This window comes from Xenopus laevis, chromosome 6S (assembly GCF_017654675.1).
Source record: "Xenopus laevis strain J_2021 chromosome 6S, Xenopus_laevis_v10.1, whole genome shotgun sequence".
NCBI classification, from domain to species: Eukaryota; Metazoa; Chordata; class Amphibia; order Anura; family Pipidae; genus Xenopus; species Xenopus laevis.
In genome coordinates this window covers 7,112,813-7,173,760 of record NC_054382.1, presented here as the reverse complement: position 1 = coordinate 7,173,760, position 60,948 = coordinate 7,112,813, and the positions used below count along the sequence as shown (strand labels likewise).

At 39.9% G+C, this 60,948-nt stretch overlaps 1 protein-coding gene across 1 annotated transcript; it reads right to left on the bottom strand.

Annotated features, from left to right (window-relative positions):
- Positions 1–2,974: 2,974 nt before the first annotated feature.
- On the bottom strand, positions 2,975–52,351 carry ctdspl.S (CTD small phosphatase like S homeolog). The gene is given in 8 exon segments (NM_001090817.1): positions 2,975–3,572; positions 5,189–5,374; positions 8,354–8,446; positions 10,414–10,470; positions 10,731–10,832; positions 12,301–12,333; positions 13,533–13,690; positions 51,019–52,351. Coding segments are annotated over 8 exon segments (831 nt in total). The 5' UTR covers positions 51,095–52,351; the 3' UTR covers positions 2,975–3,446.
- Positions 52,352–60,948: the final 8,597 nt, after the last annotated feature.

The window sequence follows — 60,948 nt, the reverse complement described above, 5'->3', positions numbered from 1 at the left end:
GTATAAGTCAATGGGAGAGGTCCAGGGATCGATTAACAGTTTTTCTAATCCAAATCGAATTAGATTCGAGTTTTCGGGTCGATTAAATTTGTCCGAGCTGAGAAAATTAAATTTTATTAATACATTTTAATTGTTTGAATTTCAAATTTATGGGAGTTTTAAATAACTCACATGAATTTGAAATTGGACCATTAATAAATCTGCCTCTAAGATTTAAAGCAAAAAAAACCAAAAAACATAAAAACAGGATTTTCTTTAAAACGATGTATATGCACCATCGAGATTTATTACAAACATCAGGTTACTGTTTACAAGACTTTCACCGATAAACGCTGCAAACAGAGACCAGTACACTGGCAAAGAAAAAAAAGGAACAAAGATTTAATATTAAAGAAAAAAAAAAAAACCTTTAGTTTCACCAGAGGGATAGAAAAGTAAGAATACAAATTTAATGGTGGCTTCTCACTAGCAACATAACATGTTTTGAATGTTAAAGGATAAGTAAACCTTATAAACAAATGAATGGAAAATTGTTGAGGGGACTTTTCTAAGCACTTTTGCAATGTACAGTTATTTATTTAGTAGGGATATATGTACTATTAATATGAATGAATTTAGTTACAACAGCGCCACCTGCTGGTCATTTTCCCACCAGTCTGACCAGCAAGTAGTCAAGGAAGAAGTTGTCAGGAGAAAGAAAGAGGTTGCTCTGATGTTTTTCTGTTTAGGAAAGATTTGAGTTTCTAATTTTTTTTCCTAAGCAGAAGAACATCAGAGCAGCCTCTTTCTCTCCTGACAACTTCTTCCTTGACTACTTGCTGGTCAGACTGGTGGGAAAATGACCAGCAGGTGGCGCTGTTGTAACACAATTCATTCATATTAACAGTACATGTATCCTTTAATATCTCTGAATTAAAAAAAAAATAATGAATGTACATTGCAAAAGTGTTTAGCAAAGCACCCTCATCAATTTACTCATTTTAAAGGTTTACTTATTCTTTAAAGGCCAAAAACACCCCATCTTCTAATGTTTGTTAAATGAGTATGGCGGGCAGCTTCGTGTGTACACACAAAACAGTTATCTGCCTATATACATAGATATGAGCGGAAGCTGCTGTATATTGCTTACCTTACAGAGGCATTCATTGCAGACATTAATACAATGCAATCAGGGGGCATACCCCTACGAGAATGTCATGTCTAAGGAAAGCAGAACTAAAGCTTGCTCATATGCAAGAATGCAATAAAAGCAGAGAAAGTATATATTACACACACAAGCTCTGCCCTTATATATTACAGAAAAATAAACGATAAGATAAAATACAAATAGGGTATATTTTGCCTGTAAAAGAATTATCTGTCCAGTGCTCGGCATGTACAAACATAAGGAGAATATATGCCCCAACAAGGCCCCAGCTGGAATTCTTCACTGCTGTTAAATAAAGAAAAATTTAATTGGAAAAGGAATTTGTTCCTGAGGAAAATACACATACCTGCAGTAAAGATAAAAGAGCGCAATAGGAGGGTATAAAATATACTGAAAATTTGGTGGGCATCTGTCTGCTTCATGTACTGCCTGAGTTTGCAGCAATCTGTGAATGTATTCAAAGCATAGGCACCGTGGCAAAGAACAGTTTGACAGCCGGTAGTCAACATCATTTGGCGACTTAAACAAGTAGCAGCAGTTAAAAAAATAAAACCTTTTACAAATAATTCAAAGCATCCAGCTTATTTTCTCAATCGTAAAAGGAGAACTCCTTGTTATCAATAAATAGATTTTCTTTTCTTTTTTTTTTCACCAAGACCATTTTCTTTACATCATAGCACTGAAGGTTTCTCCGGTCCATCCTATTTTAAAAGCAAAAAAAAAAAAATATTTGGGGGTTGAAGACGAAAATATAACCTAGGAATGGAGATGTGCAGAAGCAGAGGCGGGGAAAATGAGGCCAAGGGGTTAAATCAGCCACCATAAACATTTGTTAAAGGGGAACTATGGCAAAAATGAAAATGTAATATAAATTTCAGCATGCTGAAATACAAACTTTCTAAATATAATTAAAAATTCTGTACCATTTCTGAAATAAGTTTATTTTCACTATCCCTCTCTCAGTATCGGTTTCATGGACAGTTAAATCCAATATATCTTATAGGGGGTCTTTTTTGCTTAGGAGATTATCAGAGCTCACTTTATTAAATCAACAGACATCATGTCTCTCTACATGCAGGATTTGTGCAAAAGGCAGTTATTTTGTTACATTTTGTTTGTACTGGAATCTGTTATCGTAATGAGCTCTAATACATCTGCTAGGCAAAAGGAGCCCCCCTATAAGATATACTGGATCATTCATCTGACACCCAACTGCTGCATGAAGACAGAATGAAGAGAAACAGATGCCGAGAGAGGAATAGTGAACATAAACTTGATTATTTCTGAAAAAAGCAGAATATTTAAATTGATTGTATTTAGAAAGTTTCTTATTTTAATCTGAGGAAGCGTATATTAAATTTTAATTGTCGCGATAGTTCCACTTTAAATGGGCTGACCAAAACACTAAAGATGGCAGGATGGCAGTCCAATTCAATTAAGTGATGTCGAAACAGCATTTAAAAAAGAAATGCTGTAAAAATCTCGATATGTGAATCATTAAAAAGTTTTATTGTTTTGGTGTCATGCAAACTGCACTGCACCTGTTCGTTATCCTTGTGTATTTTGTTGGCATGAACGAGACTACTTTTATAAAGATTCACCGTTCGAAGCGTGTCGATGTTATAAAGATTACAGGTCTGTAGAAATTTTATTTTTTTTTTGTTTTTAAAATTGACACTCAAAAGGCACTTCATCCTGTAAGAAAAAAAAAAAAAAAAAAGTAAGAAGAAAGCGCTAGAGGCAGGTCAACTGCTCCAAGCAAAGGGGAACGCACAAGTCTGCATAGTGTAGGGAGCAACCATAGCGGACGAGGGATAATGTTTTTTCTTTTTTTTTTTTAGCATCATTAGCATCAACCATTTACTATGTTCTTCTTTGTAGATTCAGTTTCATTTGGTGTGTTGTTTTCTTCTGGTTATAAAAGCCTGAAAGTCCATATTAATTTTAAGAAAAATTAGAGACAAAAAGTTTATCTTTAAAAAATATTGTCTTTCCACCGTCCATTGCTCAGTGACCCCCAGAGATGCCGAAGAATCGGCAAGCGGCTTTTCCATTCGGCAACAAAATGTTTTACTCGGTTAGAGAATTGAGTTCAATGGAGTTGTGAAAGGCTGCACAGCATCATTCAAACCCTTCGGGAGAACAAGAGCTGATCTTCTTGTGATGGATTTCTGTTTGGCAGAGCTTATTGGTTCAGAGCAAAACATGTCAGGGTGGAGAAGCGAAGAGTCAAGAGACGGGGCTCAGTCTGAAGCTGCTGCAATTCGCAGCTTTTTCACAGCGGAGAGCTTGGCCAGGGCTACCTGTTACATAACTTATTTAGCATGTTGTAAACGTTTTCTTCTTTGCTCAGTCCCTCGAAGAAAGGAAGGAGATCGAGCAGCTCTGTATCCGCCATGTCGTCGAACCAAGACATTACAGGAACCTATCGGCAAGGATGACATGTTAGTGGGAACAAGTTTAATATATAAAATCTCTCTCCTTACTTCATAATGTACAAATGCATGATTTACAACACATACTTTTCGACTTACAGCTGCAATAAATAAGCACAGGAGATATGCAGTAAACATCAAGCCAATTCTAAAGAGTAGCTTGGAATTATTCATGTTGGTGTAAGGCAGTGATCCCCAACCAGTAGGTCGAGTAACATGTTGCTCCCAGTGGCCTCAAAGTAGGAGCTTATTTTTGAATTCCAGACTTGGAGGCAAGTCTTGGTTGAATAAAAACCAGGTGCACTGCCAAACAGAGCCTCAATGTAGGATGACAATCCACATAGAGGCTACTAAATGGCCAATCACAGCCCAAATTTGGCACCCCACTTTTCATCCTAGTGTTGCTCCCCAACTCCTTTTACTTTTGAATGTTGCTCACAGCTTCAAAAGGTTGGGGATCCCTGGTGTAAGGTTAACTTGGCCATATAAATGTTATAAATTCAATCATAAAGGCTTTTCAGACACCGTTTCTTTTAGTATTTGATGTTAATAAACATGGCCAGCTATTGGCTTATTGATAATAATTGCTAAGCCCTATCTTTTCTTTCAAAATTGCACTGCGACTCTTGTGCGGTCATCTTCTTTAGTGCCCACATGCTGTAAAAATCTCTAAACTAAACTTTTTAATGATGCACATTAATTTTGGTTCAAAGTGGTCACATATGCAGTACAGAAATGTCCACCCAAAAAGTGTGTACGGCGCATGCACATACTCAAGAGTTACCTGGGAGAAGAGTCTTGCACTGAAACCCGTATTTGCAACCCGAACCAACAACTCGCTACCTGACCCGAAATAGGCTGACTAACCTTCCAACCTGGATGACACTCTAAGCCAGAAGTGGCGTCACTCCGGTGCTGAATCTTCCCAAAAAATTAAAAAACTGGAAGAACCACAAGGGTGGGAATTAAGCACGCACCTTTGTTGGGTACCCAGGACTAGAGTCCTGCAGCGGGTCAGGTACCCGCAAAAATCTGTTTCGGGAGCGGGTATAGACGCGGGTCGGCAGTTTTCCGGGGGAGCGGGTATTCTTAATAGCGAGTTTTACTCCTTTTTTTCTGATCACGCCTACTTCCAATGATGGCACTTCCGGTTTACAACAACAGCACTTCCTGTTTAACGTCTTTATTTCTGATCACGGCAACTTCTAATGATGTCACTTCCGGTTTATGACAGCACTACCTGTTTTACTCCTATTTTTCTGATCACGGCAACGTCTAATGATGTCACTTCCGGTTTACTATGACAGCACTTCCGGTTTCTTGATGGTCAGTTGGTCGTGGAAAAAGTACTTGCGGATTGGGTCGGGTAGCAGGTAAGTATGCGGGGTGCAGGTCCGGGTCGTGTTCGGGTTTAACAAATTGGTTTCGCGCAGGACTCTACCCAGGACTGCTCACACGCCCAAGGAATTGGGGACTTTTGGCACAAAACGTGACCACTTTGCGGGTATTCTGCAGGTACCCGACCTGATGCAGGACTCTAACTGGGAGCACTGAAGAAAATACTTTATAATGATATACCTTTTCCAAACAGTTCTAGCATACTTACGGCATTCTCTGGATGGAAGATGTATGACGCAGGAGAGTTATCGATTATAATCACTTTGCTCAGTTCTCTACCTAAGCGGCTTAAATCTTTGACGTAGTTTCCCCTGTGAAAAACACAGGATTCTCGGAAGAGTCGTGCGTTGAACACTCCCCACCGGTCTAGCAGATCAGCCACTGGATCGGCATACTTTTGAAGTGAGAAGAGAGATATAGTTAGACTGGAATGTTGCAGTTATTTTGTGTATGTCAATGATACAAGACTACACTTGCAGCTTTGTGCCAAAAGTAAACAGTATGGATGTACCCGTGTCTCATCCGATCAGGAGGCAATGGGGTGTTCTTGCTTAACATTAGCTGGAGGGACACGGACACTACAGTAGAAACAACTCCCTACACCCCACCCCAAGTACTGTGCAACTTTTGCCAGGCAGTTGTATACAGATAAGAACCCATACACAAATACAAATTTGGCTATTTCCAGGTTTTGCGATAAAATCAAATAGTGAGGGAATAGCAGAAAAATAACCATCCCAATCAAATTGAGATGGATGGAGAACAAACAAAAAGACATTTATATTTCTATAAAAACAGAAACGTACAACACACACATTGGCTGGATTTTGGCAGATCCAGAATAATTCCTTTTAAAGACGACCAAAAGCCCAGCAGAATAGCAGTGACCCATCGTCTAGTTCAGGGATCTGCAACCTTGGCTCTCCAGCTGTTAAGGAACTACAAGTCCCACAATGCATTTGCCTTTAGACTCCTTCATTAGTTAAACAGCACACTAACAACAACAGTCGTGTAAAGAATTCTGAAAACAAACAATACATAGCCAATACTTGTGTCCCCTACGCCTACTTTTTAAGGCTAAGTAAACCTTACAAAATAAGTGAATGTAAAATTGATGAGGGGGCTATTCTAAGCACTTTTGCAATGTACGTTCATTATTTATTTTAATTCCAAGATATTAAAGGATACATGTACTGTTAATATGAATGAATTTTGTTACAACAGCGCAACCTGCTGGTCATTTTCTGACCACCAAGTAGTCAAGGAAGACGTTGTCAGGAGAAAGAAAGAGGCTGATCTGATGTTCTTCTGCTTAGGAAAAAACTTAAAACCCTTTCTCAAATCTTTCCTAAGCAGAAGAACATCAGAGCAGGCAGACAACTTCTTCCTTGACTACTTCATGGTCAAAATGGTCAGAAAACGTAATAAGTGAATGTAAAATTGATGAGGGTGCTATTCTAAGCACTTTTGCAATGTACATTATTCATTTTTTTTTTAATTCCAAGAAATTAAAGGATAAAGAACATCAGCTCATCCTCTTTGTTTCTCCTGACAACTTCTTCCTTGACTACTTGGTGGTCAGACTGGTGGGAAAATGACCAGCAGGTGGCGCTGTTGTAACACAATTCATTCATATTAACAGTACATGTATCCTTTAATAGCTTGGAAATAAAAGTAAACAAATAATGAATGTACATTGCAAAAGTGATTTGAATAGCCCCCTCATCCATTTTACATTAATTTATTTTAAAGAATGGGTCCCCTAACAATAAATTTTGCACTGGGGATCATGTTGAAGTTTTGTTTAAAGGGTAAGGCATTTTTCAGTAGCAGTATGCACAATAAATATATTGATAATGGGTTGAGTGCAGAGGACTCTTGTATTTGTCATGTTGAAGCGGAACAGTCAACTGTAAAAATCTACCCAATGTTTTGTATTTCATTGGAAAAAAAGTCTGTTTCGCAAAGAGTTTTGAAGTGTTTTTTTAGTATGGTTTAAAAGATTTAACAGCGAGTACATATATAAACATACAGAAAAATTAGAAGTGCTTATGGGACTTTTTATTAAAAGGTCATTTTATTTTAATGTTAACATTCTACCAAGGGGGCAAGGTCTCCCCGACTACAAGTAAAATGTTGCTGGAAGAGAATAATATTATGTCCCACTAGTCTTCCTAATTTTTCTATATGGAGGTCTCCACTGGGGAAAGCACCTGGGCTATTGTTTTTTTTATTTCATACATATATGCACCAGCACCAATGAGAATAGCATTTATGGTTGCAATTTTGCACTTTTTACTGCACCTTGCATTAGTAAGTGGCCTGTCATGCAAAGTGTTAAAAATTATAAACATAATACCATGTGACAAATATAATAATGATACAGTGAGATTATTTTTATCACCACCATGTCAGTTCCCCTTTAATGGGCACTGTTTTGGAAATGACAAAGCTACTTACTAATCCCAAACTACTGCTAGATTTTCTTTTAAAGGATAAGTAAACCTTAAAAACAAGTGAATGTAAACTTGATGAGAATACTATTCTAAGCATTTCTGCCATGTACATTTATTTTTCAAATTCCTAGATAATAAAAGATACATGTACTGTTAATATGAATACTGTTACAACAGAGCCACCTACTGGTCATTTTCTGACCACCAAGTAGTCAAGGAAGAAGTTGTAAGGAGAAAGAAAGAGGCTGCTCCGATATTCTTCTGCATAAGAATAAAATTAGAAACCTTTCTCAAATCTTTCCTAAGCAGAAGAACATCAGAGCAGCCTCTTTCTTTCTCCTGACAACTTCCTTAACTACTTGCTGGTCAGAATGGTCAGAAAATGACCAGCAGGTGGCGCTGTTATAACAAAATTCATTTACATTAACAGTACATGTATCCTTAAATATCTTGGAATTATAAATAAATAATGAATGTACATTGCAAAAGTGCTTAGAATAGCACATTTTACACTTGTTTTTAAGGTTTACTTATCGTTTAACGGATTATGTTGGAAATAACCACAGAATTGAGGGACCAGTATGACAAAGTGACCCCTCATTCAAAGAAAATCTATGAGGAAACTTAAGTTCCAATCCGCAATCTTTGTCTAGCCATACAAAAAAAAAAAAATAAACCCACTATTAACACCATGGTAACGTGCCATATTAACATACAGGTTTCCTGAACAAAGCCCGTATGTTGTTATTACCATGGGAACACTTACCCACAAACTAGCAGAAAGCACAAAGACACACTGGTAGACAAAGAAGCAAGAAAAAAAAGGGGAAAAGGTAAGAAATTAGGGCACATAATAAAGAAAATGTGAACAATGGAGCCTTGATTTGCGGTGCAAGGTAGGAATGTGGGCCACTTACCTTCGCAAGGCTGGCTGTGAAGAGAACGCATTCAAACATCTCGCCCATTTTTTGAAGAAATTCATCTACGTGGGGTCGTTTTAACACATAGACCTACAGAGCAATAAAGAAATGGCACAGTCAGCCAAAAGGAAAACAAAGAACAGCAAATGTGTGCATTTTACTTTAAAATATTATGAACGGAAGATACGGTGTCACCGTTTATACAATTAATTTAAAGAAGAAATTTACCATGTGACTATAAGGGGGTTATTTATTAACATCTGAATGTCAAAAACCCGAAAAATATGTTGTTTTTTTACTATAATAACGGATTCCAGTACAAATAAAATCTAACAAAATAACAGCCTTTTGCACAAATCCTGCATGTATAGAGACATGATGTCTGGTGATTTTAATAGAGTGAGCTCTAATACATCTTCTAGGTAAAAAGAGCCTCCCTATAAGATATATTGGATCTAACTGTCAGTGAATATCTGACACCCAACTGCTGCATGAAGACAGAATGAAGAGAAACAGATGCTGAGAGAGGAATAGTGAAGATAAACTTGATTATTTCAGAAACAGTACAGAATATTTAATTGATTGTATTTATAAAGTTTCTTATTTCAGTAAGCTGAAGCTTTCATTACATTGAAATTTTCGTGATAGTTCCCCTTTAAAACAAAAACTTAAAAGCATAAAATTTGACACACAACACTTTTATCAGGTGTAAGAGATCTCTACACATTGCCGAGTTGCTGTGACATGAATAGCAGCCTCCCAATGCAAGTAAACAAGAATAGGCCACGCAGATTGTGAACAGCCTATCCTGGATTACTTGAACCGGGCCACCGCCAGTTCTGGATTTCCACGGATCAGCTTCTTGCTTCATTTCATACTTTGACCTCGGTTAATGAAAACCAAACAATGAATGCAGATAAAATTAATGTAACAGTAACATCAAAAAATTAAAGTGTTTTCAAGTAGGGATGCACCGAATCCACTATTTTGGATTTGGCTCAACCCCAAATCCTTTGTAAAAGATTCAGCGGAATACAGAACCGAATTTGCAGATGCAAATTAGGGGTGGGAAGGGGAGAACTTTTTGACTTACTTGTTTTGTGACAAAAAGTCAAGTGATTTCCCTCCGCGGCCCTAATTTGCTTATGCAAATTAGGATTCGGTTCGGCCGGGCAGAAGGATTTGGCCGAATCCAAATCCATCTGAAAAAGGCTGAATCCTGGCCAAATCCCGAACTGAATTCTGGATTTGGTGCAAATATAATGCAGAGTTGCCCTGTACTGCTAAAACTGACATGTTTGCTTCAGAAACACTACTATAGTTCATATAAAGCTGCTGTGTAGCCATGGGGACAGCCATTCAAGCACAGGATACACAGTAGATAACAGATAAGTACTACTATAGTTCATATAAAGCTGCTGTGTAGCCATGGGGACAGCCATTCAAGCACAGGATACACAGTAGTTAAGAGATAAGTACTACTATAGTTTATATAAACAAGCTGCTGTGCAGCCATGGGGGCAGCCATTCAAGCACAGGATATACAGTCGATAACAGATAAGTACTACTGTAGTTTATATAAACAAGCAGCTGTGTAGCCATGGGGGCAGCCATTCAAGCACAGGATACACAGTAGATAACAGATAAGTACTACTATAGTTTATATAAACAAGCTGCTGTGTAGCCATGGGGGCAGCCATTCAAGCACAGGATATACAGTCGATAACAGATAAGTACTACTATAGTTTATATAAACAAGCTGCTGTGTAATCATCGGGGCAGTCAGTCAGGAAAAAAGGCTCAGGTTACACAGCAGATAGCAGGTAAGCTATGTAGAACATAATGGTGTTATCTATTATCCACTATTTACCCTGTGCCATATAGCCTTTTTTCAATTTTCGCCATTGCTACACAGCAGCTTATTAATATAAACTATAGTAGTGTTTCTGAAGCAAACACATTGGTTTTGCCAGTGCAGAGCAACAGTACAAGATATTTTCATTACTTTAATGGTGTTACTGTTCCTTTAAATGCATAAAGAGGCTTTTAAGACATACCTGATGTATTGTTCCATCTATTTCAACTGGAACAATGAAGTCTGCGTTGTTTATAGGCTAGAGAAGAGGAAGAATATGTTAGTGTACTTCATATAATAATATGTTTACAGAACAATTTTATTGATATGAAACAGTAGCGTGAGATAAAGTAGTGGTAGTAAAGACAAATACAGACGTAATAAGTATGGTGGCCCTGCTGAGAATCAGAACCGTATGGTATCAACCCATTCCATGCAGGATTGCTTGCCAACTTCAGCAGTAATTTCGAGGGAAATAAATATCGGTGAAGAAGACAAGGAAAGCGATGTAAAAGATACCTTAAATGAACTGTGCACTAAGGTTTCATCCAGGTCAATGACCACGCACTTCTTCCCATATTCGGATACTTTCAGTTCAGGAAGGAGGTATTTAGTAGGTGGCTATTGAAGAACATAAAAAAGGAAGTTAGTTTTCTCTATACGCAAATGAATGTAAGAAGAAAAAAAAAAAACCTATTTGCCAGGATACTATGCGTTAATGGATACGTAAACCTTAAAAATAAGTGAATGTAAAATTGACGAGGGGGCTATTCTAAGCACTTTTGCAATGTACATTCATTATTTATTTATTTAATTCCAAGATATTAAAGGATACATGTACTGTTAATATGAATGAATTTTGTTACAACAGCGCCACCTGCTGGTTATTTTCTGACCATTCTGACCACTAAGTAGTCAAGGAAGAAGTTGTCAGGAGAAAGAAAGAGGCTGCTCTGATGTTCTTCTGCTTAGGAAAATAATAGAAACCTTTCTCAAATCTTTCCTAAGCAGAAGAACATCAGAGCAGCCTCTTTCTTTCTCCTGACAACTTCTTCCTTGACTACTTGGTGAACAGAAGTGACCAGCATGTGGCGCTGTTGTAGCAAAATTCAAATTAAAGGGATCCTGTCATTGGAAAACATGTTTTTTTCAAAATGAATCAGTTAATAGTGCTACTCCAGCAGAATTCTGCACTGAAATCCATTTCTCAAAAAAAAAAAAAAGATTTTTTTATATTCAATTTTGAAATCTGACATGGGGCTAGACATTTTGTCAATTTCCCAGCTGCCCCTGGTCATGTGACCTATGCACTTTAGGAGAGAAATGCTTTCTGGCAGGCTGCTGTTTTTCCTTCTCAATGTAACTGAATGTGTCTCAGTGGGACATGGGTTTTTACTATTGAGTGTTGTTCTTAGATCTACCAGGCAGCTGTTATCTTGTGTTAGGGAGCTGTTATCTGGTTACCTTCCCATTATTCTTTTGTTTGGCTGCTGGGGGGGGGGGAGGGAGGGGGTGATATCACTCCAACTTGCAGTACAGCAGTAAAGAGTGATTGAAGTTTATCAGAGCACAAGTCACATGACTGGGGGCAGCTGGGAAATTGACACTATGTCTAGCCCCATGTCAGATTTCAAAATTGAATATAAAAAAATCTGTTTGCTCTTTTGAGAAATGGATTTCAGTGCAGAATTCTGCTGGAGCAGCACTATTAACTGATTCGTTTTGACAGTATCCCTTTAACAGTCCATGTATCCTTTAATATCTTGGAATTAAAAATAAATAAATAATGAATGGACATTGCAAAAGTTCTTAAAATCATCGATTTTTCATTCACTTATTTTTAAGGTTTACTTTATCCCTTAAAGTGTAAGGGAAGCAGCGCACAGACACTTTTTAACATGAGAGAACACATCCCACCCAATCCCAGGAGCAACATTCTACATAACACTTACAGCTGGTGGTGACTTATAACCCACATATGGGACCATTTTCTGTACATTCAGATTGAAAAAAAAAAAATGAAAATAAAACTCTAATAAAGAAGAAATAAAACTCAGTGAAGGATGTAAGGGGAATAAAAAATACATACACTGGGAATGGTAAGGGCTTGAGTCTGATCACCCTAGGGGGAAAAAAGGGGAGATGGTTTAACAAACAAATGGGAAAACAGAAAATGAAAATGTGAGGTGTAACAAGAGTAAGTAACTGCAATAAATCAAGCTTACAGACATACAAGGCTACTACACAGAGCAGAACATTAACATTGAACTATAATGAAACCCATTTGGTCTCTCTCACTAGCTCGGTTTTCTAATATTTGTTTAGAATGGACCTGTCACCCAGACACAAAAATCTGTATAATAAAAGTCCTTTTCAATTAAACATGAAATCCAATTTCTATTTTTTATTAAAGTATTCATAGCTGTTGTTGTGAACGCATTTAAAAATCTCAGCTGTCAATCAACTATTGTCTGCCCCTACTTCCACTTTCCATTCAGCACTTCCTACATGTCACTGCTCTCCCCACATTCCCCCAGTTCTCGTAACCATTTAATTGTGTAGCCAGGACATGGGGATGGACATCAGGTCCCACATTCTGGTGCACAAACAAGATTCTGAGATGATACAAGACTTGTCTTAATAACAGTGTCCACAAAATGGCTCCTGCCTGCTTGTTATGAATTCCCAGCCCAAAGGAAACAAGATTCAAATACTTTATACATACAGTGTAATTAAAGTTCATTTTCTTGACTAATGTGATAAAATAGGATTTTGAATATTTTTTTGGGTGACAGGTCCCCTTTAAGCCAATTCTGACCATCGGGCACCTCAGGAACAATGTTTTGAAAGACCATCCTGCGATTCAAGAAGAATGCGGTCGTCATCTACAAAATGCTATTGTCTCTTAGGCTGGCCTTAAGTGTCTTCACAACCACTCACATGCTTTCTCTTGTTCTAGAACCCTTTCAAGGAACAGTAACACCCCAAAAAAAGAAAATATTTTAAAGTAATGAAAATATAATGTAGCATCTTGTTTATATAAACTATAGTAGTACTTATCTGTTATCTACTGTGTATCCTGTGCTTGAATGGCTGCCCCCATGGCTACACAGCAGCTTGTTTATATAAACTATAGTAGTACTTATCTGTTATCTACTGTGTATCCTGTGCTTGCATGGCTGCCCCCATGGCTACACAGCAGCTTGTTTATATAAACTATAATAGTACTTATCTGCTATCTAAAAATTCAAATCTGCAGTAATACCAAGCAGATGTATCTCTATAAAACAGAACAGGGGGGGAGGGGAATGGATCACTTACCTTCTGAATGCCCCCATTTTCTTCCACCAGCGGAGGAAGAGGGCTACTGTTATTATTCGAGTTTGGTGGCTCTACGCTGTAACTACGGAAACAGCAGAATAAGGAGCCGAAGATGCTTCTGTTCCTTTGCTTTTTTAGGCTAATATTGCATTGGGAGACTGAAAGAAAAACAGAAAAGAATTTCATGTTAATAGGAGCAATAGTGAATGGAACAGTAAAACGGATAACTAAACATACATGACTGAGTATATACATGTATGCATGTATAAAAATACATGCTCTAGTTTATGGGGCAATCTTACAGCTCATCCCAAAAGAGTAATGTGTAACAAACCAGGTCTATTTCTCACTGGCAAATGCAAACTGTTGATGTTGGATTACGTTCAGCTGAATGGGATATATAGGCCTTAATGCGGTGATTCCAAACCAGAAGCTCGTGAGTAACATGTTGCTCCCCAACTCCTTGGATGATGCTCTCAGTGTCCTCAACACAGGAGTTTATTTTTGAATTCCAAACTCGGAGGCAAGTTTTTATATTACATTTTGAAATCTGACACGGGGCTAGACATATTGTCAGTTTCCCAGCTGCCTCCAGCCATGTGACTTGTGCTCTGATAAAGTTCAGTCACTCTTTACTGCAAGTTGGAGTGATATCACCCCCTCCCTTTCCCCCAGCAGCCTAACAACAGAACAATGGGAAGGTAACCAGATAGCAAATCCCTAACACAAGAAGCCTGGTAGATCTAAGAACAGCACTCAATAGTAAAATCCAGGTCCCACTGAGACACATTCAGTTACATTGAGTAGGAGAAACAACAGCCTGCCAGAAAGCAGTTCCATCCTAAAGTGCAGTCACAACTGGGGCAGCTGGGAAACTTAAATATAAAAAAATCTGTTTGCTCTTTTGAGAATTGGATTTCAGTGCAGAATTCTGCTGGAGCCGCACTATTAACTGATGTGTTTTGAAAAAATCACGTTTTCCCATGACAGTATCCCTTTAAGAATGACTGATGGAATTATCCACCTTTCCCCACAATGCATCCACCCAATTCATTCCTAGTTGTAAATACAAGTGTCTCATTATACACAGCAGTGAAGAGATGGGAGGAAATTATCTTTTTCTGCACTGGAAAGGAGATTTCTCAATTTTCTCCTAACATGATTTTGCTTTTTGCACCAAATACCGCCTTCGCTGAAACTAAGCGAGTGCTGTAATTTAATATGCTGAACTGTGCAATATGGAAATGATCAAAAACCTTGTAAACATGCTAATATGGTGGTGATGGTGGGAGCATGTAGGAATTGAACCCAAGCATCATCTTGCAAAGCTCCATTTTATAACGTTTCACATATAGTCTATACAGACTATATTACCTATTAATGTGATTCAACCAGTGTGTGAGTGCATAAATATAGAATTAGAGAGTGTATGTTCTGCTAGGACAGATGTGAATGAGTAAGAATACTCTGCAAGCGCCACTTAATATGTCTGCACAGTATAGAGTATAATGAGGGGCAGTTAAATCAGCATTACATTTCCTTATGCATTTATTGCCCATATACATCTTATTAAATGTTTACTTGCTCCTTTTCCCCCTTAAGCATCGGGAAACCCCAATACTACTCTGACAAGAACAAGCCTATATATATTAGAAGATTATAAAGAAGTTCTCTCACTGCAGTGCCACTGATATGCCACTAAGTGCCACTGTTGACCTAAATAAGAAATGATCCTTAAGGTTTCACTTTGAAGCTAAAGTGGTAAAGCCCAAAGAACATAAATATAAAACCATAATTACTCATAATTAGCATGCTCCAAAAGAGGTCTTTGGCATTGAGGTTTTATTTATTTCTTATTTCCAGCTGGATGCAAACAAAGCAATAAAGCAGCAACGGAAAGGAAATCACACGATTAAGGCTGAAGTAGAACATAGCTGGGGAGCCTTTGGGGCGACAATTTTGCCAGCTCAAAAGTCTGGGCTATGTTAGCAAATGTACTGGCTTCTTAAAAGGATATTGCCATAAAAACTGCTGGGCTACCCTTGACTAATTCTCTCCACTCATGTGGGTTGTCTGTAGATGTGATGTGCGGGTCGGGCTTTTCCCAACCCCCATCTGACTTTCGGGTTCCTTTTACAGACCCGGCCCTGCTGATGACATCAAAGAACGGGCGGGGCGAGAGGTGCACGTCTATAAAAGTTCAACCCAAAAGTCGGTAGCCGGCATTTGGAAGGTCGCGACCCGGAAAAGGGAGTGTGAGGTTAGCCCAAACCTGAAGGTATCAGGCCAACCCGCACATCACTAATCTGCAGGTGAATATGCAGCTCTCTGTTGCCCCCAACAGCTGCAATATGTAACTTATTTTTCCATCTCTAACTACAACAAGGAGGCTGCCTTAAAGGAGAACTAAAGCTTAACTAAAGAAGTAGCTAGAAATGTTGTACATGATATTTTGTGCTTCTGTACCAGCCCAAGGCAACTACAGCCCTTTAGCAGTAAAGATCTGTGTCTCCAAAGATGCCCCAGTAGCTCCCCATCTTCTTTTCTGCTGATTCACTGCACATGCTCTGTGCTGCGGTCACTTACTGAGCTTAGGGACCCACTCACAATATACAGTACACATAGAATAGAAATGTCACAATATAAGGCTGATTAGTAATTAATACACAAAATTACTACCTGGCAGCACAGAAACCCGTGCAATTAGCATCAGAATTGAATAATCAGCAAACCTGTAGCATCAGCTTATATTACAGCCAGGGAAGCTCATTTTCTGCTGGATAATTAGTGACGAGCCCTAAGCTTAGCTTCTCAACAGCCAATCAGAGCCCACTGAGCATGTGAGTGTCACAGACACTTTCCAAGATGGTGACCCCCTGTGACAAGTTTGAAGTCCTGGATCATTGCTGCTATTGACAAGCTCAAACTTTAGCCTCGTGCAATAAGTTCACTATATAAAATATGCCATTTTTAGCCACATTCACTTTTACGGTTTAGTTCTCCTTTAAATCTCTTACTTGCTGCCTTCTCTCTTTAAAAGGCCTCTCTGTTGACTTCTGGGAAGCCGTCTCAACACAGAGAACTGAGCCATGGGATTCTCTCCTATTAAGGCTAAACTATATAGCCTTCCACTCTCTGGGGGCATCCTCCCCCTATAATAATCACCCTCCATAATATATCATAAGGCATTCGGGGGATGATTTCAATAAAGCAGAAGAGACAATGATAAAATTTACAGTGTAGGACAAATAAAACATGATTATTATATTCAGCTCGCTGCATTCTCTGTCTCTAATGCAACATCAACATCTACGGCTCCTGCCTTAAAGGGGTTTGTTCACCTTCCAAACACTTTCTTCAGTTCCGTTGTCTTCAGATTGTTCCCCAGAAATAAAGACTTCTTTTTCAATTACTTTCCGTTATTTATTTTTTACTGTTTTTCCAAAATCGAAGTTTAAAGTTGACTATCCCTGTCTCTGGTGTTTGAGTCTGGCAGCTCAGTAATTCAGGCGCAGACTTGTTACAATTTTGCAACAATTAGTTGATCCATTTCTCAGCAGCATCTCTGGAGTATTAGCAACAATTGTATCAAATATAAGGGCTAGTCCACACGAGGAAATTCGGGGAGATTGTCGCCTGGCGACTAATCCTCTCGTCTTTTGAGTGACTAATCTCCCCGAACTGCCTCAGCGTTTTTCCCCATAGGTTACAATGCAAAGTCACCTACGCTAATGCACACGCGGCGATGCGTTTTCAATAGTCGCCTCACTGAGGCAACTTCGGGCGACTATAGAAAATGCATCGCCGAGGCAACTTCGGGCGACTATAGAAAACGCATCGCCGCGTGTGCATTAGCGCAGGCGACTTTGCATTGTAGCCAATGGGGAAAAAAACGCAGAGGCAGTTCGGGGAGATAGTCGCTCAAAAGACGAGGCGATTAGTCGCGACAAAATCTCCCGGAATCTCCTCGTGCGGCCTTACCCTAACAGCTGCCTGTAATGAAACCCAGAGATTCTGCTCAGCAGGTACAAAGATAAGAAATGTATCAATTTAGAACAGTTTACAGGGTCGGTGACCCCCCCTCCCAGAGCTGCTTTAGAAGGTGAACAATGACACTTTACACTTCAATATTAGAAAACCAGCGACACATAGAAAGTAATTGTAAAAAGTCGTTATTTCTGGTGATCGATCTGAAAACAACTAGTTGTTTGAAGGTGAATCACCCCTTTAACCCCTCCCTGGTTCCAGAATTAGAAGGGCTTGTGGGAATTTTGGACAGTGGATTTATTTGCCCCATTTGGGCGCTTGCCATGAACCTTGCTTTGGAATTGCAGCAAATTCTGGGCACTGAGTACATTCACTGCATTCCTTTTCCAGCCTGAAATTCAGTCTAACAAACAAACCCTCTCTTGTGACCAGAAGAAAAAGCTACAAATGTAAGAATCAGGCTTTGTAATGTAAACATCATCCCTGGCTTTAGCTGTGCTGAAGTCACTGCAAGGCCATTGAAATACAGGTATGGGACCTCTTATCCAGAATGCTTGGGACTTGGGGGGTTTCCAGATAACAGATCTTTCCGTAATTTGGATCTTCATACCTTAAGTCTACTAGAAAATCACAAACATGAAATAAACCCAACAGGCTGTTTTGCTTCCAATAAGGATTAAACGGGTGGTTGACCTTTAAGGCAACTTTAGTATGTTATAGTTATAAGCAACTTTTCAATTGGGTTTCATTATTTTTTTTTTTATAGTTTTATAGTTATTTGCCTTTTTCTCTTCTGATTGTTTGCAGCTTTTGAATGGGCGTCTTTGATCTAAAAAGCAAATACTCCGTAAGGCTACAAATGTATTATTACTACTTTTTATTACTAATTTTTCTATTCAGGCCTCTCATTCATATTCCAGTCTATTATTCATATCAATGCATGGTTGCTAGGGTAACCTGCACCGTAGCTACCAAATTGCTTATAATGCAAATTTAAAGGAACTGTTCAGTGTAAAAATAAAAACTGGATAAATAGATAAGACTGTGCAAAATAAAAAAATTTATCTAATATAGTTAGTTAGGCACAAATGTAATGTATAAAGGCTGGAGTGACTGGATGTGTAACATAATAGCCAGAACACTACTTCCTGATTTTCAGCTCTCTAACTCTGAGTTAGTCAGTGACTATAAGGGGGGCCACATGGGACATAACTATTCAATGAGTTTGCAATTGATCCTCAGCATTCAGCTCAGATTCAAAAGCAACAGTTATGACCCATGTGACACCCTCAAGTCTTTGATTGGTTACTGCCTGGTAACCAATCAGTGGAAAGCAAGAGAGCTGAAAAGCAGGAAGTAGTGTTCTGGCTATTATGTTACACATCCAGTCACTCCAGCCTTTATACATTACATTTTTGGCTAACTAACTATATTGAAAAATATTTTTTTTTTTTTTGCACAGCCTATTTACCCAGTTTTTATTTTTATACTCAACAATTTCTTTAAGAATTTGGGATCAAGTACAAGCTACCTACTGTTTTATTATTACAGAGAAAAGGGAAATCATTTTTAAAAATTTGGATTATTTGATTATAATGGAGTCTATCGGAGACGGCCTTTGCGTAATTCGGAGCTTTCTGGATTACAGGTTTCCAGATAACGGATCCCATGCCTGTACTAATTGTACAATAAGGAAATGCGAGGAGATCCTGTAGAACCGATGCGTTTGCTGATAGATGCACTTGTTCAGTATATATTTATATTGCCATAAGAATTTGGGCTTGTGGGTTGTGTACTACTGGTAAATTCTTACTTTAGCATTTCAGCAACACAATCTCTCACTGCTGGAAGCTTAGACTTGCACATTAACCCTGTGTCGCCCACTGATCCACGAAATGACAGTGTCTTGAAATATGTAGCTTGCATGCCCCAAATTTAGCCCTTACATACAAGCCCAAGTCCAGGTTCTTAACACCAAAGGGCTTCTTTTTTATTGCTTATGTTTCTACTCAGAAGCCTCCTTATTTCTCTTCTACTCACTCCCACTGTCTGGTTGCTAGTGTAAACTGGACCCTAGCAACCAGATCACTGCTGAAAATACCTAACTCGAGCAGCTTAACGAAAATCTAAACCACAAAAACTAAAATATGAAGACTATATGCAAATTGCCTGAGAATATCACTGGCTGCGTCATACTAAATGTCTGCTTGAAGGCAAACAACCTCTCTAGTCTTAGGGCAGAGACACAAGTGGAGATTCAGGGAGACAAGTCGCCTCTTCTTCGGGCGCCACCATGTTCCATCACCTTGCTCTTCTTCTTCGCCACCACGTTTTTTGGATAAACATGGCACACTCTTAAGTCTCACGTTCCATCACCCTAAGAGTACGTGGGTGTTTCTGATAGGGATGCACTGAATCCACTATATTGGATTCGGCCAAACCCCCTGAATCCTTCACAAAAGATTCGCCGAATACCGAACTGAATCCGAATATGCACAGAATCCACAATTTTGGAATCGGGCGAACCCCTGAATCCTTCATGAAAGATTCGGTCAAATAACAAACTGAATCCTAATTTGCATATGCACCGAATCCACTATTTTGGATTTGGCCGAACCAATGAATACTTCAGCAAAGATTCGGTCGAATACCAAACAATAATTTGCATATGCACTCAATCAACTATTTTGGAACTGGCCGAACCCCCAAATCCTTCACGAAAGATTCGGTCGAATGCCGAACTGAATCCTAATTTGCATATGCACTCAATCAACTATTTTGGAACTGGCCGAACCCCCAAATCCTTCACGAAAGATTCGGTCGAATGCCGAACTGAATCCTAATTTGCATATGCATAAATCAACTATTTTTGATTCATCGAACCCCCGAATCCTTCACAAAAGCTTCAAATACCAAACCGAATCCTAATTTGCATATGCAAATTGGGATTCAGATTAGTGTTCGGCCGAATCTTTTGTGAAGGATCCGGGGATTCGGCCACATCCAAAATAGTGGATTTGGTGCATCGCTATCAGAAACACCCATGTACTCTTAGGGTGATGGAACATGGGACTTAAAAGTGTGCCACGTTTATCCAAAACAAAAAAAAATTAGGGGTAAGAAGGGGAAAACATTTTTTACTTCCTTGGAGCTTTTTAGATAACGGATCGTATCACAACAGCTTTAGTGGGAAGAAAAAATATGTGGTTGCATGAAATTTTAAGCATATAAAAAGGTCAATATTATTTATGGTTAAGATCAGTTTCTCATTAAACAGACAGTGGAAGAGCATAACAGTAATAATAGTTAAGGCAAAACAATGTGCAAGTAAAAAAAACATTCCCAATTGCCCGTAATAAACACACAGCTGTCTGTATGGAGTGGGCTTTGTACTTGAAGCTTCACCTGTCTCTGAACAAACACATTGTATCATTAGGACACTCTTGACAATAGGAATATGCACTTGTTTGTGTAGCTGCCGTACACACAGTCTTATTCATCAGCTTCAATAGAGACGTGTCAAACCCGCAGCCCTTCAGCCAGAGAAAATGAAATAATGTTAATTGAAATGCAGTTTAAAGGGGTGGTTCACCTTGATGTCAATTTTTAGTATGTTATAGAATGGCAAATTCAAAGCAACTTTTCAATTTGTCTTCATTATTGTTTTGCTATAGATCTTTAAATTATTTGACTTTGGACTATTTCCAGCTTTCAAAGTGGGTTTCACTTACCCCATCTGAACCCAAATGCTCTGTAAGGCTACACAGTTCTTGTTATTATGTTTTTTATTCAGTCCTCTCCTATTCATAAAAAAAAAAAAAAAGCAATGTCTGATTGCTAGGGAAATTAGGACCCTAGCTACCAGATTGAAAAAATTGCAAACTGGAGAGCTGCCGAATAAAAAGCTAAATAACTCAAAAACCACAAATAATAATAAAAATTAAAACCAATTGCAAATTGTCTCAGAATATCACTCTCTAATAGTCAACAACCACTTAGTTTTAACAGTTTTAGGTATTCCCCTGTACTAAGCACAATTCAGCAGGAACAGTCCCCTAAGTTCCATAGTCTGTACAGAGAGATCCCATAAAACTATGGCAGCATAGGTATTCCCTGTACTAAGCACAATTCAGCAGGAACAGTCCCCTAAGTTTGCTCATAGTTTGTACAGAGAGATACCATAAAACTATGGCAGCATAGGTATTCCCCTGTACTAAGCACAATTCAGCAGGAACATCCCCTAAGTTTCCTCATAGTCTGTACAGAGATATGCCATAAAACTATGACAGCATAGGTATTCCCCTGTACTAAGCACAATTCAGCAGGAACAGACCCTTAGTTTGCTCATAGTCTGTACAGAGAGATCCCATAAAACTATGGCAGCATAGGTATTACTCTGTACTAAGCACAATTCAGCAGGAACAGCCCCTAAGTTTGCTCATAGCCTGTACAGATACCAAAAAACTATGGCAGTATAGGATTTGTAACCCTATTACAACAATGAAGGAATATGAGATATCTTTACTTTAATATGTGTAAATGCATTGTTAATTCACAAGCCCCTAACATTAACCCCAAAGAGCAGACATTCCAAACCTTTTCCCTGCTATTGTAGGCATGTGGCAGAAGCCTCTAGCACAGAGGGTGAGTTATATTCTAGAGATGTTGGGGAGTCACAAGGATATAGAGTGAAGAACACAGACGTGTGCAAATGTGACATGGTTTCATAGAGGTAAAACGGCTTTGTTACTGCAGGGATACTCATAACTGGGCCGACCTAACAGTAAGAGACGTTTGTTTATATGAAGTATCCTGACATCCAGTTCTCATTTACATTTCTACAGCATTTACATAAGCGCCGTGTCTGTGCCAAGCAATAGAAAGACAAGATACTTTTGTTTATCCTGGGGAAAATATAAGCACAGCAAGCATCTTTGTTTTGTGGGGTTGTTATGAATAAGTTGTTGGTTAAAAGGCATGTAAAGGCAAAAAAAGTAAAATCAATTTCTACTTTCTTTAATGAAAAAGAAACCTATTTCCAATATACTTTAATTAAAAAATATGTACTGTTTTTATAAGAAACCTGACTGTATGCATTGCTAATTCTTCATTTACTGCTGTGGATAGGAACTGTCAGACGGTCCCTAACTGCTCTGTAGGAGAAAATACTTCAGCAGCACTCCGGTTATGGTGAAAAAATTGTTGCTTTATTCGTGCTTCAAGCTAAGCGAAGTTTCGAGCTTTTCCACCCCTTTATCAAGCTTTCTGCTCTGCAGGGAAACAATCATACTTATGAACAGCAGGGGGAGCCCCCGCCTTACTTCCCAGCCATGCAGAACTCAAGCAGCTTTGTTTGTTTCCCTGTAGAGCAGTCGGCTACTGTGTAGAGATTTGTATTGGATTTTATTTTGGCTTTACAACCCTTTACCTTTACTGTTTCCAAATCCAGCTGCAGAGACAAAGATCATGGAGCCAGATTTAAACAGATAAACTGGGATTCTATTTGGAGGATTATTTTGCTGCAGCCACTGGTTCTGCAGAGTTGGAGAAAGTTTGTATTAAACAATACAAAAACTATAAAATCCACACTAGATTACATGACAACACAGGACCCAGTGCAGTCTGTATATTCTGATTATTAATCAGTCTTGCTGTATCGGCTTCTATGGCAGATATTATTTGACTTGTGCTGTTTTGATAATTTAGGACGATCCCTAAGCAGCCCAGACCACACTGAGCATGTGCAGAGTCTTGGTCTTGCAAAGATGTATAACAAAGTTACAAGATGGTGACCCCCTGTGGACAACTTTGAAAGCATAAATCATGTGTTTGATTAGGCTTGTGGTGCAGTAAGTTCATGTTTATGCTTAGTATACAAAATACAGCATTTCTAGCCTTATTCTATTTTAGACTTTACTTCCCCTTTAAACACAAATCTCTAGATCGGCACAAAACACAGAATCAAATTTTTTTTATCCTAGAGCGCTGTTCATGTCGGGGCGGCAAAGCTCAGCAAACATTGTATCTGGTTACATCATTGAGTAGATTTCCCAAGTGATTCATGTTTCAATACAACGATACAGACGCTTAATGGACTCATAACTGTGCTTCAGTGTGACAACGCTGATAAATACCACTGGCCCCGCGCTCAAAATTATTCTGTATTTACATTTCTGGAACACGGTTTTTAATTAGGATTTAAGTAACTGGGGAGTTTAGAAATGAAACCATTAGAGATGTAGCTAATCTGGGCCAAAGCGCATGCAAAACCTGTCAGATGTGTTATTGCCGGCTTGTTCTTTGCCTAAACAAACAATGATACAGTGGCTGATAAGTGTAAGGGTTGTACGGACCTTCATGGGAATCCCTCTAGTGGAAAAGATAGAAGTATTTTGGGGAGTTGTCACCGGCAATAGAGGTGATTTTTTTCCAGTGACAAAGCGTTCTGTGTTACAATACCCTTAAAGCGATACTGCACCTTTAAAAATGTTAAATTTTAGTAGGCCTGCAAGACCGCAAGACACTGATGCAGTCCTAGTCCCAAGGGGTATTTATACTGGGAGTCAAAACAGGCCTTGGCATTTCAACTGCACAGAGGCCCAAACAGCCCTCCACTAGCCCAATAATTAGTGACTGTCTATAGCAACTTACAGCAGCCCCACTGTCATTTGCCAAAATTGCCTGGCTTGGCCTGCTGGCCAGTAGATATCTGGAAATTTTTTGGCAAAATAAACATCAGAGAGGCAGTAGCAAATGACCCATACACTTAAACTGTTGACTCTTAGGGCTCTTACACACGGCCGTTCCGACCTGCGTTCCGTTTTTTGGCGTTCAGCCGCAGGGGAGCGCAGGAATAGATGCAAGTCATTATTTGAAATGGGCCTGTACTCACTCAGGCGCGTGTAGGCGCCGAACGCAGGAAAAATGCAGCATGTTGCGTCTGAACCTGCGTTCGGCGCCTACACGCGCCTGAGTGAGTACAGGCCCATTTCAAATAATGACTTGCGTCTATTCCTGCGCTCCCCTGCAGCTGAACGCCAAAAAACGGAACGCAGGGGAGCGCAGGTCGGAACGGCCGTGTGTAAGAGCCCTAAAGGGGCCGAATTGGCAATTTAAATCTGGTCGTGTATAGCCAGCTTAAAGGAGAACTAAAGCCTAACTAAATAAGTAGCTAGAAATGTTGTACATGATGTTTTGTGCTTCTGTACCAGCCCAAGGCAACCACAGCCCTTTAGCAGTAAAGATCTGTGTCTCCAAAGATGCCCCAGTAGCTCCCCATCTTCTTTTCTGCTGATTCACTGCACATGCTCTGTGCTGCTGTCACTTACTGAGCTTAGGGACCCACTCACAATATACAGTACACATAGAATAGAAATGTCACAGTATAAGGCTGATAAGTAATTAATACAGATAATTACTACATGGCAGCACAGAAACCAGTGCAATTATCATCAGGATTTAATAATCAGCAAACCTGTAGCATGAGCTTATATTACAGCCAGGGAAGCTCATTTTCTGCTGGATAATTAGTGACGAGCCCTAAGCTTAGCTTCTCAACAGCCAATCAGAGCCCACTGAGCATGTGAGTGTCACAGACACTTTCCAAGATGGTGACCCCCTGTGACAAGTTTGAAGTCCTGGATCATTGCTGCTATTGACAAGCTCAAACTTTAGCCTCGTGCAATAAGTTCACTATATAAAATATGGCACTTTTAACCATATTCATTTTTAGGGTTTAGTTCTCCTTTAAAGGGGTGGTCCACCTTTACGTTAACTTTTAGTATGTTACAGAATGGCTAATTCTAAACAAGTTTTCAGTTGGCCTTCATTATTTCTCTTTTATATTTTTGAATTATTTGCCTTCTTTCCAGCTTTCAATTTGGGGTCACTGAACCAATCTAAAAAAATGCTCTGTAAGGCTAGATGTTTATTGCTAGTGCTGCTTATTATTACTTATCTTTCTAATTGGGACCTCTCCTAGTCATATTCCAGTCTCTTCAAATCAAATGCATAGTTGCTAGGATAATTTGTAGGGATGCACTGAATCCACTATTTTGGATTCGGCCAACCACATACTGAACCACATCCGAACCCTAATTTGCATATGCAAATTAGAGGTGGGAAGGGGAAAAATGTTTTACTTCCTTATGTGACAAAAAAATCACGAGATTTCCCTCCCCACCTCTAATTTGCATATGCAAATTAGGATTCGGTTTGGCCAGTCAGAAGGATTCGGCCGAATCCGAATCATTCTGAAAAAGGCCGAATCCTGGATTCGGTGCATCCCTAGTAATTTGAACCATAGTGACCAGACTGCTACAAATTGCAAACTGGAGAGCTGCTGAATAAAAAGCTAAATAACTCTAAAACCACACATAAAAAATGCAAATCAATTGCAAATTGTCTTAGAATATCTCTACATCATACTAAGGGGCACATTTACTTAGCTCGAGGGAAGGATTAGAATGAAAAATACTTCGAATTTCGAAGTTTTTTTTTGGCTACTTCGACCATCGAATTGGCTACTTTGACCTTCGACTACGAATCGAACGATTCGAACTAAAAATCTTCTTACTATTCGATAGTCGAAGTACTGTCTCTTTAAAAAAAACTGACTACCTACTTCGCCACCTAAAACCTACCGAGCACCAATGTTAGCCTAAAAAAAGTAATTTTTGATCGAAGGAAAATCGTTCGATCGATGGATTAAAATCCTTCGAATCAATCGATTTGAAGGATTTAATCGTTCGATCTAACGATTTTTCCTTTGATCGAACTTAATGCGGTAAAAATCCTTCGACTTCGATATTCGAAGGATTTTACTTCGATGGTCGAATATCGAGGGTTACTTAACCCTCGATATTCGACCAATAGTCCAATAGACCAAATGTGCCCCTAAATGTTAATGCAAATGTGAACAACCCCTTTAAACCATGATGTCTGACAAAGGCTCAGTTCCCATGGGAAAGTGTGTCTAAGCAACCACAGCACAGAAAGCCATGACTTAATTGGACGTTTCGTGGACAGTATGGTAGCTCCCTCCCACAGTCAAACATACAGGAGCATGATTTTCCCTGTAACCTGTGCCAGTGCATTTCAACAAGTATGGCTGAAAACAATACAATCTAAAACTCTAATTTAAAGGGATACTGTCATGGGGAAAACTTTTTTTTCAAAATGCATCAGTTAATAGTGCTGCTACAGCAGACTTCTGCACTGAAATCCATTTTTTAAAAGTGCAAACAGATTTTTTTCTATTTAAATTTGAAATCTGACATTGGGCTAGACATATTGTCTGTTTCCCAGCTGCCCCCAGTCATGTGACTTGTGCTCGATAAACTTCAGTCTCTCTTTACTGCTGTATTGCAACTTGGAGTGATATCTCCCCCTCCCGTTCCCCCCCAGCAGCCTAACAACAGAACAATGGGAAGGTAACCAGATAGTAGCTCCCTAACTCAAGATAACAGCTGCTTGGTAGATCTAAGAACAGCACTCAATAGTAAAATCCAGGTCCCACTGCGACACATTCAGTTACATTGAGTAGGAGAAACAACAGCCTGCCAGAAAGCAGTTCCATCCTAAAGTACTGGCTCTTTCTGAAAGCACATGACCAGGCAAAATGACCTGAGATGCACCTACACACCAATATTACAACTAAACAAAAAACACACTTGTTGGGTTCGGAATTACATTTTACATTGGTAGAGTGCAGTGTAAACAGAGTAATTTAGAGATAAAATATATATCCTAAAAAGCATGACAGAATCCCTTTAAGTTAATGGTTGTTAATAATTGGCTACAAAAATCTTACGCCCAGATGCGGGAGATTAGTTGCCGCGTGAAAAATCTCCTCTTCTTAGGGGCGACTAATCTCCCCGAACTGCCTCCCACCGGCTAGAATGTAAATCGCCGGCAGAGTGCGCCGAATTTCCTCATGAGGCAACTTCGAGCGACTTTGGAAAATGAAGCGCTCAAAGTGCCAGGGAGGCAGTTCGGGGAGATTAGTCGCCCCCGAAGAAGAGGATATTTGTCGGCGGGTGACTAATCTCCCCATATCTGAGCGTGTGCCCTGAGTCTTATAGATAAATCTTAGTTATAAGCAAGCATTCATGAAAAAGGAGCAGAAGTGCAATGTTTTTCCATTTGCTAAATCTGTGTTGCCCAGAGGGCTGCACTGCTCAAAATGACTCCTAACAGCTGCCTCCACTTGTCAATGGATAAACATTTTTGGGGGCAACCTTGCACACTGCAAATGGGGCACCAGAAACCAGCGTGAGGTATTTCTGTAGTCTTGTGAATGATGAACACATGGAGTAAAGCTGATCCGGGCGAAGCATGTGTCGTTTCAGAGATAGGACACCAAAGCAAAGACATAAATCATGGGGAAATCCTTTGAAGATCAGGCAAAATGGCTTTGAGCAGATCCCTATTAGGAACAAGAATCTGCTAAGAATGGAATTTCATTCTGTTTTTTTTTTTCTTCGCAAACTTTAAATATAGAAACATTGAAACAAGTAGATTTTTAAAAATAGCCAGAAGTTCTTATATATGTATGTACTTAACAAGATGCTGTGTTTCCATGGCTACCCGAGAAAAAATATATGCAATGTTGCTTTAACTGCTGGGAAACGTCCTACAAGAAGATTCCCATAATTTCCCCTTTTATTGTTGGTCAGGCATCTTGACAATCCATCTCACTGACAGTGACAAACTCTTTAGTGTAAGCAACAATAATATGTGAATGAGTACAGGTATGGGATCCTTTATCAGGAAATCAGTTATCCAGAAAGCTATGAATTAGGGAATTTCCGCTTTTTCTCTGTAATAATAAAACAGTAGCTTGTACAGGTATGGGATCAGTTATCTGGAAACCCGTTATCCAGAAAGTTCAGAAATACGGAAAGGCCGTCTCCTATAAACTCCATTATAATCAAATAATCCAATTTTTTTTTTAAAAATGATTTCCTTTTTCTGTGTAATAATAAAACAGTAGCTTGTACTTGAGCCCAAACTAAGATATAATTAATCCTTATTGGAGGCAAAACCAGCCTATTGGATTTATTTAGGGCTTTAAGAGATCCTGTCATCGGAAAACATGTTTTTTCAAAATGAATCAGTTAATAGTGCTGCTCCAGCAGAATTCTGCACGGAAATCCATTTCTCAAAAGAGCAAACAGATTTTTTTATATTCAATTATGAAATCTGACATGGGGCTAGACATTTTGTCAGTTTCCCAGCTGCTCCTGGTCATGTGCCTGCACTTTAGGAGAGAAATGCTTTCTGGCAGGCTGCTGTTTATCCTTCTCAATGTAACTGAAGGAGTCTCAGTGGGACATGGGTTTTTACTATTGAGTGTTGTTCTTCGATCCACCAGGCAGCTGTTATCTTGTGTTAGGGAGCTGCTATCTGGTTACCTTCCCATTGTTCTTTTGCTGCTGGGGGGGAAAAGGGGGGGTTGATATCACTCCAACTTGCAGTACAGCAGTAAAGAGTGATTGAAGTTTATCAGAGCACAAGTCACATGACTTGGGGCAGGTGGGAAATTGACAATATGTCTAGCCCCATGTCAGATTTCAAAATTGAATATAAAAAAAAATCAGTTTGCTCTTTTGAGAAAACGATTTCAGTGCAGAATTCTGCTGGAGCAGCACGATTAATGGATTAATTTTGAAAAAAAAATTTTTTCCCATGACAGTATCCCTTTTAGTACGCGGGCAGATTTGGGGAGATTAGTCGTCTGGAATAGAGTCCTGCAGCGGGTCTGGTACCCGCAAAAACCTGCGTACCCTGCGAGTTGAAGTTCGGGCAGCGGGTTTAGACGCGGGTTGGCTGTTCTGCGGGTTGGGCCACGGGTCTTCTCAATAGCGTTTTTTCTCTTTTATTCTGATAACGCCTACTTCCGTTGATGTCACTTCCGGTTTACAATGACAGCACTTCCTGATTCTTGATGGTCAGCGGGTTCCAATATATGGACTGGCGCAGGACTCTAGTCTGGCCTCACGAGGAAACTTCGGAAATCAAATCGCAGCGAGTGCATCGCCGCAGAGGATTTTTCATTTTAGCAGGGGGAAGGCAGTTCAGGGAGATTGTCGCCCCAAAGAAGAGGCGATTAGTCGCCAGGCGACTAAATCTCCCCGAATCTGCCCGTGTGCTAAACCTCTTAATGTCTCCATGATTTTCTAGTAGATTTAAGGAATTAAGATCTAAATTACGGAAAGACCTGTTTCAACTAAGATATAATTAATCCCAACCAGAGTGCAGGCTCTATTAAACCACACCTTTGCTTGGCAATAATATTTCTGGCCAACAGGTGCCCTTTAATAAAACCAGTAGCAGCAGCACCCTACTTCTTATCTGCAGTTCAGTGGAAGGCGAAGGGAATAAAGGCTCTGGCCATCAGGTACAATTTGAAGCACTGAAATCAAGAGTTTGGTAACCGGAGCCAGTGTTCAGGGGCCCATAAATTCCTGCATAGAGTCCTCAGGCCTCAGGGAAAAAGCAATCATTGTGTGTGATGGCTGAGTGCTTGCCTCATCATTACTGAATCCTAACAGGTTTCTCTACAACTGCAACAAAATGACGGCATTGGAAACGACAACTTGTCAGGGACGGGGAGGAAGGAAATGTTAGATGCATTCCGGGCAAAAAAGATGAAAATCCCAATGACATTGCCATTAGACTGATCAACAGTGACAAATAGAACTTTATCTAAAGACACGGCGGGATATCATCACATGCTCCGTTGAAATAGCCAACAATATAAACACAGTTTACAATAGGAGGTTATTTGAGAAAAGTGGCCCCATAATTGCGGCTATACGCAATACAGGTATGGGACCTGTTATACAGAATGCTTGGGACCTTGCGTTTTCCGCATAATGGTTCATATCTTAAGGGCCAGATTTATCAAGGGTCAAATCATTATCTGGCCCTTTAACAACTCAATTTAGATTATTTGCCACCTAAAACCGGTCTACTTGCTGTTTAAAGGAGAAACAAAACCTTAAAAAAAAACCCTACCCTACATAGTCCCTGCTCCCACCCAGCCTAGCTGCCCCCCCCCAGGCAAATGCCCCTAACTCTTTACTTAACCCTCGGTGCAGATTCTGTCCAGCGGAGTTCAAGGGAGACATCTTCTCTTCGACTATTCGGAATGAGACGGGTGAAGCGATGCGACGAAACTCGCGAAGCACCAGTCTCATTCCGAAGATTAACGAAGAGCAGATGATGGCTCCCGTGAACTCCGCTGGACAGAATCTGCACAGAGGGGTAAGTAAAAAGTTAGGGGCATTTGCCCGGGGGGGGGGAAGCTAGGCTGGGGGGGGGGGTCTATGTAGGGTAGGGAGTAGGGTTTTTTTTTTAAGGGCTTGTTTCTCCTTTAAGTCAATGGGAGAAGTCCAGGGATCAATTTGGAGTTGTTTGCAGCTTTCCTGACATTCAGAGAAAAAACTTGGAGTTTTTTTTTTAAAATCGAATCAAATTTGTTTCGAGTTTTCGGGTCGATTTAATTCACCCGAGTTTGAAAAATGTAATTTCTTTAATAGATTCCGATTGGTCGAATTTCGAATTTAATGGAAGTTTTTAAAAACAAGTACAAGGTAGAGAAAAAGGAAATAGTTTCTTAAAATTTGGAAAAAAAATGGAGTCTATGGAAGAGGGCCTTGTAATTCTGAGCTTTCTGGATAACTAGTTTCCAGATAACAGATCTCATACCTGTATTAGGGAATTTTAGGCATGTTGTTCTCACCCAAAGGTGCCTGGTTTGTACAAAGACGAGACTAATCACTATAAAGATAGACAATCATGTGGTCTATAAAACAAAATAGCTGGCGAGCCCAAGCTGGCATCTGTCAGCACTATGGATCTCTATTTAAATACAATTTACCCATTATCAACGGGTATTATTGCAGCAGCATTTTACATTTGGGTTTCACTAGAGCTCGTGTAACACAAAGCCGCGTCTCCTCGATTTGGGGGGCAAGTTGTAGGCACAATACTCCTAGGATGGTGTGAATTTTAAATATTAATTGAACGGTCTTTGGTTTTAAAGGAGCAGCAACATCAAATTTTTTTTTTTTAAATAAATTCGTTAGTATACCACAAAAATAAAAAAACACCAAGACAAATTAAACTTTAAAATCGCAGAAGTTTTAATAGTCCTATGGCTTTATCAATCATAAAGAAGTATATATCAAACTATGGCAGCATAGGTATTCCCCTGTACTAAGCACAATTCAGCAGGAACAGCCCCCTAAGTTTGCTCATAGTCTGTACAGAGAGATCCCATAAAACTATGGCAGCATAGGTATTCCCCTGTACTAAGCACAATTCAGCAGGAACAGTCCCTAAGTTTGCTCACAGTCTGTACAGAGAGATCCCATAAAACTATGACAGCATAGGTATTCCCCTGTACTAAGCACAATTCAGCAGGAACAGCCCCTAAGTTTGCTCATAGTCTGTACAGAGAGATCCCATAAAACTATGGCAGCATAGGTATTCCCCTGTACTAAGCACAATTCAGCAGGAACAGCCCCTAAGTTTGCTCATAGTCTGTACAGAGTGATATCATAAAACTATGGCAGCATAGGTATTCCCTGTACTAAGTACAATTTAGCAGGAACAGTCTCTTATGGGATCTCTCTGTACAGACTATGAGCAAACTTAGAACTATGGCAGCATAGGTATTCCCCTGTACTAAGCACAATTCAGCAGGAACAGCCCCCTAAGTTTGCTCATAGTCTGTACAGAGAGATCCCATAAAACTATGGCAGCATAGGTATTCCCCTGTACTAAGCACAATTCAGCAGGAACAGTCCCCTAAATTTGCTCATAGTCTGTACAGAGAGATCCCATAAAACTATGGCAGCATAGATATTCCCATGTACTAAGCACAATTCAGCAGGAACAGTCCCTAAATTTGCTCATAGTCTGTACAAAGAGATCCCATAAATCTATGGCAATCAAACATACTGCAGAACACCTGGTATGCTGGACACTTGTATATGGGAATGTGAGCAACAAACTAAAAGGAGTCAGGGCTGGAAGTCTGGACAAATGTACAGCTAAATCATTGATTTTAAAAACAGGACATCCAGAGATAAGGTTAATTTGTGCCTAAATCCAACGGATTTACTTGTATTCATAAGAAACTCTCCACAATGTAAGAGATTTCTTAAAATATAATATTATTTGTCATACACAATCAAGGAAAAAGGAATTTTCTTCTAGAATTATGATTTAGGGTTGAATACACAATGTTCCATCTGATTAACACAAAGCAACTGCCAGATGCTTCATTGAAAGGTTAATTCCATATCTATGCTTTTATACCCAGAAAACTAATTATCCTGAAATCCATCTACAACACACACACTTGAAAACTATAACAAACAGGGCAATTCCTCAATGTACACTTACCCATCTATGCAGACCCTTCGCATGTTAAAGTTTTCAAGTGTGTGCCGAGACAAATTAGGGAAAAAAAATTGTATGTATGTATGTATGTATGTATGTATGTATGTATGTATGTATGTATGTATGTATGTACGTACAGTGGTGTGAAAAACTATTTGCCCCCTTCCTGATTTCTTATTCTTTTGCATGTTTGTCACACTTAAATGTTTCTGCTCATCAAAAACCGTTAACTATTAGTCAAAGATAACATAATTGAACACAAAATGCAGTTTTTAAATGAAGGTTTACGTTAAGGGAGAAAAAAAACTCCAAATCTACATGGGCCTGTGTGAAAAAGTGATTGCCCCCCTTGTTAAAAATAACTTAACTGTGGTTTATCACACCTGAGTTCAATTTCAAAGGTTATAAAGCCATTTCTAAAGCTTTGGGACTCCAGCGAACCACACTGAGAGCCATTATCCACAAATGGCAAAACCATGGAACAGTGATGAACCTTCCCAGGAGTGGCCGGCCGACCAAAATGACCCCAAGAGCGCAGAGACAACTCATCCGAGAGGCCACAAAAGACCCCAGGACAACATCTAAAGAACTGCAGGCCTCACTTGCCTCAATTAAGGTCAGTGTTCACGACTCCACCATAAGAAAGAGACTGGGCAAAAACGGCCTGCATGGCACATTTCCAAGGCGCAAACCACTTTTAAGCAAAAAGAACATTAAGGCTCGTCTCAATTTTGCTAAAAAACATCTCAATGATTGCCAAGACTTTTGGGAAAATACCTTGTGGACCGACGAGACAAAAGTTGAACTTTTTGGAAGGTGCGCGTCCCGTCACATCTGGCGTAAAAGTAACACAGCATTTCAGAAAAAAAACATCATACCAACAGTAAAATATGGTGGTGGTAGTGTGATGGTCTGGGGTTGTTTTGCTGCTTCAGGACCTGGAAGACTTGCTGTGATAGATGGAACCATGAATTCTACTGTCTACCAAAAAATCCTGAAGGAGAATGTCCGGCCATCTGTTCGTCAACTCAAGCTGAAGCGATCTTGGGTGCTGCAGCAGGACAATGACCCAAAACACACCAGCAAATGCACCTCTGAATGGCTGAAGAAAAACAAAATGATGACTTTGGAGTGGCCTAGTCAAAGTCCTGACCTGAATCCTATTGAGATGTTGTGGCATGACCTTAAAAAGGCGGTTCATGCTAGAAAACCCTCAAATAAAGCTGAATTACAACAATTCTGCAAAGATGAGTGGGCCAAAATTCCTCCAGAGCGCTGTAAAAGACTCGTTGCAAGTTATCGCAAACGCTTGATTGCAGTTATTGCTGCTAAGGGTGGCCCAACCAGTTATTAGGTTCAGGGGGCAATTACTTTTTCACACAGGTTTGGATTTCTTTTCTCCCTAAATAATAAAAACACTCATTTAAAAACTGCATTTTGTGTTTACTTGTGTTATCTTCGACTAATAGTTAAATGTGTTTGATGATCAGAAACATTTTGTGTGACAAACATGCAAAAGAATAAGAAATCAGGAAGGGGGCAAAGTTTTTCACACCACTGTATGTATACATACATACACACACAATAATTCACCAATCACTATGGACACGTATCCTTTAACCCAAGTGCTAAACATATAGATTCATGCAGCTTGCATTGGTAGAACAAAATCAAATCTATCAATGAACCAGGTGCCTAGCCCAGGGTGTACAAAGGTCAGAGTGCCTAGCCCAGGTGTGAGCAGTGCACTAAAAGCTTAAAATAGGCATGAACAACGGGACCATCAACCTTTGCCCTGCAGTTGCCCTAGTTCACTAGTTGCCTAAGGGAAGTATATGGTCAGTGGCAGCTGCTGTACTCGATTCTCTGCAGGACCTACTCTGCAGAGAGTTAACGCTAAAGGGATACTGTCATGGTAAAACATGTTTTTTTTCAAAACACATCAGTTAATAGTGCTGCTTCAGCAGAATTCTGCACTGAAATCCATTTCTCAAAAGAGCAAACAGATTTTTTTACATTTAATTTTGAAATCTGACATGGGGCTAGACATATTGTCAGTTTCCCAGCTGCCCCCAGTCATGTGACTTGTGCTCTGGTAAACTATAGTCACTCCTGCACTGCAAGTTGGAGTGATATCACCCCCCCCCCCTCTCCCCAGCAGAACAATGGGAAGGTAACCAGATAGCAGCTCCCTAACACAAGATAACAGCTGCCTGGTAGATCTAAGAACAGCACTCAACAGTAAAATCCAGGTCCCACAGAGACACATTCAGTTACATTGAGTAGGAGAAAGAACAGCCTGCCAGAAAGCAGTACCATCCTAAAGTGCTGGCTCTTTCTGAAAGCACATGACCAGGCAAAATGACCTGAGATGCACCTACACCAATATTACAACTAAAAAAAGATACACTTGCTGGTTCAGGAATGAAATTTTATATTGTAGAGTTAATTATTTGCAATGTAAACAGTGTAATTTAGAAATAAAAGCTACTTCATAAAAATCATGACAGAATCCTTTTAACCAGTGAACATAAGCAAGGAACCCCTCTAGTCCTATCTCTCTTCCTATAGCATCATATGAGGAACTATCTAAAGTAAGCTGTACAGTGCAGTTAAGGGTGGTGGCACATGGGGAGATTAGTCGCCAAGCAAGAGTAAGTGCCCCAAAAGGCACGAAATGCATTCGGCCGCTATCTACCATGTCTTAATAAACTTGTCTTTTTTTTGACTATGTTGAGATTTTTGGAGGGACTCAATTATTTTTGGTTTTCTAATGGATTTGCACCTATAGACTTGGGTGAACTGTGAGTATCCCCCCTCCCTCTACAATTGTTTTGCTTCACTGTAAACCTATTAACTTTTGGTAGTGCCTAAACTGGCTTTTGGCAACTATTTCTTTTTGCTTTTGACAAGCGACAAATCTTCGCAACTGCAGGTGATTAATCTCCCCGAAATGCCTTCCCACCTGCAAGAATAGGAATCGCCGGCCGGATGGCATAAGGATCACTTCGGTTTTCCCTTAGGGTGGTGGCACATGGGGAGATTAGTTCGGAAAACTGAAACAATACATATGCCATCGCACCGGCGATTCGTATTCTTGCGGGCGGGAAAGCATTTAGGGGAGATTAGTCACCTGCAAACAAACACGGGAATTTTACCCATGAGGTGTGATGGAAGGCAAATAGCAATACAAGGAAAGTTACATGGGTGCACATGGAGACTCGCAACTAAAATACTTCAGTGCAACTTCTTGACGAACCACAAACTGCATTTATCAGCATCGTTAGGCATGTTTTGGGGCATCGTCTGAACACCATTCACAACACTCTGCTTCCAAACGCACTTCACGTACGATGGTTCGACCAGGTGCATTTTCAACACATATGAACATAATTATTCCTTGAATACACGTCAAGTGCATTCTGAACACAGCTCCATGTATTTATATAGGCAGTAAAACATGCATTCCATTTGTCCAATGTCAGTCACTTGAACGGCTCTTGTATCCGTAGTCTGGCCGTTGTAAGTGAACGAGACGGACGCTCCACTAAACATTCTGTAGCGGGAAGACATTACACATAGGCCGGCTCAGCTTTGGAAACAGGAAAACACCTGCTTGGGTGACATGGCCGAGATATGTGGCCCCTCGACCTCACAATCTAGAAATACATCAGCGGAACAGAAAAGCAGTCGTGCTGAGAGCAGTTCTTTCATCGTCTTACATTACAAACAACCCCTCAGTGGCTCTTTTGATATTATTTTGGGACATTTGGCAGCACTTGTTTTAGCAAATGAAGACTAATGCAAAATGTGTGTCCTGTAAGTACAATCAGGGCCACTTTTAGAGGATAGGGACCCAGCACCTGCTTCATCTATATCTATTCTGAAGAATGCCAAGTGTAGTGCCCTACAATATTTTCTGTCGAATTAGTGCATTCTAAAATTAAGGCTGCACTAAAAGGGGAACAATCGTGAAAAAGAAAAATCAATTAAGCTTCATCATGTTGATTCAATTTTCTGACAGATGTCGGACTAAAAATCGCAAGATGTACGATGGTTTGATTCCCACTAAGTTCACAATAATTTGACAAATTGGTTGGAATTCACTAAAATCGATAGTTCAACGAAAAAAAAAATCTTTGCGTCTATGGGGACCTTTAGATCCAATATATCTTATAGGTAAGGCTCCCTTTCCTAGCAGATGTATTAGAGCTCACTCAAATAAAGGATTCCAGTACAAACAAAATAACTGCCTTTTGCACTAATTCTGCATGTAGAGAGACATGATGTCTGGTGATTTTAAGGATAATGGCATACCTGGCGATTCGGGGAGATTTAGTCGCCTGGCAACTAATCGCCTCTTCTTAAGGGCGACTAATCTCCCTGAACGGCTTCCCTGTCTTCCGCCAGCTATAATGAAAAATAGTCTACGGCATGCCTCACGAGGAAACTTCGGGTGACTTCGGAATACGAAGGGCCGCGTGTGCCATGCCGCAGGCAATTTTTCATTATAGCCGGTGAAAGCCGTTCGTGAAAAATAGACGCCCTAAAGAAGAGGCAATTAGTCGCCAGGCGGCAATCTCCCCAAATCGCAGTGTGTGCCCTTACCCTAATAAAGTGAGCTCTAATACATCTTCTTGGCAAATGGATCCCCCCATAACATATATTAGATAATATCTAATTTAAAGACCCAACTGCTGCATGAAGACAGAATGAAGAGAAACAGAGAGGTATAGTGAAGAGAAATTCGATTTCAGAAACACTACACAATTTTTAATTAATTGTATTTAGAAAGTTTCTTATACTGGCTGTTCAGTGCATGAGATCAAAGAGAAAGTCAGGACATTTCAGTACCAATCCGGGACTTCGGGTTGAGCTGTCAAAATCGGGACTGTCCTGCATGGTACAGTTACCTTTAGATTCCAAATAAAGCTTAAAGGCAATTTCCAACAAATAAAATAAAATCAATGGTTTGCTTCAGTATGAAGTCAAGGCAGGCCTTAGCATGGGGCTGTTTGTTCAATAATATAGAGTGCCCCGCATAGCTGCACGCAGAATTATCACTCTCCTTCTTCTCCATTCAAGGAATGAATATCTGCCAGGTGGAACAATTGAACAAAGAAAAATGAGTATGCAGCTGTGAGTGACATACATTTATCAGGTAACCAGATAACAGCTCCCTAACACGAGATAACAGCTGCCTGGTAGACAGCGCTCAATTAAAAAAAAAAAAGATCCTTGTTTATCGATGAAGCTTATCCACCCTGTTATTTTCCATGGGAAATGAATGCATAGAGATTTCCCTTCTGCATCCTTGCTTTCTCTGTAATAATAAACCAGTACTGTTATAATAAAACAGATATTGTCATTATAAAAGGCAAGACAATCTTATTGGGTTTATTTCATGTTAAAATGACTTTCGTAGACAAGGAATATATGGAAGGCTCCTGTATCTGAAGTACCACAGGTCAACCATTCTGGATAACAGGTCCAATATCTGTACAGGTATGGGACCTGTTATCCAGAATGCTTGGGACCTGGGGTTTTCTGCATAACAGATCCTTCCATAATTTGTATACCTGAACTCTCTTTCTGCATCATTTGAAATCCTGGCAAGGAAGGAGGGACTAAACACTGATGTTACAAATTGTAACAAAGTCTACACAGCTTACAGACAACATGCAGAAACTACATTACCCACAATGCATTGCACTGTGATGTTCCATTCCTTATTGAAATCACATGTGCAGGGAATTGTGGGGTTTGGAGGATGCAGGCTGAGGACAGGTGGCTGTTGATACAAAGTAACAGTAGTCAGCCAGCTCAGCAAAGTAGTCAGACAGATCAGCAGGAGAGCAGGGGGGGCTTAGGGAACTGTCAGAAAACATTAAAAATCATGAAAAGTCTGCATATTTTTAATTGATGTATATTGCAAAGTTGCTTGAAATTATGTTTACTTTTCAAAAAGCTTAAGTTATGTTTTTGTGGAGTATCCCTTTAAAAACTCAGAAACCACTAATAAAGCACTAAAACTTTAGCTGTTTTTTGATGGTAATTAATTACAGTAATGCTCACTAGGACACAGGCTTCTCAGATTCAGTAAGGACTACACAACCAATGGCAATTTTGTACAATATTGTATGGAAAACATGGTTTGCCGCACACAAATATTGGTGTAAGAATATGGTCATCAAAGTTCTCATAACACGCAATTTCCAAAGGGCAGGGCCAAAAGCTGAAGAAGATCCACATGCATTTTGTAAACTGGGAGTCAAATAATATCGACCAACTAAAAAAAATCTTTATGCTAGGGTAGTCTATCCCAAACAGTAGAGCTGCCCCGCCCAAAAAAAGATGTGACCCTAAGGCAAATGACCAGATCAGCCCAATTTGGACCAGCACACTGATAAATCAGGCCCATAGCCAGTCATTTTGCAAGGAAACATATTCAGTCTTTGACATTCAGTAATACCTTTATCCTGATGGCACCCAACTCTACTTGTCTACTCCTGACCTCTCTCTTTCAGTCCTATCCCAAGTCCCATTTCTGCGGTCTCCTCCAGGATGTCCCAGCGCCACCTAAAACTGAACCTTTCTTAAAAAGAATTCATTATATTTCCTGTTACAGGGCAACCCTTTTGAAATAAAAAATAAAGTGGTATAAAGGGGATACATTTATTGGCTAATATATAATATTATAAAGGGGATACATTTATTGGCTAATATATAATATCAAAAAAAGAACATTTTAGTTCCTTTTTCAAGCGGATTACAATGAAGCTGTGGTGTTCTCTGATACATTATATATAGATATATAGATATATATACACACACAACATTCACAATCAACTTAACGACCGATCGCCAATGTCGGGACGATACACACAGTCAGAAAATCGTACGAAACAAAGATTCATGCTGCTTTATCTTTCTGTCTATGGTCATCTTAACACTTCGCACTAATCTTTCATGTAATTTAGTTGCAGGTAAAACTTAGTCCCTTTTGTAAAATGTATAATGAAGCAATAGAATTCTTAATGAATCAGATGAAAATTGAGCATAGGACTGGCCAGATATGGGATGACTGACGTAGTTGGCCAGCTTAAATATAATGCAATATATATGTTTTGTTTAAAGGGTAAGGCATTTTTCAGATGGAAAAGTGCAGAGGACTCTTGTATTTGTCTATATGTATTTTGTGGTCACAGCCACTAGTGGTGAGCACAACTTTCCCTTGTTTGTTATAGTTATACAGGAGCAGTGACCAGCTCCATGTTGTAGCTCCCACCCTTCCCAACTATAGTCAGGTGATCCCACTGGTGTCTAATAAAAGGGCAGCCAAGTATGAGAGTTTTACTTGGAAAGCAGCAAGTAAGTTGCAGGTAAAACTTAGTCCCTTTGTAAAATGTATAATTAAGCAATAGAATTCTTAATGAATCAGATGAAAATTGAGCGTAGGACTGGCCAGATATGGGATGACTTTGACGTAGTTGTTCAGCTTAAATATATTGCAATATATGGACAAACAATCCCTGTTTTGTTTAAAGGGTAAGGCATTTTTCAATAGCAGTATGCACAAACTGTCTCTGTCTTAAATATATTGATAATGGGTTGACTCTTGTATTTGTGTGTGTATATATATATATATATATATATATATATATATATATATATATATATATATATATATATATATATATATATATATATATATATATATATATATACACACACACATCCACACCAAGGGTTTTTCTTTGCTTGCTTATAAAACAATTCTATTCGGCAGCTGAAGTTGTCAGTCTCTCATTGTCCTTTCAGTTTGTTTGTCTACGGTACTGCCATTATTTATAAAACAAACAGAACATGTTTTCTGAAAACATGAACACGATAAAAGAAAAAGAAGGAACTCAAAAAATGCAGAGACATTATATGAGGAATAATAATTATAAAGAGATTAGAAAGTAACTGAGGAGTTCTGTGACCATATAAAGACACAAGGCTGCAGGCTGAGTTATACAGGGAACGCTGAGTATCACTTGTGTATTATAAGGGATAATGTACCCCCTACTGTAAATGATAAGGATATTAGAAGTCACTGAGGGGTTGTTCTGTGACCATATAAAGGCATAAGGCTGCAGGCTGAGTTATACAGGGAACTCTGAGTATCACTCATGTATTATAAGGGATAATGTACCCCCTACTGTAAATGATAAGGATATTAGAAGTCACTGAGGGGTTCTGTGACCATATAAAGACACAAGGCTGCAGGCTGAGTTATACAGGGAACTCTGAGTATCACTCATGTATTATAAGGGATAATGTACCCCCTACTGTAAATGATAAGAATATTAGAAGTCGCTGAGCGGTTCTGTGACCATATAAAGGCACAAGGCTGCAGGCTGAGTTATACAGGGAACTCTGAGTATCACTCATGTATTATAAGGAATAATGTACCCCCTACTGTAAATAAGGATATTAGAAGTCACTGAGGGGTTGTTCTGTGACCATATAAAGGCACAAGGCTGCAGGCTGAGTTATACAGGGAACTCTGAGTATCACTCATGTATTATAAGGGATAATGTACCCCCTACTGTAAATGATAAGAATATTTGAAGTCGCTATGGGGTTTTTGACTATATCAAGACAGAAGACCACAGGCCGAGTGCTTTTATATAGGTCATGGAATTCTGAAGTCACTTCTATATCCACAGAGGGTATATTTATATACATGTTTTAGAAAGCCATATCCCATGATTACATGACTAAGCTGGATACTGAAGTATATTATATTTGAATATATTATATAAATATATATATTTTATTATAGACGGTTTGTTTTACCTTTTTAATGAATGCATAAAGAATATAGCAATCCAAAAAGGGCAACTCGGGGGGGGGGGGGGTGAGAATACACACTACTACATTTTCCAATTAATAAGAAAATGAAATTGCTTAGCTATTGTGATTAGAGATTATATAAACATTTTTTTTTTTTGTCTCACTGCTTAGCAATTCAGTCTGAAAAGGACATATTACTCTTGTCTGGTCACGTCGGAACTTGCAAGGGGAAGAAATCCACTACACAAATGACAGGGGTTATGCGGGACTCATTATTTTAATCCAGATACATAATTTGAGTTGTTACAAAGGAGCATGTCTTTTTTTCCCATGCCAAATTCCTGAGAGTGATTTAAGCCTACCCCTTTAGCTTAAAAAGGGAAGGGGAGTGCACATTGCTTGATGAGAGAAGTTTAGCAAAGTAACCACTCCAGATTATCCGAAACATTCCGCTAGATGTATGACTGGGATCAGCTCCAACCATAAGACCTACTTTATTCTGCCAAGTGCCTCTTTCATTTAGTAGTGCCGGTGGCCTAATGAAACTGAACCTTTATAAAATGCTTTTTTTTTTTTAGCATATTCAGTACTGCAGAGGCAAGCAATACATTAAGGGGCAGATGTATGAAGGGTCGAATATCGAGGGTTAATTAACCCTCGATATTCGACTAGGAACTAAAATCCTTCGACTTCGAATATCGAAGTATTTAGCGCAAATCCTACGATCGAACGTTCGAAGGATTATTCCTTCGATCGAACGATTAAATCCTTCGAATCGAACGATTCGAAGGATTTTAATCCAACGATCGAAGGAATATCCTTCGATCAAAAAAACTTAGGCAAGCCTATGGGGACCTTCCCCATAGGCTAACATTGACTTCGGTAGCTTTTAGCTGCCGAAGTAGGGGGTCGAAGTTTTTTTTAAAGAGGCAGTACTTCGACTATCGAATGGTCGAATAGTCGAACGATTTTTAGTTCGAATCGTTCGATTCGTAGTCGAAGGTCGAAGTAGCCCATTCGATGGTCGAAGTAGCCCATTCGATGGTCAAAGTAGCCCATTCGATGGTCAAAGTAGCCCATTCGATGGTCAAAGTAGCCCATTCGATGGTCAAAGTAGCCCATTCGATGGTCAAAGTAGCCCATTCGATGGTCAAAGTAGCCCATTCGATGGTCAAAGTAGCCCATTCGATGGTCAAAGTAGCCCATTCGATGGTCAAAGTAGCCCATTCGATGGTCAAAGTAGCCCATTCGATGGTCAAAGTAGCCCATTCGATGGTCAAAGTAGCCCATTCGATGGTCAAAGTAGCCCATTCGATGGTCAAAGTAGCCCATTCGATGGTCAAAGTAGCCCATTCGATGGTCAAAGTAGCCCATTCGATGGTCAAAGTAGCCCATTCGATGGTCAAAGTAGCCCATTCGATGGTCAAAGTAGCCCATTCGATGGTCAAAGTAGCCCATTCGATGGTCAAAGTAGCCCATTCGATGGTCAAAGTAGCCCATTCGATGGTCAAAGTAGCCCATTCGATGGTCGAAGTAGCCCAAAAAACACTTCGAAATTCGAAATTTTTTTTAATTCGAATCCTTCACTCGAGCTTCATGAATCGGCCCCCTAGTCACTTAGGCACTATATTTCAAAATTATGGGTCAGATTTACTAAAGGGCGAAGTGACCAACGCTGTCGACAATTCGCTGGCGTTACCGCTTTCAGGCACCTCGTCAATTTACCAACAGGTGCAGGCATAACTTAGCTAGCGAAAGAGACAGACGCTAGCACTCATTCGCACTCCATCGCCAGGTGATTTTTCTCTCTGGCGAATGGATGTTACTTCGCAAATTCACCAAGATGCGGGTTTTACTGAACGTTGCCTCTTTCGCCAGACTTGATTTCTCCAGCTCAGACCAGGTGAAGTGCATTGGAGTGCATAGATCTTCCTCAATCTTCTGTTACTTACATCATATTTTTAGTGGAAAAGTCCCAAAAAACGCTGGCGTCTTTTCCTTTTTTCAGAGTGATAGCCTGCAAAAGTCCTTATAATTTTTTTAACATATGGAACATTAACTATACAATGGGCTCATGTGTAGGGCAATAAAACAACTCTATTTTCTTTATTAAGGTTCCCTGGACTTGTGTAATGTATTTGTTGCAACATATACCTCCATTCAACTTTATATTTCCTGCCGTATGCAAATTAGCCTGAGCGAAGACCTTTAGCGAATTTTCGCTAGGCATAATTGAACGCTATATGCTTCAGAATAGGAAGCATAATAGCAATGGTTCAGGAATTCGCCACAAAAATTACGGCAATAGACTGTAATGCGGGCCAAAAATAAAAGTCGCCTGTAGACTTCAATGCATTTCGGTGAAGCAAAATGGGTCACATTCGCCCATTGCTAATCGGGAGCATATCTTGTACCATCTGAATGACTTTTAAACATTGACCAAGAAGCCTCTAAGATTTACTTCTCAAGTCAAAGGGGATTATTTATTAAAGTCGGAATGGCAAAAACAAGGTTTTTTTTTTTTTAATATAAAATTTGCGAAGTAACATCCATTCGCCAGAGCGAAAAATCAACTGGCGATAAGAGTGCGAATGAGTGCTAGCGTCTGTCTCTTTCGCTAGCTAAGTTATGTCTGCACCTGTTAATAAATTGACGAGGTGCCTGAAAGTGGTAACGCCGGCGAATTGACGACAGCGTTGGTCACTTCGCCCTTTAGTAAATCTGCCCCATAAAAAAAAAAAATATTAAAAAGTAATAGTTCGGGAATTTATTATACCACATGAATGTAAAAGGTCAGAATCCAAAAACCATCTCAGACCTGACGAGGTTGTATATAAGTTAATGGGAGAAGTCCCAAAGATATCCTGATCTGAACTGGGTTTCGTGCAATAATCCAAAAATTTTGTGGTTTTCAGGCAAAAATTTAAATTTAGGGGAAAATCCAAAAAATTTGTACGATTCGAATTTTTCATGAATTGAGTTTTTTCCCCAGACAGGACATTTTCAGTAAAATCTATTGATAAATAAGGAGAAATTAGAGATTTTCAGATTTTGATAAATAACCCCTTAAACTGGCCATAGATGCAAAGATCCGATCGTACGAATCATCGTACGATCGGACTTTCCCATCTCCCGACCCGCCACTAACCATTCACATCAAAGTCTTACCAGTCAGATTAGTTAAAGAACAGATCAGCAATGTTCTGCCCCTAACAGCAATCGTACGATATCTATGTCCAACCAAAGCTGGTGACAGTCTCCCACTGAAAATCGTACGATCGGCAATACACGCAGAGATATTATCAGCAGCCGACAGAAATTTTCTAACCTGTCCGATCGACCAAACGACTGATCTCCGCCTGAAGAAAAATGTCGGGACTCTCCACACACGGTTCGAAAATCGTACGAATCCTCGATTCGTACGATCAGATCTTTGCGTCTATGGCCAGCTTAAGAGTTCTGTGCCAAGTATTTCACAGGACTGTGCTCTTCAGCACACAAAGAGCATGCTCCTACCGGCTAAGCATGGAAATTTCAACTCTGTGCATATAGGGGTAGAGGCAAAGAGGAAAAACAGCCAGGGGAGAAAACGGCATTAAAATATTTGGAATCTGCCGAGTACATATAAACAAGCCATTGCAGGAGGAATGATGAAAAAGAGTGTTCAATACAAAATACACACATATATTTTGTTCTGGTGAGCAATTCAACTTCTAAATGATTAGATCACAACCACCTGAAAAGGGCACAGCATTTCAAACCATTCCTCCATGACAAACAACTGCGATCAGACAAAGACAAAAAAAAAAAAATCAAGTAGAAACGAATGTATTACAACATAACAAATCAGGCATTTAAAAAAGAAAATCAAACATTAACATTTGCCTTGTAGAAGTGCAGATTTAAATGTTTACATTGATTTTTAGACATAAGTAATACATTATGTAATGCAGTGTTCCCCAACCAGTAGCTCGTGAGCAACATGTTGCTCTCCAACCCTTTGGATGTTGCTCTCACTGTCCTCAAAGCAGGTGCTTATTTTTGAATTCCAGGCTTGGAAGCAAGTTTCAATTGCATTAAAACTAAGTATAGTGCCAAGTAGAGCCTCTTGTAGGCTGCCAGTCCACATAGGGACTACCAAATAACCAATCACAGGCCTTATTTGGCATCCTCAGGAACAATTTTAATGCTTGTGTTGCTCCCCAACTCTTTTTACATTTGAATGTGGCTCACGGGTAAAAAAGGTTGGGGACCCCTGATGTAATGATTAAAAAAAATAATAAAAACCAGTGCCAGCTACATTCCTGAATTTCCCCACACGGTTTAATACATACCAGCGATACAAGGCCATAACGTTTAACCCTCTGATGTTGAAAAGCCAAGGGTCAAAGACGGCCACCATAATGGCAATGTGCCAAACACTAGTGCACGGATCCCCAACCAGTAGCTTGTGAGTAACATGTTGCTCTCCAACCCATTGGATTTTGCTCCCAGTGGTCTCAAAGCAGGTGATTATTTTTGAATTCTAGGCTTGGAGGCAAGTTTTAGTTGTATAAAACCAGGTGCACTGTCAAACAGAGCCTAAATGTAGGTTAACAATCCTGGGGTTACCAAATGGCCAACCACAGCCCTTATTTGGCACCCCAGGAACATTTTTCATGCTAGTGTTGCTCCCCAACTCCTTTTACTTCTGAATGTTGCTCACTGGTTCTAAAGGTTGGGGATCCCTGCACTAGTGTTATGTACTGCTTAATTATACACAACGCAATTATCAGTGCAGGTGAACCAAAAGCAACAAGTCATGACTCAGGGCTTCAACTTTCAACTTGTCCCCAGTACTTTAAATGAATGGTTACTAGCCCTTTAAATAAAAGATCTATTTATCAGTCCATGTACAAAGGGGATCTCATTTAAGCTCCTGCTTTGGTCAACTATCAAGCCTGAAAGCATATCCTTTTCATGATACTAGTAGTTTTACACTGCAAATTATGAAATTATGAATTCCAACACTGTTAGACTGCTCTGCTGGTGGCAGCAGGGTTAAAGTAAACCCCTCTTGCTAAACACAAGTTTAATGAAAAAGATTTTTGTTGAATAAGGCCATTGGTAAAAGGCCTGGTGCATCAGAAGATAAGACTGCCATGATACAGGTCAGGATTGTCCACCCAACATCGAGATAACGCAAATCATATGAAATTGGTACCTGCATGGCAAGCTTAAAATGTATGCTATACAAAGCAAACCTTGCCAGAACCCTTCAAAAGGCATGAAATTGTGACACAACATGTGGTATTGATTCTGAATGGATACTGTACAGTCAACTTTCCAAGATGGAAATGTCCATGTTTTACTACAATATGGCCCCCGAAGACTTTCCTTTTTGAAACAGTGTCTGGCATCTTGTCGCAGCTGCTCTATTACACTGATTTATAGACCAGCAACATAATCTGCAGCTCATAAGGACACAGAGGAATCATGTTCACATATGGTGGCCCAGCTGAGCCAAAGACCTCAACAAAACAACAAACTTCTGACAGCAAAAAATGGCACTAGTTCTGTTGTGGTATAATAGAACATAACCCCCAAAAAAATAAACTTCTATGTGTTTCTTCTGTTTAAGGACCTTCTTCATATATTCTACAATTTCTTCTGAACCATTAAAGGGGTTGTTCACCTTCCAAACACTTTAAGTTGTGTTGTTTTCCCGATTGTTCAACATAAACAAAGACTTTCTTCAATTGCTTTCCATCTTTTATTTTTTACTGTTTCCCCAAAATTTAAAAAAAAAAAAAAAAAAAAAAAGTTGAAAGTAAGGATGCACCGAATCCAGGATTCGGCCTTTTTCAGCAGGATTCGGCCTGGTCGAACTGTATTGGAAATCCGAATTAACATATGCAAATTAGGGGTGGGGAGGGATAGCGTGTGACTTTTTACCACAAAACAAGTAAAAAATGTTTTCCACTTGCCACCCCTAATTTGCATATGCAAATTAGGATACGGATTCAGTCTATCACAGATAGCGGATTCGGTGCATCCCTAGTTGAAAGTTTAATGTTTGTCTCTCTAGTGTTTCCTTCCGGCAGCTCAGTGATTCAGGAGCATCTGAATTGTTACAATTTGCTATATTTAGTTGATACATTTAGTTGATACATTTAGTGGATACATTTAGTGGATACATTTAGTGGATACATTTAGTGGATACATTTAGTGGATACATTTAGTGGATACATTTAGTGGATACATTTAGTGGATACATTTAGTGGATACATTTCTTATCAGCATCTGTGGAATATTAGCAACTATTGTCTCAATTCTAACAGCTGCCTTTAATGAAAACCAGGGAATCTGCTCAGCAGGGAAAAACATAACAAATGGATCAACTAAATGTATCCGTGTAGAACAGTAAAAAGAGTCTGCGACCCTCCCACTCCCAGAGCCGCTTTAGAAAGGGATAAATGAAACTTTACACTTCAATATTAGAAAAATGGCCACGAATAGAAATTATAAAGTAATTGGAAAAGGTCTTTATTTCTGGTGAACTGTCTAATACTGGTATATCTGGTATATAAACAGATTCTACGGGGCTGATTATTAAATTCTGATGCAAATTGTATTATATATATATATATATATATATATATATATATATATATATATATATATATATATATATATATATATATATATATATATATATATATATATATATATATATATATATATATAATATAATACAATTTGCATCAGAATTTAATTATATATATATATATATATATATATATATATATATATATATATATATATATATATTCAGCAGCACAGAGCATGTGCGGTGAATCGATAGAAAAGAAGATGGGGAGCTACTGGGGCATCTTTGGAGACAGATCTTTACTGCTAAACTGGTTGCCTTGGGCTGGTACAGAAGCACAAAACAGTGTACAACAATTCTACCCCACTTCTTTGTGCTGACGTAGAATTCACTGGTTCCTGTGCAATCTGCATCTTAAAGGTCATGGGATAGCGTGTTTTTTTCAAAACGCATCAGTTAATAGTGCTGCTCTAGCAGAAATCGGCCCTGAAATCTGTTTCACATATAGACATATTGTCAGTTTTCCAGCTGCCTCCAGTCATGTAACTTAGGTTCAGTCACTCTTTACTGCAAGTTAGAGTGATATCACCCCCCTCCCTTTTCCTCCCCAGCAGCCAAACAACAGAACAATGGGAAGGTAACCAGATAGCAGCTCCCTAACACAAGATAACAGCTGCCTGGTAGATCTAAAAAAAACAGCACTCAAAAGTAAACATCCAGGTCTCATTGAGACACATTGGGGTATATTTATCAAAGAGTTTAGTTAATAGTGAAGTTCCGCCACTAGAGTGAAATTCCGCAGCTCTCAATTCATTTCTATGGGATTTTTAGGTATTTATCACCCATTGATAAATACGCCTTTCAAAATCCCATAGAAATGAATTGAGAGCTGCGGAATTTCACTCTAGTGGCGGAACTTCACTCTTTGATAAATTTACCCCATTGAGAGATTCATTGAATCTCAATGAGACACATTGAGTAAGAGAAACAACAGCCTGCCATCCTAAAGTGCTGGCTCTTTCTGAAAGTACATGACCAGGCAAAATGACCAGAGATGCACCGAGACACGAATATTAAAAATAATTAAAAAAAAAAACAAAAAAAAAAAAACACTTGTTGGTTAAGGAATGAAATTTTATATTGTAACGTGAATCATCATCATCACCATTTATTTATATAGCGCCGACAAGATACGCAGGGCTTTACCTTAGTTATAGCAAACAGGGAATAATATGCAGTGTAAATAGTGTAATTTAGGAATAAATACTACATCATAAAAATCATGACAGAATCCCTTTAAGTAGCCTTATATAGGGGCTTTCGTATTGTATACATATTGATATTGTGCCAGAACATATGCAGGAAATAAGATGAAATGAAGGTGGGGAGTTACTGGAAAACATTTAACGCTGAATGGCTGTAGTCACACGATTCACAGAATTTATAGCATGTCTAGCCGACTCATTCTTTTTAGTTCTCCTTTAATGGTCCACCTGTACAGCTGTGGCTATTTAGAAAACATGCCCCATTAGTAAAGCATGAGAACAGGTCTGAGTGCCAGAGCTGTGTAGCTGTAGGGAGCCAGATGCAGACCTCCAGGTGATTTTTATGCTGCAAGCCTTTCCAAGCCCTCCATAGATGTTTATGTATGACATCATGATTACATTACAATCCAGCTAGTTTGTATGACATCATGATTACATTACAATCCAGCTAGTGAGCAAGTTGGAATGAATGATAAGTAACCCTTTCCAGTGAAATAGGCAGCACACGTGTCTATCTATGCTACAGCACAAGAAATAATTCAGATGCACAAACAAACCCAAGTTTCAACATGAGCAATTACAGACCGATGACATTGTAGTAGACAAGTCAGTGATGACAGTCCACGGAATGCCAACAAACAAGATCACTCTGAATATATTATTTCATGTTTCAAAATAGGGTACGACCCACAAGCCAGACTCAAATAAAAATAAGCCTGCCCCTCCCACATACAGTTTGGATGCTACAGGCCTTCCCTGGTGGCCAGTTAAGAATTCCAAATGGAAAACTCTGCAATTGATGCAATGTACAACTAGTGTTGTACATTGCATCTGCCTGTATACAGTCATCCATGTTTAAAAGGCATGCACACCCAATGGAAACATGAGGCGCAGTAACGCCAGAGAAAGATTATTTGGTTCCAGCCAAGACCTCAGTGATTATTTCAAGCATTAGAATACAGGAATATCGGTTGTTGCATTCTTGGCAGTTCAGAGGAAGGCCCACTGTCACACTTTAAACTTTTAAGCAACTTGATCTGAGCAAGCTGGTTTACTATGCGATGAAAAGCCTGGCTGCAACCATCAGAATCTGATCCATACTGTAAACAGAAAAATCAGTGCAATTCTTCTCCATATGACTAGCAATGGGACTGACCAACTCATTTGGGATTAAACCCAGGGATCTGTATAATAATTCTCTGCATACTGCATTATTCCTCCGGCCTGTACAGAGCAAATTTATCAGTCAAGGCATGTTTCTCCAGGCAGCCTTTTCTGCAGACCAAACTGCAACACTAGCCTTACAATAAAGATGAGAGCCTTGCTCATCACAGTAGTTTTACCCCCCCCCCCACACACACACCCTTGAGTCCGCTGTTCCCAATCTCACCCTTTTCCTGGGCACAGGACAGGATTCCCTCCTCCTTGGGGTTAGAGACCTGGGTGATGATGGACGTGTTGTCCATGGAAACGAATTGGCTGTTGTTCTTGTCCTCTTTATCTAATCCGCAGTTCGAGACTGGCTTGGGGATGCAGTGCTGTTATAGGGTGTATGAAATGGTGAGAGTGTATTTTGTGCCTTGAGGGGGATCACTGTGAGGGTGAAAGCTGTTACGCAGGTGTTTCTTATAGAAGAGCTTGCTGCCGTGAAGTCTAATCTGTCTGGAGTGTTTTATATGCCGGGGACAGTGGCAGAGTTGCTGGTGTGTATGTTAGGGGAAAATGGAGGCAGTTCTGGCTCTGTATGTCGGAGAAGAAGAGTGTGCAAAGTATGTATATAGGGAGATGAGACAATGTTGTATTTGAGAAAGAGAGAGAGCTATTTGTACATGTTCTACAAACTGCAAGTGAACTCTATGTGAATGTTAACGAACAAAATGACCTAATTCTACGCATACGCTTATAAAACACTGATTATGTATGTCGCTAGGCTGGCAGAGAATGAGCTGGTGGAGAAATATCTACGTTTTTTCTGCTCTATACTTTGCGGAATTGGTGCCGACAGTAAAGAACGCTGTACGGTGAAAGCATCCAATGTTATGGGCAGGAAGGGTACGTAGTGCTGTCTGGAAGCCTGTATTATGGGAGCACGATCTCTGCCTGGCTCAGTGTATTCCTGTATGTGGGATGGCAGGTGATCTCATTGGATGTAGGGACTGGACTAGGGGTTATGCTGTGGAAATGTCTGTTAATAAAGAGGATATAATGAGCTGCAAGGGACTGTCAGTGTAGGTATATATATGTGTGTGTAGATATATATATATATGTCTGCGTGTGTGTAATGGGTGTATAGAGGCTGCTGGAGGATGAGGGAAGTATATATAGTGATGTTGGTGTAGGAGGGGGAGATGGCAGGGTCAGTAGGTGAATAAAAGGTGAATATAATGTGAATATAACGTGTGTAGATCAATACTGGGAGTCAGGCCGTGTATAGAAATGGCTTTATGTCCTGTGTGTGTGTGTGAGGGGAATGAGGGTGAAATGGAAGATGGAGGGAGAGTTCTATCCGCCGGAGGAGAAGTCCCAGTGTGTCGGTTGGCTCAGGATCCCCCGTGTGTCCGAGGCCGGGTCGGCTCCCTGCTCTTTCCTTCTCTTGCTCAGCATGAAGCCCAGGCGGGGCGCTGTGAGGGAAGAGGGGGGTTCCCTGGAAGAGCAAACACCGCTATATATCGATAATGGAAGGCTGAGGGCCTGTCGGTTGGGCGGTCGAGTCTAAGGTCGGAAGGATCTCCCGGGGGAGTCTCGCTCGATGTCCCAAGGGTTACGGAGCCCGCAGCGAGTCCCTGTGTTTCCCTTAGGAGGGGGGCGGGTATGACAGGCTTTCCTTTTCCTCTCTCCGTCCTCCCCTCTCGAGTCTCTCTGTGTGCCACAGACTCCGCCTCTCCTCCTCCTCTATCGCCTGACCTTCCCAACATGGAGGCGGAGAAGGGGCCGACCTCGGCGCCAACATAAACAAGAGGCGCGGCTAGGAGACATTCTCCAGCTGCCGCACGTGATGCGACGTATCCAATCAGCGCCACGTGCCAAGGCAAGAGGAGGAACGTTGTTACGCCGCAGGTTAGCGGACTTGTCTGTGAGGGCGGGAAAAAGGCGCGGACTGGGGCAAATTGTGATTGGTGCACGAAGAGTAAGGAGGCGGGAGTTTCCAGGCGTATATAATAGACTGCGTAAGCCGCTTTTGTTGGATTGCTTGGTAGCAGAGATGAGGTGCAAGAAAGTGTCGCCACACAGGACTCTTACAGCAAAATGTTCCCACAACACTGTAAAAAGTCCATACATACATTAGTAGTGGTCAGGGCCCCCTTAAAAAGAAAAAAAAACAGGCCCCCCATAAACGTTTTTAAAAAACAGTGGTCAGCGCCCCCATAGAATTTTTTTTAAAAAAACTATGGTGGCCAGACCCCCTTACAAGTTAAAAAAACATAGGTGTTCAGGGGCCCCATAACATTTTTTTAAACAAATTGGTGGCCAAGCCCCACCCCCTTACAAGTTAAAAATGCCATTGGTGGTCAGGGCACCCCATAGAAAATAAAAAAAACATTGGTGGTCAGTGGCCCCATATAAAATTTAAAAAAATCATTGGGGCCAGGGGTTTAATGAAAAACAAAAAACCCATTGAGGTTCAGTGGAACTTACCATAGGTTCTTCTTCCTTGTCCTCGGGCGATGGCAGATTCTTCAGCTTTGTTCGCCTCCTTTCAGCTTCGGGTCTTTCCGCCGCATCTTCCTTCGTCGCTTTGGATTTGCACTTCAGATGTAGCACACCGGGCCCCCCTTTCACCTCAGACTTTGCCAGGATAGCTGTTCCCGCTGTGCCCCCCTGATGGCCCTGGGTGGGATACTAAATGTTTCAGCCTGATTGTCCCTCATAGATTTCATTTTCCTTCAACAGGACAGGCTGGACCTGTCAATGAAAGACGTAGGGCCCCTTGTGGCCTGTCCCTATATCAGTATGTTGTGTGGAGCTCTCGGCCTCTCAGAACAGGTGAAGCTCACAGTTTGGACATACTGTATAATGGTGTGTTCAGTGTTGGACTGGGACACCAGGGGCCACCCAAAAACCTTAGACCAGGGGCCACCCAAAAACCTTAGACCGGGGGCCACCCAAAAACCTTAGACTAGTAATCTCAGTACTATTTTCTTCCTCTCCTCTATTCTCCTAGTCTCCTATAATCTATTATTCTATCTATTTAGCCTCTTTGTTTTCCTGTTATCCCGGTGTGTGGTCTCGGAACTACAGCCTTCAGTTGACAATATATGGGCTAAAGATCACTGTTATTAAATGATTTACCAACTCAGTAGCAAGCAGGAACTTTTCCAAAATGTATTGAAGTCACTGGCCGTATTTTCTGACAACATTTTCTCAATTTGCTCAACTTTTCCTTCTTCATACATTAGAGTCTATGGGCATTTTTTTTTTTTTTTGCAGCAAAACTGTCAGGGGGCCTATCGGCTCCCAGCTGGAGTAGTCAGGACCATGGAGGAAGCTTCAGGGGTTAAAGTCCAAGTTCGCGGTACAAATAGGATCAGGCGAAATTGTAATCAAAGTCCAGGCAAAAGTCCAAAAGGCAGGCAGAATAACATTAAAGTCGAGGTTCAGGCAGGGTCAAAAGTCCAGAAATCAATATAATAGGATTTAACAAACACCCAGGAATGTTCAAACCAAAACCTACAATTAGGCATCAAATGGGTGTCCGTGGCGTCCTTTTATTTTGAATTTCACGCCGGGCGCATGACGTCATCACGCCGGCATCGGGCCACGTGATTTATGGGCACCGCCATCTTGGAAGCGGCGCCACTGGAGACGGGAGCCCCATCGGGCGCTCCTGACAAAAACCTGGATAAAATTTTCAACCCTTTTTTTAGGCCAGTCTTTTTGCTCTGAACTAATGAAAGCGAAGAGGATCTGCATCACCTGCAGAAATACCATCAGGCCCAGACTGGCAATCTGTGGGTTCTGGCAAATGCCAGAGGGGCTGCTGTATGGTTCCATAAAAAGTTACCATATAGTGGGCTGGTAGGGGGCTGTTTGGGCCTCTGTGTACTTGTAGGGTTGCCACCTTTTCTGGAAAAAAAATACCGGCCTTGCTATATATTTATCTTTTTTCCCTATTAATAACATTAATAACCGGCCAGGCCAGTAAAATACCGGCCAGATGGCAACCCTATGTAATTGGAATGGCAGGGCCTATTTTGACTCCCAGTCCAGGCCTGTATACCATGTCCTCACTGACATGGCGCATAGCAAATATTCAAAAACGACACAATCTGTGATACTTTGGGATCACTGTTGGTCTGCCAAAACAATTGCGTTTCTCTTAATCTGTCTGAGACGCAGGTTTCAGCTCCTCTTGCATTTCATTGCATTTGTAGTGCTACGTGATCTACTTGTGTGCATTTAGCACATGTTGAAAATACTGAAGAAATGAATAATGCATATTAAACTCACTAAAATGCACGCAATTGCATGAGAAAGTGCTAAATGCACTTCCATATGCTCAACTGACACCAAATGACCGTGTGTCGGAGACTTAAGGTGCATCATTAGCCCTCAAGTCACTATGTGCCTGATGATCACCATCGAGCTGATACTGTTTCAGCAATACCAGCAAATTCATTGAAAAATAAGTCTTTAGCTCCCGTTGTGTCTCCAATACATCAAGTGGGAATAATTGGAGTGCGACTAGCTTGATTTTTTTAAAAGGGTGGCCTTGACATTTTTAGATCAAGTATTGCAAATTATGCTTTTGAAGCGGTTAATTCAGCACCTGAACTGTCATTTAAACGAAAGTGAACAACTCTGTGACTAAATGTATCTTCCCATCTGGCAAAATGTATGTAATAATTATTCCAGAAGTGGAACATCTTGGCAGTTAAGTATTTTGTTGTGATAAATCAATGCTCACAGCATTATCTAATATCCTGACTAATAATGCCAGTTGGTACAACATAGTATGGTTTATTTAACAGTTTAGAGCCTTCGTTATTGAACACAGAATTATTGCTCTGTTAAGATGAACCATTCTGCATGATGGTTTTATATCTGTTGGCTCTTTTATGATTTGCATTTGAACCCTCAATTTGGCCATTCTGTGCTCTTTTAGGTGTGCCTCACAGATATCAAGGTGGCCTCTATGATACTATTGGAGCTACAGCTGCAGTTTAAAGGGCAATAATTGTCTGCCATGCCAGGTAGCGAGCCTACTGACCCCAGTGGTGATGCCTAAACAGGCCAGCAGTTGACTACACTGCAGATTTTATTGTGGTGCATCTGCACAGTGCCCAATATATCAACAAAAATATTCAGACTAGTGTAATACATTCAAAGTATACATAGCTGCAAGTACCTACAGCCCTGGGGTCATTCTAATGCTCTGATTGGATACAGGTTGGTCTTGCCCTGTGATCATTCTAATGCTCTGATTGGATACAGGTTGGTCTAGCCCTGTGATCATTCTAATGCTCTGATTGGATACAGGTTGGTCTTGGCCTGTGATCATTCTAATGCTCTGATTGGATACAGTTTGGTCTAGCCATGTGATCATTCTAATGTTCTGATTGGATACAGGTGGTCTAGCCCTGTGATGATTCTAATGCTCTGATTGGATGCAGGTTTGTCTAGCCCTGTGATTATTTAAATGTTCTGATTGGATACAGGTTGGTCTAGCCCTGTGATCATTCTAATGTTCTGATTGGATACAGGTTGGTCTAGCCCTGTGATCATTCTGATGTTTTGATTGGATACAGGTTGGTCTAGCCCTGTGATCATTCTGATGTTCTGATTGGATACAGGTTGGTCTAGCCCTGTGATCATTCTAATGTTCTGATTGGATGCAGGTTGGTCTAGCCCTGTGATTATTTAAATGTTCTGATTGGATGCAGGTTGGTCTAGCCTTGTGATTATTTAAATGTTCTGATTGGATACAAGATGGTCTAGCCCTGTGATTAGGGTTGCCACCTTTTCTGGAAAAAATACCGGTCTACCTATATATTTATCTTTTATCCCTATTAATAACATTGGGATCAACCATCATTTTTGCCGGCCAGGACGGTAAAATACGGGCCAAGTGGCAACACTAACTGTGATCATTCTAATGCTCTGATTGGATACAGGTCTGTTGTATTTATTTAAACTGTGAGTGTTGCTTGCAGATATAGTGAAACATTTTTATATATGTATAGAGTTCTGTCCTGACTGTACCCAGTCATGTCCTGCCATGACTCCAAACCACCCTAAATTCCTCTCATTGATCATTAAACCCTTTCCGTTTGTAGAATCGTCATTCTCACACAATCCTGCCTGACCTCTGCTATATACTTAGGCAATTGCCATGGACAAAGATAACAAGTTTGTTTTGTTATTTACAACATATATGTCTCATATTATCTAGCCGTTGAATGATATATATCTTGTTATCTCCATATTACTTACAGTCTTTATCTAGATGTTACTGAATACTTTAAAGAGAAAATTTACTTATTGACATCAGTCCTTGCCCAGTGAGGCTTTCAATCTAAATTCCCCATCAAATTCACATAAATTATAAGTAGGTTTGTGGACTATGGGAGGAAACCTGCATAAACAATGTAGCTAGTGCCCGGGTCAGAATCAAGCCCATCATTTTCCAAGGCAGCAGAACTAACCATCATGCAACTGATTATATAATGTGGTTTAATTCCCATGAGCAATGATAGCAGTTATCAATCAAATACAATCTCCATTCTGTGAGTGGCATTATTCATTTTGTTCTGCATTTTATTGTTTTATTTAAAGATTCTAAACTGCAGAATTGCACCATAAAAATTGGCACGTTCAGATGAATGTGCCAGTCTGTTTTATATTTTACTGAATTCATTATTGTAATTGTGTCCTTGGTCGTCTTCCAGATTCTGTTCTTTGTCCAATTTTGTTAAAAAAAAAAGATATTATGTCGCTTATGTTTACAGTCAGCCTTATTAAAGGTTTATTATGGAACAACTAGGCACCCCACATCATCAAGGGATAGTAACATGTTTGCATAGTTTTGATAGGGACATGTCACTATGCTTATATAAACTCTGGTGTTGCTATTCTTTTCTATTGGAAATCTCCCCTGCCTCCACAACTCAACAATTACTACCCTATGAGTCTTGACATAGAACAGCTTTGTGAGTGACAGTAGGCTTGGGGGGCAGAACAACATTCTGATAGGCTGATGAACAAATGTAAAATGTGACCCAGCCAATGAAAACATTGGCCCACCCCCACAGTGCAACATAAACCAGGAAGCTGCTCAACCTCAAGCTTCTTTAGATATGGCAAACTGGGTGGAGGCAAATCCGTTAGAAACCAATAGCAGCGCCACTTTATTCCCAGTAAAAATAAAAATTGACTTTCCGGCATCCACGATTCATTCTACATTATCTTGCAATAGAAAAATCTATCAGTTGTATGAATTGCAAATGTCCCATTTTGTTAAATATTCTCACAATGTTTCTCCTCCGTAGACGGAATTTGGAACAGACTTTTAATGGCCTTGGGCAGTTCTTGTATGATGGGATTTTCTAAGATGTCCAGCCAATCAGTCTGGCAGGTTGTATAGCCTATACATGAGTCAATAAGATGCTGAGTTGGTCTGGAAAGGGTAATTCAGCTAATGTCAGTCTGTGATGGCCCCGTTTGATCTGAGCAGTTCCATTGGATTTAAACTCCAATCACTTCAATGTACAATCTGCCCAAAATCTGTAGTGTGAAAAAGCTTCTGTTTAACACTTATCATATTGCATTGATCTTGCAGACACTATACAATAATAGGGAGTTTAATCGCACTCTGGATCCAAAAAAAAACCAACTAATTTAATTGGATCATTCAAAAGCATTTCTGTCCTCAGCAGAACTGTCAACGTAAGAAGCAGATAATGCCGGCGGTGAGATGCAATATTGCATTTCTTTAATGACATATCTGGTTAGAGCTAAAGCAGCAGAACTGTGTGCAAATTCTGAGTTATTGACACAGGTTTCTAGGAAGGACTGAATTGAATCTGTAAAGTGATTATTTACTTGTGACCAAATTAATACTCTGTGCCCAGTTTCATATGTTTCAACTTGTCTTTTTTTGTTAATTGTATTGGTAATTAGCCAGCCTGAATTGCCCAAGAAGTTGGCTGCTGCATACCACCCAACAGCTGGTCAATAGAAGGAAGGACTATGCCTTGCACCTGGCCTGGTATTTGCTGATACCCAAAAAGTAGTTGGAATTTGAGTGGAAAAGCCAAATGTCCTGGATATTTAAGCAGTCTGATGGCACTCTGCAGTGGGAGTCAAAAGATTCATAGTTGTCTTAATATAGTTAAATAAACGAAAAAAAGGAGAACATGTCTCTCATTGGTGCATCTGCCTTGAGACATGACATCACTTCCTCCCTGACACATCAGACTTGAGACATGACATCACTTCCTTCTTTTAGTGACGTCACGTCTGGGATCAAGTAGCGCATGTTGGGATGTAGGTCAAGTCATATAAATTTCTCTGCAGCTGCACACACCATTACATAAAGCAATCCGAAGAACAATAACCAATGAATCTTAATGTATAAAACACTGAAATGGTCATGATGCAGGTATGCAATCTATATTACTAAATGATATAAGGCAAAGGAGATCATGAAAAAACTTATAGCCTTAATCTAATTATTCAGTTCTATAAAACGCTTTATCAGGCAGAACGAAGTTCTGAATGAAAGGCACAACCTTACCAGCTGCATGGAAGGAGAAATATAGAGTGTGGGGGGGCTGGTCATTGCTGGATCCTAAAAAACAACAGTATTATTTAATACATCACAGCATTTTCCACCTATACAGGACCCAAAAAGAAAAACCCTGCAATGTTTAAATTCCCATGTCTTTTGCCTTTGTGAGCATTTCAATATAAGACACCATGAACTTACACTGTTTAGACTTGAATTTATAACAAATTGGTCTCCTAGCAGTAAACTGAAAGAACTGCCAAAAGGAACTGGGAAACTGTACAAGAAGATCGTAACATAAATCTGGCCAAATTCAAGGCATGGAGTAAGACATAACTGTGGCCAAGAGATATTTGGCAGGGGGTTCTCTCAAGGACTGTATGGAGTTTACCCATTCTCTTGTGGCTTTTGATACTAGTTATTGGATTAAAGTTCAGCAGAAATAAGCAACTCCTGCCCTGTAAAAAAATAGCTGAACAAATAAGCAATAATATTCCTGTAGAAGCTACTAGTTTTACACAGTTGTACACATTGAATTATTCAGCCAAGGCCTATGCTCCACATAACTGAACCTACTGCTTTACACCACAAAACATATAGGGATAATAGAATAAATTATAAGGATATTAGGTCATTGAGGGGTTCTGTGACCATATAAAGGCACAAGGCTGCAGGCTGAGTTATACAGGGAACTCTGAGTATCACTCATGTATTATAAGGGATAATGTACCCCTTACTGTAAATGATAAGGATATTAGAAGTCACTGAGCGGTTCTGTGACCATATAAAGGCACAAGGCTACAGGCTGAGTTATACAGGGAACTCTGAGTATCACTCATGTATTATAAGGGATAATGTACCCCCTACTGTAAATGATAAGGATATTAGAAGTCACTGAGGGGTTGTTCTGTGACCATATAAAGGCACAAGGCTGCAGGCTGAGTTATACAAGGAACTCTGAGTATCACTCATGTATTATAAGGGATAATGTACCCCCTACTGTAAATGATAAGGATATTAGAAGTCACTGAGGGGTTGTTCTGTGACCATATAAAGGCACAAGGCTGCAGGCTGAGTTATACAGGGAACTCTGAGTATCACTCATGTATTATAAGGGATAATGTACCCCCTACTGTAAATGATAAGGATATTAGAAGTCACTGAGGGGTTGTTCTGTGACCATGTAAAGACACAAGGCTGCAGGCTGAGTTATACAGGGAACTCTGATTACAACACCTAAATATTGGGAAGGGATTTGTTACAGTGAGAGCTGTGAAGATGTGGAATTGTCTCCCTGAATCAGTGGTACAGGCTGATACATTAGATAGGTATAAGAAGGGGTTGGATGGTGTTTAGCAAGTGAGGGAATACAGGGATATGGGAGATAGTTCATAGTACAAGTTGATCCAGGGACTGGTCCAATCCCATCATGGAATCAGGAAGGAATTTTTCCCCCTCTGAGGCAAATTGGAGTGGCACCAATGGTTTTTTGCCTTCCTCTTGATCAACTGGCAGGTAGGCTGATTATATTTAGACTTAAAAAGTTGAACTTGATGGACGTGTGTCCCTTTTCAACCTAACTTACTATGTTACCTC